Below are 72,089 nucleotides of genomic sequence, written 5' to 3' on the forward strand. Positions count from 1 at the left end.
ATGTATGTTTGGTGTATAATAAATGACTTTTGCTAAGTGATATTCGATGAAAATGCCTAAAAATGACCTATTTGTAAAAAGTTGTGAAATGAGTGTTAAAATGCGAATAAAAGAAAATTTTGGGGTGCTATAAGCATGTATAAGGTTCGGCTAGGCATGGGTGTTGAAGAAATTGAGTACATTTCATTTTACAAGCCTAGGGACTAAATTGTAAAAATGTCAAACTTTAAAGGAAAAAATGTAATTTTTGTTATAATGTGATTTTGGGCTGATTTGAATAGTATAATGATTAAATAAGTTAAATGTGATATTATAGATTAAGAAAAATGAGGTTCGAAATTAGAACGAGAGAAAAATGAGTATTTGAAGGTTAGGTCATTTTCGCCATTTTTATGTCGAGGTAAGTTCGTATGTTTAATAAGCATTAAATTATTATGTATAAATGCTTAATTGATATAATTGTGGTAAATGTTATATTATTGGAATGAAATGTGAATGCTATTGAGTACGATACTATGGAGATAACCGACAGAGATTCGATACAGCGAAAGTCTCAATTGAACCTTAGGAATAGATAGGATACAAATGTCATGATATTAGGGTGACTGAGATTACGTGTAAGACCAAATCTGGGATATGGCATCGATATGAGACTTCGTGTAAGACTATAGTTGGGCTATTGGCATCGATACGAGATTACATGTAAGACCATATCTGGGATATAGCATTGGTACGATACTGTGTGTAGGAGATTCCCGAGTATCCTTTAGTATTCTAAGTGGTTCAACAAGTAATTTAATGGGTATGTTAAATAAAAGAAAGAGCATGTAAGTATTACGAATTTTTACAGGTATGTACATAAAGTTTATAAGCATTGATTTCATAATATTGTGAGTTCATGGTTTCCCTGAGAATGTTTTTGCGAAAGCCTTGTGATTATTGATCTATACTTGTGGTGTACGAAATATATGGTAAATTCGGTTGGCGATCGTGTAATTGGCTTTCGGGCCAAATTGAGTTATTATCTAGCATGTTTGATTCACACAAATTGTTATTTATCGAATATGAGAAAAAGAAAAGATCGGCATAATTGCCTATTAAAATGATTATGAGAAGATATGGGCTTTAAACAATTGAAAGATGTTAGAATATATACTTGAAAAGTGAACACTCATAATTAATGTGCATGTTTATTATGAGGTTTAAAATGATTGGTTGATTGTGGTAAACGATTATAATGGAAAGATTTCGGTTATTAGGCTAATGTCAAGACATGTTAAATTATTCTTGCGAATTGATAAAATAAACAATGTGATTGAATAAGTTATAATTGTAAGTTTTAATGCAATTTATATTATCTTGTGTTTATATCATTGGATTTGGTAAATGATTGGCAAGAGTTGCTTATTATGTTCATACGGACTTACTATGCTATATAGCTTACCCCCTTCCTTTCTCATGTTTTATAGTGTCGTCAAGCTAGCTCGAGTTGGAGATCGCCGGAGATCTTATCACACTATCAAGCTATCATTTTAGGTATTGATGAATTCAAGTATTTTGAGTTACTGCATGTATAGAGACTTGGTCAGTTTGCTATATGCATCATATGATTTTACTCAATGCAATGGCTTGTAATCGTCAAAGGCTTGTTTTGCTATTTGGCCATGTAAGTTGGCTTATATTGGCTAACATGGTTGTAAGCCTAAGTATATTCATATATGTGTTAATGTCTATGGTGATATGATCGTGGTATGCTTGGTGAATGTGAAATGTTCGGAAATGTGATTTACGACATGATTGTGTAATTTTTAGAAATGTGACCTATTGATGAGATGAGAAATTTGAGTATAATTTGGTAACTAGAAAGTAATTGAATGAAGTCTAATGAATGTGAAATTTGTATGTTTGATTTAGGGCTTAATAAATGTAGTGAATGTGTTAGATAAATACATTGAGTTGATATGTTTTAACCATGAATGTAGATGTGTTGGTTGCCCAAGTATGTATTGTTTTGTGCCTTTGAATTGGGGTAAGTGTATATGTGAATAAGGGTGGCAAAATGGCTTGGTAAATAGCCTTATTTTTGTCCACTCGGGTAGACACATAGGCATGTGTCTAGGCCATGTGTGACACACGGTCAGCCCTATGGGCGTGTGATCTAGCCATGTGTCCCCTTCACCTAAATTGTTGCAAAACAAAATGCTCAATATCGAGCACACAGGTATGAGACACGACCGTGTGTCTCAGCCATGTGAAGGACACGTCCTATAGACACGGGCGTGTGCCATGGCTGTGTGACTTCAATTTGCTCTTGGGTGACAAATAGAGAGTTACAAGGGTTAGGGATACGGGCGTGTGTGACCACACAGCCTGCCCACACAGGCGTGTCCCAAACCACATGGGCGTGTAACCCCTGTTTTAGCAAAAAAATTAAGTGATGTGAAATTTTTTAAAGTTCTCGGTTTAGACCCGAACTGCCTCTAAAGCACGTTTTGGGCCTCGTAGGCTCGTATTAGGGACTTTATGATTAAATGAAAATGGCTTTAATTTGGACTCAAATTTATGACTCAAAATTGTATGTTTGCTTGTGTTTAAGTTGGGTAATGCCTCGTACCCTATTTCTGCGTCGAATACGGGTAAAAGGTGTTACACACGTGCTTGTGTCTCTGCCCGTGTGGACGAAAATAGGTCGTTTCCAAGCAACATTTCTCGCCCAATTTGGTACCAACCTAAACACAACAATTTGCATATCAACAAGCCATAACAGTGCATCCAAATCAAGTTAAAATCAAGTCTTAAACATGTATTATCACAACATACAACCAATATGCCATTAGGCACCACAATTCACAACTTAAAGATATGTCAACAAGTATCTCAATTTGCCTAAATGACCAAATCTGTGTATGTATATTCAAACTCCATTTTACTTTCTTTCATTTGTAACATATCAATCACACATCAAACATGACAAAGTCACTTATATATATGCATCAAAATATACCAAACACAAGCCATTCAAGTGGCTAGTCTCAACAAAACCCTTATATGCTAAAATTGGTGAAAATAACCTATACATGCCATTATAACCGGAATTAATTTACTAAAAGTACCAAAATAGCCGATGGATAGTGTGAAATAGCTCTGACCAGCGTCCAACTCGAATGAGCTTTTGAATTACTATAAAACATGGAAAATAACACATAGTAAGCATTTAAGCTTAGTAAGTTCGTATACTACAGAATCTAACTTACCATATTTCCACAAAATAGGAAAGTAAACATAGCATATCTCAGTCAATTTGGCCAAAAGCCTAAACACATGATCACCAACAGTAATCACATATAAAATCCAACACACATGGTGGAATTCATCAAATAACCATATTTCATGTATTTCATGTATATACCGGTAATAGTTCATATCAAACTCATATGATTCCATAATAGAGCTGTGCCCGTTGAACCATTTAAAATATCGTTGGATACATGGGTAGTACACACGAGGTGTACTGAACTGTAATCCGTTAATTCATATATGCTCATACGAGTTGTAAACAATAAGTTCTTCCGAGTTGAATAATGGGAAGCTCATGCGAGCAGAATAACGGGAAGCTCATGCGAACTGAATAACGAAAAGCTCATGTGAGCTGAGTATCGGGAAGCTCATAAGAGTTGTGGTGTGTCCGCAACACATGCAGGACCCCAACCAAATCGGTAACCTTAATGACATATCATTTGTATCCTACGAATTTCATAAGGCTCAAACGGGACTCGGTAATCATCGAATATACAACCGGTATTTATTCATGGCAATTGTACAATTCACAAAAAATAATTCAATTTAACATATATTAATGTACAATTTAATTACACGAACTTACCTCAACGAGTTTATGTAGATACGAAGGCGAATAATCTAATATTTTTCCTTTGCCTCGATCTAACTCTTTCCTTTGCCTCGATCTTAGATCTAACTAGATCTATACGAATGAATTTGACTCAATTCAATATAATTCATATTCAATTTAGTCCAACAACATATTTTTTGAAAAATTACTATTTTACCCCTATACTTTTAATTATTACAATTTAGTCCTTAGGCTCGGAAAATGAATTTTATGCAATTCAATCCTTACTCAAGCCTAGTAAATTTTTTATAAATATTAATAGTAGCCCACATAATTCACAATTTCACAATTTTACCATAAATCTATCATCTTTTTCAATTTAATCCCTAATTGATAATTTCATCAAAATTCTCTTTACAAAAGTTGTTTATCTAACAACCACCTTTCATTTTCTATCATAAAACTTCAAAATTCAAGCATACTCATCAATGGAAAAACCCTAATACTTTATCATTTTTGCAAATTAATCCCTGAGTTAGCTAGATTAAGCTATTACAATCTTGGAAATATAGAAATCATTAAAACGGGACAAAAATACATACATAATTAAGCAAAACAAGCTCGCTAATATCTCAAGCTTCCATGGCTAGGTTTTCTTTATTTATTTATTTGGTGGTAGATGGTGATAATATATTTTTATTTTATTTTATTTAATATCACTTTAATTGATAATTTCCAAAATTAACCTTCATGTTTCATGAAATTTCCAATGATAACTATTCATGCTTAACCACTAAACATGTTAATGGTCTATTTACTATATAAGGATGTCCAATTTAAAATTTATAGCTATTTAGTACCTTTAGCTATTAGAACTGAACTTTTGCACTTAATGCAATTTAGTCCTTTTCATGAAATTAGGTATGTAAACGGTAAAATTTCTTAACAAAATTTTTATACTGTATTTCTATCATACAATAGACCATATAATACTAATAAAAATAAACTTTTTAAACTTTGAATTTGTGGTCCCGAAACCACTATTCTTATTTCACTAAAAATGAGTAGTACATCCGTGCCCCCATTCGGAGGTTCATCCTCCTTCTACCTGACCTTCTTTGTTGCACAACCAACACCCACATTAGCAACTGTGCGACAACAATTAAGCATGCCCTAAAATTTTGAAATGAAATTAATATTATAAGTCACAATTTCTTTTTCGAATTTTTATCATGAATAAGGGTGTATTTGATAATTATATTAATTTTTACTTAATATAAATTTTTAACAAAGAAATGTTGAACATAATAAGTAAATAGATAACTATTTATTACTTAATGTGAAAAACATTAAGTTGATTTTATCTTTAAAACTCTTATTTTTAAATAAATTATTTCTCTTTTATTAAAAATTAAAAATTCAAATTTTATCTTTAACTTTTATAAAAAAACAATTCAAATTAAAATAAATAATACCGTACTAATAAGATTAAAATTATGAAATAATAAATTTAAAAAATCAATATTTACTATTATCGAACAAAATAGTATATTAAGTTCTTAATTTTCATTAATATATCAAATAATTTTTAATATAAATTCAATACCAATAAAATTCAATACTAAAAATTCAATATTTAAATCTTCATTGCTTAAGTGCTATTTGGTAAACTGAAAAATAGTTCGAATAATTAAGTATTGAAAACTTAAGTCTTGAATTTAAGTTATAAAATATATTTCATATATTCTTTAAAATTAATTACGGAATATAATTAGATTGTATGATAAATATAGATTTTCAATTATAAAAAAATTATATCTACATTTTATCTTTAATTTTAAATACTTCACTTCTAAATAAAAGTGAAATTTTAAACATAAATTTTTTATAATAAATAAAATAGAAATAATTAAAAATATTCCCCATTAAGTAATAAGTAGCTCTTATCTACTTATCATTTTTACACCTTATTTATAAAATTATTTTTATTTTAAATTACCAAACATGTGTAAAAATTAACTCATTAGAAATTGTATGGTTGTCGAAGCCGTAAAAAAACAAAACCTACTTGAAAACTAATAATTAGTAAAAGCAACAAATAGAGTTAAATCCACAAAGGTTGATAGTAATCTTATTCAAAAATGGGGTTTTAAGGAAAACTTTAAAACTAAAATTAAGATTTGAAAAAAGAAAGAAAGAAAGCAATAATTTATTATGAATGTTATTTAATGGATGTTCAACCTTTCATCTTTCATTTCCCTTGAGCTTCCAACTTTCATATTCTTTAACCTTTAACCTTCCATCCTTCTTAAGTTGTGCAATGCAAGCTATATTATCTTCAAAATAAAACTGTTGGAGTTTTTTTTCTGAGCATAAACCATAATCTTTTCGTATGTGATGAATTACATACCTTAGCCACACACATTCACGACTAGCCTCATGGATTGCCAAAATCTCAGCATGATTAGAAGAAGTAGCAACAATTGTTTGTTTCGTAGAATGCCAAAAAATTGCAGTACCACCATATGTGAAAACATAACCAGTTTGTTTGTGAGGATCAAATAAGTACCCTGCATCTGCAAAACCAATCAATTCTGTTTTGGGTAGGTTAGGGGCAAACAAACCCATATCTCTTGTACCTTGAAAATAACGAAAAACATGCTTAACCCCATTCCAATGTCTTCAGGTTGGACAAGAGCTAGATGTTGCTAATAAGTTGACAGAAAATGATATATCAAGTCGTGTATGACTAGCAAGATACATCAATGCACCAATAACCATTAGGGTGCTCAATGGATGTGCATTATGCGTGTAAAATCTTCTTAGCACTTTTTCTATATATGTTGTTTGATGCACAAGGATTCCATTATTTAGGTGCTCAATTTGTAACCCTAGACAATTTTTTTTTCTTTCTAAGGTCTTTCATTTCAAATTTTTTCTTTAATCACTCCATTGTCACTAAAATCTCTTTAGGAGTCTTAATGATATTTAAATCATCAACATACACAACAATTATAACAAATCATGATCCAAACTTCTTTATAAAAATGCATGGGGAAACAAGATCATTCTTATAGCCTTACTTCAATAAGTATTAACTAAGGCGATTATACCACATGCGTCCAGATGGTTTCAATCCATAAAGGGATCTGTTTAATTTGATTGAGTAATGTTCTCGAGAACATGAATTAGTTGCTTCTGGAAGTTTAAAACCTTTTGGGAGTTTCATGTAAATGTTATTATCAAGTGGGCCATATAAATAGGCTATAACTACATCCATTAGGCGTAAATCAAACCCTTCTCTTATTGTCAGACTAATCAAGAACATAAAAGTAGTTGCATCCACCACAAAAGAGTACATCTCTTCATAATCAATACCAGGTATTTGTGAAAATCCTTATGCAACCAAATGCGCTTTATATCTCACAATTTCTCCCTTTTTTATTTCTCTTTCTCACAAAAACCAATTTATATCCTACAAGTTTTACACCTTCAGGTGTACAAACTACATGTCCAAATACATCTCTCTTCTCAAGAGATTTTAACTCCACCTCAATTGCTTCTTTCTATTTTGGTCAATCATCTCTTTGTCTACATTTATCAATTAGCATTGGTTCATGATCCATATTGTCATTCAAAATATCTAGTGTTATATTGCATGCAAATATGTCATCGACCTCAATTTGATTTCGATTCCATTTAATTCTTGACATGACATAATTTGTTGAGAACTCTTCATTATTAGGTACTTCAGATTTTTCTTGAACTTCAGTCATGTCTAAAATCTCTTCTAGTGATCCTTTTAAAGTTATTGCTTCCTCATTCTGATCATTATCTATTTTTTCTCCTTTTCTTTTTCAATGATTCTTATCTTTGGAGCCAATTTGTCTACCACACTTCAAATGTGATTTAGACTTACTAGAAACCACAGTTTATCCTTTAGGGACATCAATTTTGATTGGAGTATTTACAACTGGGAAATGTGATTTTGTTATTCTTTTTGGATAGTAAATATGTTTGGCAATTGATTTGCGAAACTTTGTAAATAAATTATCCTCTAAACTTCCAATTCACATTGTTGCCTATGAAAATCAAAATGTAACAATGATAATTCATTCCAATCCCCTAACATTGAGAAAACTAACCCACTAAAATGACAGTCAACAAATCGAGCCATAAATAAATTCCCTGTTGATGGCTTAAGATATTTAATTATTGATAGAGATTTATATCTAACATATATTCCTAACCTCGTTTGAGAACCCATCTTAGAGCATTGTGGTGGAGCAATCAGAACATATACAGCACATCCAAAAGTTCTCAAATGGGAAATATTTGGTTCTTGACCAAAAACCATTTGTAACAGGAAGAACTTATGATAACTTGCTGGCCTGACTCGAATTTGTGATGTTGCATGTAGTATGGCATGCCTCCAAACAGAAATTAGAAGTTTTGACTTCATAAGTAATGGTCTTGCAATCAATTGAAGACGTTTGATTAATGATTCAGCAAGATCGTTTTGTGTATGAACATGTGCTAAAGGATGTTCAACACTTATTCCAATAGACATACAAAAATCATTGAAAGCTTGGGAAGGAAATTCACCAGCATTGTCAATACGAATTGTTTTGATAGAGAAATATGGAAAATGTGCTCGTAATTTGATTAACTGAGCAAGTAACCTGGAAAATTTTATGTTTCGAGTTGATAACAAGGATACATGTGATCATCTAGTGGAAACATCAAGTAAAATCATAAAATATCTAAATGGTCCATACGGAGGGTGTATTGGTCTACATATATCTCATTGTACCCATTTTAGAAAAGTGATTGATTCATAATTTATCTTGGCTAGTGATGGTCGAATGATTAATTTGTCTTGAGAGCAACCATCACGTGAAAAATTATTCGCTTGAAGAATCTGTTGGCTCTTCAATGAATGTCCACATGAATTGTCAATAATTTTTTGCATCATAATTGAACCGGGATGGCCTAACTGGTCATGCCAAATAATAAAGTCATTAGTAAACTTTTGATTTATTATAGCATGTGCTTCAATTGTACTAATTCTCGTGTAGTACAAACCAAAGAAGAGTGCGAACAAATTCTCCAAAATAATTCTATTTCCTTGAATTATACTTTTAATTTGAAGATATTCATCATTCCCTTCACTTATTGTCTCAATATGATATCCATTATGGTGAATATCCTTAAAACTCAACAAAATTCTTAGAGACTTAGGAGAGTATAACGCATCATTAATTTGAAGCTTAGTTCCTCTAGGTAACAATATAGTTGCTCTTTCGGAGCCTTGAATGATTTTGACACTATCAGATACAGTACTTACACTAGCTTTTTGCATTGTTAAATGAGAAAAATATTTCTTATTCTTAAGTATAGTATGAGTAGTTGTACTGTTTACTAAGCATAAGTCTTCATCATTTGTTTCTAATTGAATTTGAAAGGTATTCATATTTTTCAAAGAAAACAAATAAGTGTCACGTAAATTTTCAAAATATATAAAATTTTCATAAATAGTTTAAAACATAATATAATAACCATGTTGTTAAAACCATAACAAACTTGCATAAAATTTATTCTTTAAAACTATAATAATAAAATTAAAAGATCAATTATTCCCTTCAAGGGTGGTGAAGAAATCAACAGCTTCCAAGTGAGTTGTACCAACGGTGCCATAATCATCTTTTCCATTCTCGCAAACAAAATTTGTCTCTATTTTCTTCCCTTTATCCTTCAATGATTGCTGATATAGTTCTACAAGATGCTTTGGTGTACAACAAGTACGGGACCAATGGTTTTTACCTCTACAACGATAACACAAACTTTTCACTTTCCCAGTTGTATTTTTATCATTCTTTCCATCCTTATAATCCCACTTATGGTGGGTATTCCTGAAATGACCACCTCATTCACGGCCATGTCCTCGATCGCGCACGACCACGGCCATGTCCTCAACCACGACTGCTAGTGTGGTCTTAATCCTTTCTGTTATATGATGTCATATTCACTCTATGGAATAGAGTAAAGCCAATTGGACGTGACTCATGATTTTTCATTAATAGTTCATTATTTTGCTCAGTCACAAGAAGACAAGATATTAATTCAAAATATTTTTAAAACCTTTTTAATGATATTGTGTCTGCAGGACAACATTATTTGCATGAAATATGAAGTATTTTTTTCTAACATATCCTCATCAGTTATGTTCTCTCCACATAATTTCAATTGGGAAGTGATCCTAAACATAGTCGAGTTATATTCACTTATAAATTTAAAACATTATAATATCAAATGCAGCTAATCATAGTGAGCTTTAGAAAGTATTATGGTTTTTTTATGAACATATCTTTCTTTTAGACTATTCCAAAGGACAAGTGGATCTTTAACAGTCAAATATTTATTCTTTAATCCCTCACGGAGGTGATTACGAAGAAATTTCATGGCTTTGGCCTTATCTTGACTAGATGCTTCATTTCCTTTATTAATAGCTTCACCAAGGCCTTTTGCATCTAAATATATTTCGGCATCTAACATCCAGGATAAATAGTTCTTCCCAGTAATATCAAAAGCCACAAATTCAACTTTTGCAAGGTTCAACATTGATGCTATTGTTACAATATAAATATAAATATAGATATAAATATAAGTAATTCATTAACAAATATTCAAGCAAAAATTAGTAATCCCTTAACAAAACTTTCAACCATAACATAACAGGAAAAAAATTACCCAAATAATTACAACAATTTAATCATAAAATAAATTACAAGTAATTTGACTATGTTAGAAGTTTTTAACAAATTACAAGATTAGTAGACCTCTTAAAAAAATGAAACAAATTATAAACATAAGTAATTTTATCATAATGGACATCTTGATAAAATGTATTACAAACCTTGATCCAAACTAACGAAAAATGCAACTATTGCATTGATGTAAGTGTAACATCCTAAATTAAGGCCTAGTCAGAATAGTGGTTTCGGGACCACAAATTCGACACAGTAAAATTTTTTTATTATATTTTTATGGTCTAAAATTTCACAGGATGATTTCGTGAAAATTTCGTTTGAAAATTTTGACGTTTGGGCACTCAATTTGGTCAAAAGGACTAAATTGTAAACAGTACAAAAGTTGAGTTCTACATGTTAGAGGTGTCTAATTGTTATGAAATTTTAAATTGGAGGCCATTAAATGGTAATTAGACCATTGGATAATTTTTTGGACAAAAATGGACATGAAATGGGTGAAATAAAATATTTTTAAGTTAGGGGCATTTTGGTAATCTAGTAATTAAAATGAATTAAAAACAAAATTAAAAGCCAATTTTTGTCCATCTTATACCCCATGGTCGAAACTTGCATGGAGAAGACATATCTAGGGTTTTTCAAGCTTCCAAACTCGATTGTAAATCCGTTCTAGCCCCGTTTTTAATGATTTTTACGTTTTTAAAATCCTAGTAACAAGATCTACTCATTTCTACCCATATTTTGAGTTAGGGTTTGTGTTTAAAAATTTACCCATGGATGACATGCATGTTTTTTGATGTCTAATGGTAGAAAATGAATGCTCGGTGTGTAATAAATGACTTTTAAGTGATTTTCGGTGAAATTGTCAAAAATGACAGTTTTACAAAAGTTACAAAATTTGTCATAAAGTGTGATTGAGTGGAAATTAGGGGCTACTATAGTTATGAAAATGATTCGGATAGGCTTAAAATGCAAGGAAATTGGATAAAAATCATTTTACGAGCCTTGGGGCAAAAGTGCAAATATATAAAAGTTTAAGGGTCAAAATATAAATTTGTAAAAATATGATTTTTGGACCTATATAAATAATGTGACTAACTATTAAGCTAAATGTGATATTATAGATCAAAGGAAATGAGATTCGGGCATAGATTGGGAATGAATAAGATTATGAACTAAATCGGAATAAATAGCCATGCTTGCATTTGAGGTAAGTTTGTATGTAAATAATATATCGATTCTTTTTATGTTATTATATTTCATTATTATATAAGATGTGGCTACCTATAGAATGATCATTTGATGTAAATTACGAATCAAAATAGACTATGAATGAGTTTGTTAAATGTTAAAAAGTGATGAATTTCTCGGTTGAACCTTCGGAATAGAAATGATACGAATGATCCATTGTGAGAACACATGTGTAGTACTATGTGCAAGCTACTATGTGTTTAAGATGGTTTTAGGTCACGTGTGTAGTACTAAATACAGGCTACTACGTGTACCAGATAGTTAAGTCGCATGTATAGTACTAAGTGCAGTCTTCTATGCGTACCTGACAACTTCAATCACATGTGTAGTACTAAGTGTAGGCTACTATGTGTATCAAATGGTTAGGTCACGTGTGTAGTACTAAGTTCAAGCTACTACGTGTACCAGATAGTTAGGTCACATGTGTAGTACTAAGTGCAGGCTACTACGTGTATCAGATGGTTAGGTCAAGTGTGTAGTACTAAGTGCAGGCTACTACGTGTACCGAATTGTTGGTCGTATGTGTAGTACTAAGTGTAGGCTACTATGTGTACCAGATAGCTTCGATTACAAGGGTGGTAATATGTGTAGGCAACCATGTATCTGTTATTATTCCGATGAGTTCAACGGGAAATCGACTAAGTGAAAATACATGTGAACATGACCATGTGATGAATAAGTGCAGATATATGTTTGTGGAAATTTATGAGCAATGTGCTCAATTGTTGAGCGAACTTTCGGTAAGATGGAATGGAATAAGTGAAATTATGTAAAAGTGAAATTTGTAATAAAACAGTTTTGGACAACAGCAATTGTGTAAATTTGAAAAATCACCAAAAGTCATGGAAATCAAATTAGAGGTTTAATAAGATATTAAATTAAATATTTTTGAGTTTATTTTCATATAACGGAAACGGTATAAGCAAAATAATTTCATATTATGAGATATTTTAATTTTTTTGAGACAGGGTCAGAATGATTTTGGAATCCCCTATTTTGACTTGGAAATATCATTAAAAATTGTAAAAAATAATTATGGGTTATAATTTATATTCATAAAATCCTTAATGAGTCTATTTTCAATAGAAATAGACGGGAACATTAATTGAAACCCTTACTATGAGATAATCAATTTTTAGTAAAGAAAGGTTGAAGCTGTCAAGTAGTAGAATAGGGGTAACTTTAAAGAATAAAATATACTTATTGGCTAGACAAAAAATTATGAAAATTTTATGGTAAAAATATAAATGAGTCTAGTTTTAGGGAAAATTTACAAATCTTAATTTTGAGTTCCGTATCTCCAGATACAAATAATTTAGTAACTATGACTCGAGAAAATAGCATGACTAGAAAATAAGTAAAAGTGTAATTATGATTATATTTCCATGGAATCATGTTGATAATTTGCTTATTATTTTCATATGGGCTTACAAAGCTTTAAGCTTACTTCCTCCTTTCCATTTCTTTTAGTGTTGTCAGGTTAGCTCAGGGTTAGAGATCGTCGGAGGCAGCATCACACTATCAAGCCAATACCTTTGGAATATTGTTACATATGTTAGAATTATCAAGTGAGTAGCATGTATAGGGACCTAATTCTATGACATGTGTTATTATGATTTGGCCAAATGTATTGGCCTATTTTGAGCTATTGTATATGGCCATGAGATGTGGCTCATATTGATTATGGCTTGTAAGTATAGCTAGTCAAGTTATGATTTATTGTTTATGATGTGAAGATATGATTATGTTCGTTTGTCATGCATAGTTGGTAATATGTCATGTGTGTTGAATGCATGTTTTATGACCATGAATTAAATGTGTAATATGGAGATAAATAATAATGCTTTGAACATGGAAGTTTGATGGTAAGTTGAAATAAATTGGCACAAAGATAACTATGGTATGGCTAGTCTTGGCTTAATTTGGGAATGTGTAACACATGCATGTTGATAGGTAAATGATATGTTTGTATCATAATTGAGGATGTTGAATGCCATTGGATCCATGTATATGTGTGTGCATGTAAGGGTAACAAAAAGGATTGAAAAATAGCCTAAGAGTTAACTACACGGGATGAGACACGGCCGTGTGTCTCAACCGTGTGAGGGACACAGCCTGATGGCACACGAGCATGTGACCCTGTTTCATGAGAAAAATTTCTAAGTTTTTCCCAGAGCTTTCCAAGTTCTCGGTTTAGTCCCGAACCCTTTCTAAAGTATGTTTTGGGCTTCGTAAACCTAAATAAGGGACTATGTGCATGTGATTGAATGTTTAAAATATGAATGAAATTTTATGGCCTGGTTAGTATAATTGTTTGCATTTAAGTCCAATAATGCCTCATATCCTGTCCTTGTGGGACATGGGTAGGGGTGTTACATGAAGTACACTGCTGATAACATATTATAAACAAAAATAATAGATAAAAGATGGATATGAGAATATGAGAATCTCTATTACATTCTATACTTTTTCATCATACTTATAAGTAGTATACTCCACTATATATATAGGGAGATTAGACTTTTCATATTCTAATACATAAATAAGAAAAATGGGTTACAAAGAGATAAAAGGTTTAAGGAAAATGGAAAGTTAAAGTTTAAAGAAGATGAAAGGTGGAAGCTCAAGGGAGATGAAAGATGAAAGGTAGAACATCCATTAAATAACATTCATAACACTCTCGTTGGATGTTCATTGTATAAAGGATATGCCTCATTAAAAATCTTACTAGGAACAACCTTGTTGGACAAAAACCTAGTGAAGGAAAAAAGAGTACATAATCTTTTGATACACAGTATGTCAAAACCTTACAAGAACGAATTTACTCCCTCTCATGTAAGCATCACTTAAGATCTTTAAAATGATGCAATCCAATGTTGAAAATTAACTTCTCAATGTAGCAAATTCTCACTTGAATGAAGCTGTTGAACATTTATATCTCCATTCTTTTGTATATCATGAGTGAAGAAAATTTTTGCAAGGTTTGGAATTGATGATATCTCTTGATCCAAACTAATAAAAATGCAAGGCTCTTGGATTGATGTAAGCGCTCGTGCTGATAACGTGTTATAAAATAACAATGCAAAGAACACAAGAATAATAGATGAGAATAAATGGATATTTCTATTGCAGTTTTCTTCTATTTCCATCATCCTTACAAGTAGTATACTCCTATATATATAGGGAGATTAGACTCCTCATTTTCTAATACATAAATAGGAAAGAGGTTACAATAAGATGAAATGTGAAGAGTTAAGGAAGATGAAAGGTGAAAGGGTGAGGAAGATGAAAGGTGAAAGGTTGAGGAAGATGAAAGGTTGAACATCCACTTAATAACATTCATAACACTCCCACTTAAATGTTCATTGTATAAAGGATATGCCTCATTAAAAACCTTACTAGGAAAAACCTTGTGGGACAAAAACCTAGTGAAGGAAAAAAGAGTACATAATCCTTTGATACACATTATGTCATAACTTTAAAAGAAAAATGAAGTGTTAATTTACTCCCCCTCATGTATGGATCATTTAAGATCTTTGAAACGACGCAATACAATGCTAAAAATTAACTTCTCAAATGTAGCGATAGGGAGTGCCTAATTGAATTTTCGATTATTATTCGCATTGGGTGATAGGTGTTACAACAATCCATATTTTGCTCCCCCGTATTTGAACATCATTTTATAACCCAATATTGAGACATTCAATATTATTAATCAATAACAAATCGACAAATTTTATTGACACGTATCAATATAGCAATAAAATTCAATTGCATTCTCATGCTTTGAATGTCACCAACAACTTTATAAAGTATGATGTATTATATCATTCACTATTACCAATACAACAAGTGCATTGGGCACAAAAAGAAATTGTACTTCAGGACAATCGTTTTATAACATTATTATATGACCATTTGTTCTTATTGAACCCTCAATCTTTAGGTCAAGATAAAATTTAATTTTTTAGATATACTTTCATTATAAAGTTTATCTACCGAATAATTATTGCTCTTGAAAATTCTTCAGGAACTCCAATGATATTTGATACATTAATATCAACAAAGATGATAACAACCTATATGTATAAATACATTAACTAATAAAAACTTCGAACAAAATCATATTTAAATTTAATGATTTTCTTATGAAACTCGAGTTTTATACTTCAGGTATCAATATTATGAAATAATATATACCAACCGAATACAAATTCACTAGACGTAAATAAATAAATTTATTTGGTATTTGAATACACCATAAATTAATCATTTTTCATAACCAAAACCAAATGTCTTGTTACAAGTCAATTCATATATTATGACTCGCTATTTTGCTAACATGTACTCTCATTGGCTGCACACCTTCTGGGTGTTTGGACTTCAAGTCCGAGATACATTTCATAACTTATAATAGAAGTGTTTCTTTATTTTGATGAGTTCCTCCCATATCAATGCTTTCAAATATATTTTCATTCAAGATCCTCACTTTTCTATAATATTGAAGTGTTCTATGTATATTATCGTTGTCGACAACAATTTCCTTTTGTCAGCTCCATTTAGTTATATATGAAAAAGGGGTTCCAAGGACATGAAAGGTTTAAAGTGTAGGAAAAATGAGTTTGGAAAACGCAGCGAAATATAAATTTAGGGAAAAATCAGAGTTTTAATTTTTTTTTCTAAAATAAAATCTTGGTTGTGATATCTAAAGTAATAAACACTTAATCAAAATTGTACATTTTCAATTCCTCTAGGATGAGCGCTTCGACTGAGTAGTTTTCTCTGCTATCCTCACGCTCACGTCTGTCGAGTGTGGGCTCACTTTGAATCAAAAAATTTTCCACAAAAATTACCAGTGAGGTAATTTTGCAATTTCTCTAAACTTTTGGGTCAAATTGTAAATTAGAAAAATATCTCTAGAAATTTTCTAGAATAATCTCCTCAGAGAATTTTCTCTCTACAACTTTCTCTTGAATTAAAGTGTGTGTAAATAATGACCCAAGGCTCTCTTTATATAGGGAGAGTTTAGAGAGTTCAACTATGATTAAACTTAATCACTTTAATATTAAATCTTAAAATAATAGAATATTTAATATTAAAATAATCACTTTAATACTAAATTAAAAAATACTATTAAGATAAGTATTAAATTTAATTAATATTAAACTACTAAAATAATATTATTTTTGAAATAATTAATCTGAAATCAAATTCTCTAGTCGAGTCTCAATAGGAGTGTAACTCTTCCATTGTTCAACCACCGACAACCAACTGTTGCTGGCCATCGGGATGTCAACCTCGCAACCACAGCACCGTCGTGTTTGGTGATGCATGTGTGACACCCTTATGACACCCTGAGTCAATTTGGCTGCTGTAGATTCGATCCAGGTCAATGATGACCCGACCGGTCCAGTCTAGCCATCGGTTGGCTCGTCGGTTTGGTTTCACATACTCGACCTGGTTCGACTAATTTTTGGGTCTTGGTCTTGGTCTTGGTTTTGGGCTCTTGGGTTCAATTTACGATCTTAGGTCCAATTTTAGAATTTAATTACCAATTAGACAAATTGTCCGACTTGAAAATTAATTTCCAAAAATAACATATTAATTTTAATTAATTTGATTAATTTAATTTTACTTGATCAAAATTAATTTTTCAAAAAATTACTTAGATTTTTCAAATTAATTTTTTCAAGAAAATTCTTTAATCAAATCCTCTAGTTGAACAATTGTCATAACCACCTAATTTAATTCCATATTGAATAAATCAACTCAATTAAATTATTCTCAAATTCGTAGAATTTTCTTCTAATTCAAATGCAGTCCGATCGAGCTTTTGTTAAGCTAGCGGAGGGACCAATCGGACATATACAATTAGGCTTTAGTGATTGCAATTATCTTCAGAAGCATCGTTCCGATAATTCACAATTACTTAATCATAGAGTGTAATGCCTCTTACCCGTGTCCAACACCGGGACGGATAAGGGCATTACCAAACTAAAATGAAGACATACACACAAAATCGAGCCATAAATTTCTTTTGAATACAAACTGTACATACACATGCGACTCGTCCCTAATACGGGCCTACACGGCCCAAAGCGTACATTGGGGATGGTTCGGGACTAAACTGTGAACTTTAAAATTTTTCTCTTAAAACAAGGTCACACGCCCGTGTGGACACAAGGACACACCCGTGTGCCTTTGACACGCCCGTGTCTCCAGGCCGTGTAACTCTCTGTTTATGATGTCAGCATCAATTTAAGATCACATGGCCAAGTCACACGCCCGTGTGTTAGGCCGTGTGGCGGATTTAATTTTCACATTTAAGGTGCAGACTTCACACAGCCTGGGCACACGCCCATGTCCTGAGACCGTGTCCTCCACACGGCTGAGACACAGGGTCGTGTCTCTGCCCGTGTGTTTACTACCATTCATACTGACTTGTAAAACCAGGTTGCAGGACGACCGGATGAAATGCCCATGGGGCTGACCGTGTGTCATACACGGCCTAGACACATGCCCGTGTGGACAACTTTGAGGCTATTTTCCAAGCCTCTTGTCACCTTTAACAACCCTTACACATACTCTTATGTCAATGATGATAACCATAGCAAAAAAGGGGTTACTTAAACATCCATAGCTTTAACTCATGCATGATAAATTCATATCAAGTATACCTAATTGGGACTCCATGACTTGTTAAGTTCATTCAATACATTTCTTTACCTTTATCAATATGGTGACCATGCCAATGGACATCATTTATCCATCAAGCATAAATTCAACATTTTATCAACCATTATTTACAACCAATTTGCCACACACCACAATGGTAATAACACATCTCATGCATGTATCAATATTTAGGGATTTAAACCCAATAATCAATATGAGTCATATTTCATGGTCATAGACAAAATGGAATAATATACCAAATTGGGCCATCACTTTGGCTAACAAATATAACACATATAAAAAAATACTAAGTCCCCTATACATGCCATACTTAAATGTAATAAACCAATTATACCTCAAAAGATTTGTTGATAGTGTGACTCGAGCTTTGACATTCACGATCCTCGAGCTAACTTGGTGATGCTAAAAGAAAAAGGAACAGAGAGGGAGGTAAGCATATAACTTAGTAAGTCGTGTGCAAATAATAAACAACATAGGTCATGAAACTCACGGAATAAACATGCTATCAATTACCACCACATTATCATATTACACATAATGAACATATTGAGAATTGATAATAAATGCCCTTGAACATCATGCTTATCTTAATATTTCATACCCATACCAAATTTCCCAACATGAATCGAGTCCAATACTCATAAGGTTTACGTACATACCTGTACCATACATTTTTACTCATTTTACCCTACTTCTTAATCATAATCTTGAATGGCCCGTTGAATTACCCAGAATACTAAAGGACATTCGGAATCATTATACACCACATAGAATGCCAAAGCCATGTCCCCGACATGGTCTTACATGGGTCTACATATCGATGCCATATCCCAGATTTGGTCTTATACGAAGTCTAATGTCAGTGACGATGCCATGTCCCAGACATGGTCTTACACGGGACCTCATATCGATGCCATGTCCCAAACATGGTCTTACACGAAATCTTATATTAGCGCCATATCCCAGATATGGTCTTACATGAAATCACATATCGATGCCATGTCATATCCCAGATGTGGTCTTACACTGGCCCACATATCAACGCCGATGCCATGTCCCAAACATGGTCTTTCACTGGCTCTCATCTCAGATGCCGATGCCAAGTCCCCAAAATGGTCTTACATGGGATCTCATTAATCACGATTTCATGATATCCGAATCCTATGCATTCCTCAAGGTCACCCGAGACTTTCGAGATATAAAGCTATCACCAAACTTTTATTAAGTCGTCACAAGCCAATTTCATTAGGGCATACATTCATATATCATAGAATACCAATTATTAAACGCATGATAATGGAATTGTTGAATTACTTACACACAACTTACCTCGGTGCAAAATGTGACAAATTTGCGATTTAATCCACAACCTTGCCTTTTCCTCGGTCAAGTCTATTCCTCGTCCCTCTTGATCTAGAATAACACATTTAACTCATTTAATACACACATTATTTAATTCAGTCCAAAAATCAAACTATGGAAAAATTACAATTTTGCCCCTAAAATTTTACAAAATTACAAAACTACCCCTAGGCTCGTAAAACAAAAGTACCCCATTTTTCTCTTTATTCAAGCCTAGTCGAATCATTTTCTCTCTTATATCAACCCACATTTTTCATTTATTCACACATTTACATATAGTTTTTACAACTTTTACAATTAAGTCCTTTTTATCAATTTCACCAAAAACCACCTAGTAAAAGTTGTTTATCACACATCAAACTTCCATATTCTTCTACTAGGCATCAAAGCACAAGCATGTCATTCATGGGTATATTTTTGAACATGAACCCTAGCTCAACTTAAGGGTAGAATTAGCTAAATCGAGCTACGAGGATTTTAAAAATATAAAGAACATTAAAAACGAGGCTAGGATGCACTTACTTTTGAGCTTGAAAGATGAAAGAAACCCTAGCTATGGCTTCTTGAAAATTTCAGCCAATGAGGATGAAGATGGACATAATTTTTGACTATTTTCCCTTTTAATTCTTTTAATAACCAATGGACCAAAATGCCCTTTTATTGAAACCTTGAGATTTTATCCCCCCTATGTTCATTTTTGTCCATAATGACATATAATGGTATAATTACTAAATAAGGACTTCAAATTTCAAATCCCATCACATTTAAGCCCAATAAATCAACTAGAACACATGTTTTTCACTTATTGCAAATTAGTCCTAATAACTCAATTGGACACCTTATCGATAAAAATTCTCATTAATATTTTCAAAAAGTTATTAAATCACATTGTAGACCTTAAAAATTCATCAATAGGAGTATTTTTATCTCGAATTTATGGTTTCAAAACCACTTTTCCGTTTAGGCCCTAATTTGGGATGTTACATAGAGTCAGTCCACAAGAAGTGCCATGATTGAAAACTCCTTATTATATACTCTTTACGGAAGCAATTCATTTACCTGCTTTATCTAATGACCTCATTCTGTGTGTGCTAACCTCATATGATATCCTTGATTCCTTTGAGTTAAATCCGTTCATTCAATACAATCCTATTTTATCTCTTTGTTAGCATTATGTCTTCTTAATGATTAATATGATCATTATCAATAAATGACTGTGATAAATTACTCGTTTGAGAACTAGAAACCCGTGGCCACATTCCATATTTAACAATCCACACAATGCCAATGAGAGGATATCATTAACTCTTTAATTGAGCTATGAATTCCACTGTTGCTAGTAAAGTCATGCCATACACAAGTTATGTACCCAACATACCAGCTATGGGCTCGATCATCTTTAGAGCATAAGCCTTCACTTATATTAAAGCACATAAGTTGCATATGCATGGTCAGTGACTAACTCAATATTTAGGTAAATCACACCATGAACGTCACAAGTGAATTAATTCACAAATGAATTCTGAATTAATTCATCTTGAGTCCAGTCCAATGTATCATTCCACCAATGAATACATCTATGTCTCTACTTATGGAGTCAACTGCTCTGATAGCCAAAACTAGTCATCTCTCCAATTGGAATTGTAGACAACATAATAATCCTTCTCAGTATTTGAATCAAGTGATCACTTTGACTCTTTTACGGGATTACGGACTCATTTAGATTATCGATTGAAGTAAGTTGTCTTTCTCGCAATGTAAGCATTCTTTATAATGCCACTTATCTTCAGTTTGAATTTTAGACAACCAATGAGCTAATATTTGCTTGTCACAATTTCACTATGCATGCAAAATAAAAAAGATAGAAAATACGAAAGAAATAATAGTGAAATGTGAAATTAAATTTATGTAATTATTAATCGTTCAAATAAATAGAAAACAATTACATATTTACTACAAATGAGCACATTTCCCAACATAAGGAAGATGGAAGGTTAAAGGTTAAAGAAGATGAAAGGTGGAAGGTGGAAGGTTAAGGGAGATGAAAGATGGAAGATGCAAGGTTGAACATCCAAGGGGGAGTGTTATGAATGTTATTTAATGGATGTTCAACATTTCATCTTTCATCTCCTTTGACCTTCCACCTTTCATATTCTTTAATCTTTAACCTTTATCTTCCTTTAAACTATTCATCTCATTGTAACCACTTTTTCTTATTTATGTATTAGAACATGGAAAGTCTAATCTCCCTATATATATAGTGGAGTATACTACTTGTAAGTATAATGAAAAAGTATAGAATGCAATAGAAATCCTCGTATTCTCATATCCTTCTTTTGTCTATTATTTTTGTTTATAATATAATTAAAATTTTGAGAAAAATCAATTAGAAGTTCTAGTCAAAGTAAATTCTTCGTTTGATTTGAGAGTTTGACCATTGATGCAAGATCAATTTCAATGTTCTTTAATAATATAGGCACCGACAATCGCCAAGTAACCTAATCTTTTCTAACTTTCTTAATAATCAAGACAATCGTCATTAATTGCTTTCTTTATTTATAAATAATTCTATAAATTTAATTTATCAATAACTTTAAGAATGAAAGAAACTCAATTCTAACCAACAAGTGCACAATCATAGTTTATTTAAGTTAGATCGCATGCTTACACTACACAAATAATCATGTAGTCGTCACAAATATTAGAAATCAATCAATCGACTAATTATTTAATTGAGAAAGGAATCGATCTAAGCTATCAAATATTGGTATGATATTTAACAAACTTGAACAATTGTAATTAAACCAAAGGGCATTCAAATACTAAAGAGTAGGGAAAGATTAAAAACAATTCAATCTCATAAATTCGTACAATCAAACTTTGAATATTACTTCAATTAGAAAAGAGAGTTTAGAAACCTATAAAATAAAAATAGACAATATAAAATTAAGAACGGCTAGGTATCTCACAAATCTTAACTTAATAATATTTATTTATAAGACAAAAATAATATAATAGAGAAAATATAAATGTGCCATTAATTAAATAACAATTTTTTCTAGGCTTTTAGGCAATTTTTGCGTTAGGCTTTTAGGCTTTTTTCGAACATCTTTATGGCATTCTTAAGCTTAGTCGTGAAATAACTTTATTTATATTTTTCAATTTCTTTTAAATTGGTATATTATAGGCCCAAAACTGAAGTTTGTAACTCAAGTTATGACCAAAATATTAAAGTTACACCGTCTTAAAAATTCAAGTCATAAAACTTATTAAAATAAACATTAACCTCTTTTTATTTAATTATTTCATAAATCAATAAAAATATTAACTTTCAATAAATTTAAATTTTATATCTGTTGGTCTTAATTTTAAATTTATCATAGACACACTAAGTCATTTCAAATCACTCCAGATCCGGGCATTCGCCCGTATAAGATTGAACCGGACCGACTGGTCCACGGCCGACACCCTCGTTATCCCCCTCGCCAAGAAATCTGCTCTTAAAAACAAAATTCGAATAAGAATTCTCTAAACCCCCAACATATAAAATAAGTAACGAGATTCAATAATCGGAAATTTTTTTAAGAATTTGATTGCAGAGTTGAAAGAATGGGGTCTTCTTCTTGTTCAGATGGAAGCTTGAAGCAACAATTAGAGGAATTACAGAAACAGCTTGGAAAGAAACAGAGATTCGAGGAGGCAGTTTCCTCCATCAATTCCCTTCTTAAACTCCATTATCCTTCAGCTTCTCCCTCCCTTCGCAAATCGGTGAGATCCCCTTTTCTTTATTCATCTTTTCTCTCTTCCAATTTAAAGCGGTAATTGAATTTTTACCTGCTATCTTTTTTCGTCGTTCAGTTTTATTCCATTGTTTGCCGTGTTGCTACCATTTTGAAGACCAGATACACCGCACCCGGTTTCTGGCTTGCCGGTTTACGCCTTTTCGAACTCTTGGAACCCCTTGTCTCTGATACTTCTGAAAAGAGTCATCTAAGGAATTGCATTTCTCAGGCTAAGCAACACTTGAATGAAATCGAAAACCCCGTCCAATCATCTGAATCTTCCGCCAACAGAGGTTTGTTTCCAAAACAATCCTTTGCTTTTTTCTTGCATGGACTTCTTTATTTTTGTTTAAGAACGGATGTGATATACAAGGATCCTACAAATATACACAGAAAAATCTAACCTTATTCATGTCAGTATCCGACCTTCATATTCAAGTTCGAGTAACATAGTTTTGAAGTATGTTCAGGAACATTGAAATGTTTAAAGTGATTTCTGTTTTGTTTTGCCCAAAAGGTTATCTATTTGAGGGACATCTTACCGTGGATCCTGAACCACCACAACCTCAATGGTTGGTCCAATCAAATCTCATGAATGCTTTTGCTTCTGCTGCGGCTGCCGAATCTTCTCAGGGTTCGGCCACAAATGTTAACACAGTGGAAAATGCTGCCAATGTGCTTGAACAGCTCATTGATCATCTTGATAGTGTTATACCAGAGGTTCTTTTTCTGCGATCTGCTAGTTGAGTATACATTGGTTTATAGAAGTTGATTAGAATTTGAAACTCATGTGAATGGATTAATCTTTGTTTTCAAGATACTTGAGAATGAGGGTGGTGTTCGAAGAGTCCCACCAGCTAGTAAAGAAGTTGTCGCAAAGCTTCCAGTAATTACTCTCACAGAAGAAATCCTGGCTAAGCTTGGATCTGATGCTGAATGTGCAATATGCAAGGAGAACCTTCTTGTTGGTGATAACATGCAAGAATTGCCGTGCAAGCACACATTCCATCCTCCTTGTTTAAAGCCATGGCTGGTAATTAATAGTGCTTGATTTTATTTTATTAGTGATGGAGGATTAAATGCGATTGTGGATTATCTGTGTCTTATATTCAATGGTTTTTTGTGGCAGGATGAACACAATTCTTGCCCAATTTGTAGATACGAGCTGCAAACAGATGACCATGATTATGAGAGCTGGAAGGAGCGGGAAAAGGAGGCCGAAGAAGAGAGAAAAGGTGCTGCAAATGCTGTTCGTGGTGGTGAATACATGTATGTGTAGATGACTGGTCTTATTGGATTTATACTCAATTTTAATGATATTTCATTATTGTATTTATACATGTGACTAAGTGGTGTAATAAAGATACTGATTTTTTTAACATATTATATGGTTACCTTTTTAGCTCACCTCTATCATAGATTGCGGGTTTCTCTTGTTTTTTTCTTTTTCCTTTGGTTTCAGTATTAAGCTGCTTGCCGAGGACATGCTATAGGTCTACGGGTTTGACATGGTATGGAGTCGAGATGTGGTAATATCGTTGCTATGATCCATGATAAATAGTTATACATTGCCTCTAGCTCTTTGATGCTCTTATAATTTCCAAACAAGCTAGTAGTTTATACCATGGTAGTCGGTACCGTAACGGCCAGTACCGGCCAGTACGTACTGTTCCAGTCCTAAATTGGTACCAAGTAGTTTATGTTCGGTTTCGGTCAAAATTTCAGTGCATTTTGATGATTTTGGTGTATTTTAGCCTGATTCGATCAATTCCAGCTTGTACCAGTGCGTACCGACCTGTACTAGTTGGTACAAAAATTTTACTTGGTTTATACAAGACTGCATTTCTAGCTGGTAGTTTGGATGAAGCAGAGCCTTTTGTATCCTATACGAATGCTGCTTGTTGCTTTCTAAAGCAAATGGAGGAACTGTTGTAGGTTTTATTCTGATAGATTAGGATAATCTCATCAATGTAAGAGGAATAACAGTTGACTCTAAACATTTCTGTCTTTAATAAATTAAGAACCCATATATATGATTAATGAGTTTATTGGCTTCTCTTGGCTCAATACCGGGTGGACTTGAGAACTATGTTATTCGCATTGAGTCTCAGATGTGATGTGAGTGTTGATATGATATGGTTAGATATTTCTAAAGTTAGCTATGTATTTAGAGGAGGTCATATTCTTATACCTAATCTATGTGTTGGAGACGGGTATTTCAAGTAAAATAATGAGTGTTGGCATTTTTTTCTTCATTATACTTTTTCGGTTATCTTTCAAGAAGTTTGGATGTACAACATCTATAGTTTTGAAACATCTACACAAAAAAAGAAACATTGTGGGTATTTTTGGCCGCCCTTTATTTTTTTTTTCAATTTTTTCTCGAGTTATAACACATTCCAAATCCCTTTACTCCTTTTTCTTTTTAAAATTTAATCTTTTGTTATTTTAGATTTCAAAATTTTATTTAATTGTTAATATGGTTAAAGTTCTTTTGTTAAATTTATTAGTATGATATTTTGAATATTAAAAAATATTTATTTATTTATAATGTACTTGAATTTAATAAAAAATAAAAATTTTAGTAGTCTTGATTTACATATTTTAAATTGAAAAAAAATAAAGAGATTAAATTCAAAACTTTCCTCGGGATAATGTCTTTAGTTTGTTCACTTGAGCTCTGGTTATTTACTTGGGTTACAAGCTCTGCAGGTTTTGAATGTTTTTTTTTAATAATAATTTTATTATAGATTATTATTATATCTGTTTTTTTTTAGAATACTTAGAATTATTTATAGTCTTTTTCCAACCCTTAAATGGAAGAATAATATGTTTTAATATACTCGAATTTATAACTTTTTGTACTGACAACAATATTAATACTAATTGACTAAAAACTCAATCGACCTACAGATATTCAATGTTTCACTTTTATTTAAATGGCCTTTAGGGATGTCAACAAGGTAGTGACCTTTTTTTTTTTTTTTTGCTTGCTTCGACTTTTATCTCATTTTTGTCTCTGGTTTTGTCAACCAGTCTTGAACTTAATTTTATTTAAAATTTCAATTCTTGCATCTGACTTCCAAAACAATCACAATTGATTCCATTTGTCTTGAAATTTTAAATGAAAATTTACAAGACTAAATAAATCACATACTATAAATTTTATAAAATTAAACTTCAAAGTTTACCTTTGAACTTTCATGTAATATGTATCATGTAATATATAATGTGGTAGATTGGTTTTGGGTTTTGAATATGACTGTAGATTAAATTATTTGATATTTTTCTATTATTTTATTTTTACCTAATAAAATATTAAAACATCCAAAAAAGAAAAAAGAACAAGAAATACAACTTACCTGTTGAAAATTGGACGGGAAAAAAAAATTTGAAATCCAAAACCAATGGTATAATAATATGTGGCATTCATTTATCTATTGCTGCCAAGTTAATGTGTAAATTAAATGATAATAAAAATCTGGGTACATTTATATATGGCAGAACGATACAAGTGTGAAATGAGATATTTTTGTATAAGTACTACATTGTATATTTGAAAGTAATTGTGACATTAATTCAAATAAAAAGATATAATTAAAATATGTAAAAATAATTAAGATGTTATAAAATCTTAAAAAGTCGTAAAAATTTCTAGTTGAAACATATAAAATCTGTTATAAAATTAAAAAAAATATATTTTGGGTGAATTTAACTGAAGGATGTTGCAGAACTCGATTTAAGGAAAAAAACCCTTATAAAATGGGATTGAAAGCTAGAAATTTGAATTATTTTGCCTAGATATTCTTTTAACACTAGTGTTATGAAATTAAGAAAAATTACACTCTTTAAATCAAGTATAAGAAAACCTAAAAATGTTATAGTTGTAAGAGTGGGTGAAGTTTGGATATAATAAGATATGGATTCACCAAACTCTGGCCATTTCCAGCCCAAGTCTCTAAACCTGAATGGTGTGATTCGTGGCTTAACTATCAGCATATATTCAAGTTTCCTCCTTCTCAACCAAAAGTTTTAGTGATTTGCCCGCAAAGTGCTTCTTTTCAGATTTTGTCTCCACAAATCACACCCATGGAGTTAGCCACGTCTTTCATCTCTGGCGCACAGCTGAACTTGCTTTGTCCCAAGAATCTCACAACCTCCACTTCCCGCTCTTACAAGCTTCCTAAAAGAACCAAGTTTCTGAGCCTTCACTCTCTGCTTCCACCCCCGTTTTCCAATGCCTTTATTTGCCAAGGAAGCAGCTTTGGTTTCATTAACAACTCTACCTCTACCTCAGGTGCCAATAGTAACATCTCTAACAGGTTTTACAAGAGGTTGGATTCTTGTTTGATCATACCCCCATCCGGAAACAAGAAACCACGTGCTATCATCAAGTTCTTAGGAGGTGCTTTCCTTGGAGCTGTCCCCGAAGTTACTTACAGGTACCTCGTTTTTCTCGTTTCCATGGTGGAATCAAAATAAGGTCCTTTTTGCTGATTTGGTTTTTTTTTTTTTTTAAGTTACTTGATTGAGCTTTTGGCCAAGGAAGGATTTTTAATTATATCAGTGCCATACAATGTGACATTTGATCATGAACAAGCTACTAAACAAGTGTATGAGAGGTTTAATGCTTGCTTGGACAACATTCTTGCTTTTGGATATCCAGATGCTAATCTTACTCCTGCTGATCTTGTTATTCTTCCACTTTTCTCTGTGGGTCACAGGTAAGTGTTTCTAAGTGGTTGTAATTTTTTTTATGCTTAAGAAATAATATTATTTTAATTATATGATAATTGCAGCAATGGTGCTCTTCTTCAAGTACTCACGGGCAGTTATTTCTCTGAGAAGATACCAAAGGTTTGGTTTTTCTTTTTCCGGTTTTTGAAGCTTCTTTGTTGGTTGCAGTTTTGAAGAAGTTGATTTTACAATTTAGTTTTTGTAGGCAAAATGTAAAATTATGAAGTTTTAGATAGTGCAATTTATTATTAGGTTCAATAGTTCCTGGAGTGTGACAAAGAATGTTATCTCTTGTGGAAGGCTAATGCCATAATCTCATACAACAACAAGTCAGCAACAGAGGCGGTGCCATACTTTGAGCAGGTAATAGTCTTTATTTTATGAAAGGCAGCAAATATTGATTACGGTTACCTTAGGGCATATGTTTAATCTCCATGCCTAACCTGTTAGTAGAATTGCACTGGTATGTTGTTCTTGTCGCTTCTGATACCATTTCTTTTGCATGTTAACCATTATGTGAATAAAGAAGGTTCTAAGCTTAAATTGAAGGTAACATTTGGTAGACTTGCCCAAATTTATTAGTTTTTTGTTGTTGTTGTTAAGTGGTGTTATCTCACATCTATCAAAATTGGGCTTCTCCTATTAACAAAGGGTTTTAGATTGGATGCTTAACATGGTATCAGAGTCCAAGTTTGTTATGCTTTTCTACCTACCAAAGCCTGATGTGAGGTTGTCCACATGTAGGCCCTGTGAGCTATACATTTTTTTTTTGGGGAGGGGGGGTTGTTATGTTGTCACACCTATTAAGTACTTGGGCTCCTCTTATAACCAAATGATTTTTGGTCAGATGCTTATTCCTTTATTAGGGTTAATACTATATGTGTTGAGTTGGTTAATAAATTGCATGCATAAAAGATGATGGCTGTTATTAACTTTTGTCAGGTAAAAGCTACTAGAAACGAAATTTTTTTGGTAAAGTATTAGCAAAAAAGTGTTGTTAATGAGGCTTATTTTCTTGGGATCAACTAAAATTATTGGTAATGTTCTATTAAGCCTCTCATGTTTTTGCTTATTATTGATACTTCATCTTCCAGAGCTGTTTGATGTTGTTTATAAGTTTGCACTCTGAGAGCCTGTATGAAACTTGTTAGTTCTTGCTCTGGCATGTTTGTCTAATGAACTGTGTAATGGTAAAACTGGTGATAATACTTTGCAGTTGGGTCCTCTAGTTAGGCAGATGATGCCAATGGTAGAAACATCTCCAATGTATTCAATGGCTAGGAGTGCTTCAGGTAAATTACATTCTAACTCTTGCTTAGCGACTTTTGGCTTGCTAATAAATTTGGTGCTATACTGTGATAATTTTTTTCTTTTGGAATCATAGACTTGATGTCTTCCCCTGTTGTATAACAATGACTATTCAAAATACAGCATGATTTTATAATGCGTGTGCATTGTTAGCAAACACATTATCCTTTTGTATGCATAAATAATATGAGATTTTTTGGATGTAATTTTTCATTGCAAACGCTGCAGATGATGCGTGGAAGATGTTTATTGACACTGCTGGAGCAATGATACCTGAAAGAGACCAAGAAGCCTTAGTCTCGTTCACCAATTTTGTGGATCAGTTACCCTCCGTTTTTGGTCAGGTATGTATCTGTCTTTTACAAAGTTGTCTGAGGTACTACATGAAGTGACCAAGTCTATTGTGCACTGTAATTGGTTCTTTCTTCTCTCTGCCATGCGGTTTCAACTTATTGTGTTTAGACATTTCTAGTGGATGATTGAGCAAATGTAACACAAAAGTGAGGATAGTGGTGATTTGCTAGTTTGATTAGACCAATTTCCCTCTATTGCTCCTTTGATGCTAGTGAGATTCCCCTGGACAGGTGGACATTAATTTTTTACTTTCACTTTGTAATCTTGTTTCCTTTAGGTCACACAAGGGATATCAGAGTTCAAGCCAACACCTTCTGAGAACCGTGAATGTTGCAAGAACAAATACAATGTCCAACATACACTTCTGGTATACATTTTGTGCATTCTATTTGGTTAATTAGATTTTGTAGGTTGCTATTGTGTTTATTCTTGCTAACCTACATCTCTTTTTAGGTGAAGTTCAACTTTGACACAATTGATGAAACTGATCTCCTTGAAGAGACATTGAAGCCTCGCGTGGAGTCTATTGCTGGGACGCTAGAAAAGGTCCAATTAAGTGGCAACCATATAACACCGTGTGTGCCGGTATGACATGTTTATTTCTTTCTGCCTCCCTTGTTCACCCCTGTCCCTCACTTTCTCTATACATCTGGCTGTGGCGAGCATGGCTACATTGAGTTTCCATGTTCATAACGGTACGCATCTTGAATATGTTAAATTTACTCTGCCTGATCAGGAACCAAAATGGCAAGCAGGATATGTATACACTCCGGCAGATGCTATTGCTCAGGGATTTAAGACTCTTTCACTGAGTGAAACTAAAGTGCTCTCAAGAACAATTTCTGATTGGTTCAGACGTTTTGAAGAGTAACTGCCAAAATTCGATGGTAAGTTGATTCTGTGCGGGCACACAGTTTATTGAAAATATAATTTATGAGATTATTGAGGTCCAAGGAATTAAAAATTAGATAGTTGCATGTGTATAGCCAAGCTGAATGAGCTTTCATATGTACCAACAAAAGAAAAGTAGGAATTGAACTTTAGACTACAAATGGATCAAAAAAGAATATAAAATGGGCCCCTGAGAGCTTCTTTTATCTGATATACATTTCTTGCTTGAATGTACATAATATGAATTTCATTAGCCGAATTGGTTGTAGGTCTCTTCCGAATCCATCAAATCAATGGGCAAATACTTTTCTCTATTTGAATATACATGGTTATGTAGCTTGTAAATGTTATTTCTGAGTGCATATATACTGGTGTATGATAAATACTTTCCTTTTTGCTTGGATTATCACCCTCTTTAACAGCTATTTTTCTAAACTTTTGGGTTCCAAAGAGGCTATGATCCTTTAAATGAATGAGGCTTATTTGTTAGTTGGCAAAATACGTTTTAAGTTTGAATCTTTCTTGTTTATTGGTATTTTCTTCATGCTTTTTTCTGGTGTATTTCTTCAATATACATGCTGTTAAGTGACTGATGCTCTCTTATCAAATAAGCCTAACCATGTTTTTGTGCTACCGTTGACCATTGTATGTATATTTTAGATAAGGGCCTTTCAGATGATGGTATTCCTCTTGAGAGTGTCATTGCATTAGCCATCAATTACAGCCCTAGCTTGGTTGCAAAACCTGCCAAACATTTTAGGATAGGCTCAATAAACTTTCTTATTACATGTTTTCTTGTTTTGAAAAGAGACGGAACAATACACCCTGCAAATGGGGGTTACCAAAGTCTTATCTTTGTTGCTTAGATAATGATCTCCTTATATTAGTTGTAAGTTTCATTTTTCAGCCATATTTTAACCGGATTCTCACCGGAAGAAGCTGTAAGTTGCATATCTGAAAACAAAGCTCAAGTTGATTCATGCATTTATTCATTGACTTTATTGTTTTCGTTCTTGCTTTTGCATGAAACAGAATAAGAACAAAGAGACAAGTGACAGGCTACAATTTAAGACCCACCCTGTTACAAAAATTGCCCTCTTGGTTAAGCAAAAGGAAAGAAAAATAGTGCCACACCTTGTAGGAAAGAAAAGGAAAATCGATTACTGTAATTTATGATTTTATCTTTGGTGGCATTTATAGAACTAAAATAAAAGAAGTTCTGGTATTCTTGTAAGTGGCCTATGCAGCAGCAGCTTTCACTTTCTCAATCAAGTCTGCGGCATCTTGGACAGTTGCGATGTTCTCAGCTCCGCCTTCTCCGACTGAAACTCCAAATTGTTCCTCCAACGCCATCATTATCTCCACCTGAAATGAATTTGACATCAAACAAAACATAAGGAATGAACCAGGATATTATGCTCATGATGTAAGAAACTGAAAGGGTTAACAAAAAAAAAAAAAAAAAAAAAAAAACCCCAAATGTGATATGTCTTGTAAAAGGTGTAACGCACCGTGTCAAGTGAATCAGCTCCTAGATCAGCAAATTTAGTATCAGGAGTCACTGTGCTCGCATCAATTGACAATTGCTTGGCAATGGTATTTTGGACGGTTTTCAATGTCTCAGGTTGAGCCTAGTGGAATCCAATATGTAAGAATACAATGAGCTTAATGACGATTTCATGTACTAAAGACAATTGTAATAAGAAAAAAAACCGAAACGAAGACATGGTCTACAAGTTTCTTACAAGAGAGCATGAAACTGGTGTCTTAAAGCAGCTAGATCGAGTCGAAAATTTGTTTCTCTCCTTGGAGAATTGAGTCTTTGGAATAAGTTTCAATCCATTACATACTACTGGACATCCCTGCAATAAAAACTTGGTTGGATGAGATCTACACATGATGAGCCAGTATTATTTACATAGGTAGAAAAGTCCCAAAGTTTTTATTTTGTCATTAAACCGAGACCTCATTGGTCGGTTCAATCTGCCTTTCTATTCACATTGTAGTTTTTTTTTTTTTTTTTATTACAAAAAGGGGTAAATCGCTTACAATGGTGGTGAAGCTTTTGTGCTGAGAAATAGATCCTTTGGCAAAAGGAATTGTAGCAGGGGCGGGCAATGAAGATGCGGAGATTGAAGCAAAAGCAGCCATTGGAATTGGATTGACTAAAATGCAGGCTGAAAATAACGAGATATATAGGGTATTACAAATAGTGAAAAGGAAGTAAATTGATGAAGAAACTCAAAGTTGTAGATATATAAATAGAGAAAATGTTGTAGACAAAGCCAGAAAGTGTCCGGGGAGTTACATGAACACCCGATGATGATTCCAATGTTTGATTTGGTTTTTTTTAATGACTTTTAGAATGGGGCGGTCACTTCCATGGATGTTCCGTGTTTGCTTATGCTATGCAAATTGGACCGTTATTTTCTATTTGCAGAAATTCACCACTGCATGCATGGTATGGTAACAGTAGAACAGTTACCTCCTATCCTATCAAGTGCTTGCATTCAAATGTTAAATATTATTACATTTACACTTCAAAATATTAATAAGATAAGAAAATTGATGTGTTTGCGGTTTATAATCAGAGAGACCGTGGGCTGGCAGTTTCTATTGGGTGAAACTTGTCATAATTCAAAACCATAATCAAAGCCATATTATATGTATAGAAAATTTGATATGCTGCATTGCACTGCTCTGCTCTCTTATGTTGGGGATTTTGTGTAAGGTGTTGTTTGTTAGTGGCGGGTTAAAACTGTCTATCGAATGGTTCTAATAATTGTTTATTTATTTTATCTTATTTTATTATAAAAATTATTATTTTACTTATATATAATTGTTAGAATGATAAAATATATAAAATGTCATAAAAACCATATGTATTTAAATAATAAAAAATTGAAGTGAGATGAGGCGTGAATAAAATAAATGTATTTAATATTTATAAAAATAATGATAATTTTAAAATTATACATCCACCGTAAAATAAAATCGATAATAAAGCAAAACATGATAGTTGTGGAAGGAAGATGATGTATTTGACAAATTTTTACCTTTTCTTGTTCTATTGTCATTTTTAATTATGCTCATATTTTTATATCTAAAAATTAATAATCTAATTTTAAATATTTAATAATGTTCTTAAACTTTGACTGAATTTGAAATTAAAAAACATTATTTCCTTTTTAAAATACAACACTCAAAATTTAAATTTTACTTAAAAATATTAATTTTTATCATTTAATCATACAAATTAATTTCATCGTCCATGGAAATTCAAAATAGAACCCAAATAAGTGATATTATTATGGTGAAGGGAAGGGTGAGGTAAATGGTGGCCAGCTATCATGGTCCCTTTCCGTGGGTTCCCACGTGGCAACGTGCCTCTATTTGCAGCCTCATTGATCTGGCACGTGGCATCCAGTTGTCAGCAAAAGTTCCAACCTCCTCCCCTCACTGAAAAATTATAGCCGTGCGATTATGAGCGGTCCCATCATGTCCGTCAGTCATTGCAGGCGGTCCCACCCCCATTCTTGGGCATTTTGATAATCAATTCCACCACCACCTTCTGTTCCAGGGTAAGAGGGAAAAAAAGAAACCAACAGTTCTGCACCTCAACAGTCGTTTATATTCATTTCGCTAATAAATTTATAAATTAATTTATGTTTCTTTATTAAATGGAATAAATGGAAAGCATTTTAAAATTAATTTATTAAGCGAAATCAATATAAACAATTTTTTTTTATGAATATTATCATGATAGTTGGTATTGTTCCGGTGTCACTCATATCCGCCGGAATAATAAATCGGAACATCAAATTTTTAATAAATCGGAACATCAAATTTTGAGTTCCATTTTGATACAAATTTCGATTGTTACAATTGGTACCAGTGCATACCCATTGGAATATGGTGTGGTTTTAAAAATTAAAATTATTTATTTTAGGCTTGTTGAATATGCATAGAATAAAATAATTTTATTGTTTAATTTATAAAATAGATTTTTACTTGTTTATTTTGAGATTATGTGTTGTCTAATGATTGTATTTGTGAGGCTAATTAAATAATATTTTAATTAATGAGTATTTTATTTTTAATTTTTGATATCTTAAAATTTACATAAGGTGATATTTAAATTTATGCTACCAATATTTTTAATATATATATATATATATTTTTATCATTTTAATCAAAATTTTATTTTTATGAATATTTTATATTTGAAATTTATTCAATTTTATTATTTAATATTTATAAATGCTTTTTATATTTGTAAAAATAATAGTACCAATAGAAAAACAGTATGTAATGAGTTGTTTAATAAAATGTCTAGAGTTGGGTTTAAAACTCTTGTGTTCCAGGATTGTTATATAATTAATATTATCTATACTGTTATATAACAGTACATAAAAGTAAGGTCCCAACAGCCCTACCACTTAACGCTACTTTTGGTTTGCCTTCCTTTATTTTATTAAATTTTAGTTTTACTCTTGTACTATATTAAAAATTGAATTTTAATGTGTATTTAGATAATATTATTGATTATTTTAATTAAAATGTTAATATCACATTACAACTAAAAAGTATTTTATATTGATGAGATTTCGGTCAGTATTTTAAGAAAAATTTTAATTAATAATTTAAATACTATTTTTATCGTTACAAAATATCACACTAAGTTATTAATATTTTAATTTCAAGATATTACACCAATAAATTTAATAAAAGAATTTAAAGGTGATAACAATTAAACTTAAATTTTAAATTTAGAAATTAAATGGACTAAATTTCATGAATAAAATGTGTAGAGGCTTAAAAAGTATATTTAAATATTTAACTTTTTTATATATAAATTTACACAAAAAAAATCAATCCAACACAAAAGTGTATAGCAATTATAAATAATTGAATCGTAGCAATTTATTAATTTATATTTAAAATGAGAAACATATTTATTTGTGATTTGTTAACCTTTCAGGAACATATTTTTGCTCTTTACAAATTTGTTGAATTATATTGTTGATAAATATTTCCATGATTATATTCTTGGTAAATATAATTCAAACAAATAAAGATGAACAAATTTTAAAATTTTAATAAACACAAAGGAACAAGTTAAGAAAAGATGAAGGCAAACAAATAAAGATTAATGACAAAAATATTCTTATTTAACAAAAAATAAATGGATGATGAATAAGGAATATAAATACAAAAGTTGATGTACTTCTCACCGGATTTTCCATGGGTGAGTTTGGAGGTGAACATAAATGAATGAAAAAGAGTATTCTACATTTAATAATCATATTGAGCCGTAATTACTGTTGCTTCAGCTTTTCATGCTAAGCCTAAGGCATTCATTCCCGTTTACAAAGACACAACTGTTACACATGGAGACCAACTTGATTAAAGGGGACCAAAACTCACCTTCGCCAAAACAACCACCCCGGAAAATGTATATTTCTGGTTTTGTTTAGAATAGAGGTTTGTTTCTTTTCTAAAATGAAATATTAGTGTTGTACATTATTCAAATTTTATTACAAAATTGTAATTTAAACTTGGTGATTACACCCTAATACCTACAACCTCTATGTATTGCTGTAAAAGGATCAAAGGGTTAGAGTTGATTTACAATGTAGTGAGTGTGAATGGGAGACCCGCTGCATGCAGAGAGAGAAAAACAGCAATCCTTTTCATCCGAGTTTCGCAACTTTGAAGTTGGTTTGTTTTCCACTTTTTCTCCTCAAAAAGTAGTGTACAATTTGCATGTGAATGATGCATTTATTTTCCCTCTCGTGTTTTCTAATATTTTATTTTTTATCCAAGCTAGCTAGTTATTTCTATCTCTGTTTTTGCTTAAATATTCTCTCTCTCTCTCTCTACCGGCCTTGTTTTCTATTCTAAAAGAAACAGATTAAACATATATATATATATATATATATATATATATAGCAGATTAAAAGCACTTGAGTCTAGCATGATTTTATTTTCTGATAGTCTGATCAGTTATCGTGCATGCAATTCAAATTATAATTCCCTAATCATTTAATAATTAACATCGTACGGTCAAAAAATGAATTTGTGTCAGAATTAGTATTCGAGACATTTCAAAAGGTTTCCAGATTTATTTTCTAATTCATTATTAGTGATTAATTTAGTTATGATTAAGAAAATTAGTTGTGGTAAGGAAATAAAAATTAGTGGGGCAAATGTCTTCAGAGTGAGAAACAAAATTGGAAAGGAGTAATGTCTTAAAATGGTTATCAGCCCAAGGGCATGAGAGCAAATAGAGTAATAGGTGAGATTTGTTATAGCCAGCAATTATTTTCTATTCATTTTCATGAATTGTTTGAAAACATTTTCTCTCAAACAATTTCATTCTTGATTTTTAATCACTCAATATTAGTAAGGTAAACATGTTTTCTGTTTTTCTTGAATACAAACATTTGATTTCGGCAAAGTAAGTAAAACTCCACATTTAATTCATTACAATTAATTTCAGTTTTTGAAATCATGGTTTCACCATCTTTCATCTTTTCCTTTGTTCACATCAATTTCACTCATAGATAGCGCTTTAATTTTGTGTTTTTCTTGAAGATTTTTTGGTTAAATACTTGGTGCTAATGAGTTTAGAATAACATTAGAATAATAAATTTCATATTTGAAATGGAATTGAGTAAATTTTTGCAATTTAGGATGAGTTTTAGAGAGAGAAGAGTGATGGGATTTAAGAATAAGTTTGCTGGAATTAAAAGATGTTTAGACTCATTAGGAGCCCTAAATCACCAGCAAGTTATTAGATTTTAGTTTGGGGATGCTTAGGTTAAAGTTCTCTTAAGTGGTTTAGGAAGTGAAATGAGAGTCTCACTTTATCGAATTGCATCATTTCATTAGGTTTAGGAATTTTTATTGTTGTTTATGGTTAATTTGGCTTGATTTATTATTTTGGCAATGAACTTGAAGCTAAAGAAGTTGGTGAGAGCTTTAAGGCGAAAGGGAAGAAAAAAGTGTCGGAAGCATAGTTGGTTTCAAGTTGTACATTCTAATTTTGATATGGTTCATGATGATGCCTAAATTGCTAGCTTGAGGATTAATTTTACAATTTTTGTGTCATATGTTTGACTTGATAAATGATATGTTATGTATGCGAGGCTGAAGTCGATATGTGATGAAATAAGTGAATGTTGATATTTGACATGTTTTATTGAAATGTCAAATGAAAATCATGATGCTAATTTGTTGCTATGTTTTGGAGTTTTTCATGTTGGAAATACATGTTTCTAACTATTAATGGTCCAATTAAATGATATTGGCTAGTTCTCAGGTATAGTTGACGTGCCATAGAATAGAATTCTTAAAAGATTATGTGTTTACAAATTAGCTTAGTGTGCCCAAGAGATTTGTTTTGTCATACTTTGTACAATTCTTGAGGATTGGTTGGATAAATTGTCTTAAACAAACATCAAAGATTCGTTATATTGTATAGCTTACCATTGTTCTTACGCATTGCTTTTTGGGGATTTGGTTGGATATTCGTGTATCCATTTACGCAAATCCGATTAATAAGGGCAATGTTTTAGTATGTAATGATAACTAAATTTGATATATAAATCTCATTGGTGAATGCTCATGTTGATTTGATTTGAGTAAAGCAATTATACATACTATGGTGCTTATGCTAAAAATCTGAAATGTATGCTTTCAATGTGTATTCACGATGATCTAATGCATTTAAATGACCTTTTAATTAAGTTTAATATTATTGTGATAATGCATTTTAAATGTTTGTTTTAGTATGCTTTCAATTTAGTTTAATCATTAAGTATATTAGAAATTGGATGTGCACCATTGAGCTTTAGTGGAAAAGCTCATCAAGCAAATTTTTTTATTTTCGTGCATAGGTTTCAAGGATTTCAGAGTTGTTTACCGTGTCAAGCAACATCTTTTGAGGAGTTCTCAACAAGTCATTCGGATTGTAAGTTTTTAGCTTTTAGTAGTTTAGGAAATGTACTTAAAGGTCTTAGTTTGGATTTTCGATATTTTTTTGTTAAAGTTTAATGTTGCTTATGGATAATTGGCACAAATGGTACTATTGGATCTAGTTCCCTATGTGTAGTATATTCATTTTGTATGCATATATTTTTTTGAACAAATTGGTTTAATTAAAATATCCATTAATTACATTAATACCCTTTGTATATTGTCCTTAATGTTTTTGCACGCAAAGCAAATGGAAGCAAATATTGACTCATTGGCTATCTAACGTTTAATTAATACTAAGCGGTATTACGTGGTTAAATCATAATACGGAAAGACAACCTGTATTACTAGATGAACCTAAACATGTCTTTAGTCAATCAGAAATGAGTAAACCATTTGAAAGACTAAGGTGTCGTCTATCAAGTCCAATTAGGGAATTGCTTTAACTTGAGCATCAGAACAGATGACTCCCAGAAGATAGAGACATAGATATGATTGACTGGATTGATAGTACAACGTATAAGACCCAAGTTATATATATATCCTAGATTTGTTTATGGATTTATTCACTTTTGATGTTTATAGTGTGACATACCTTAATTCAGAGTGGATGTTTGACTATATATGTAACACCCTACACTCGACCCGATCGCTAACCTGCTACCAATTATAGTGGTAGTGTCACACCCCAAAAATTGGCTGATTCGAAAAGGTGAGTGAAGTAAGTATGTATGCTATTGGGCGCATTGTAGTAACATAATCCGCCACCTTATTAGCATGATGGAGAGTTAGAGTATTGGCACACACTAGCGTTAAAGCATCTGCTCATTGGTGGTATCTAAGGAATTGATCATAAGATGTTTCCAAGAGAAGAAAGAGTATGCCTATGAGAATGCGCGCCTATGAAAGGGAACGCCCCGAAGTTTTGCTTATTAAGAGCCTGTTAAGTGTATGAAGAAACTGTAGGAGACTTAATTGTCTTTAAGATCACGTCGAATGTGAGTGGTTGCCAAGATATGATGCACCCAAATTGCATAAATACTGTCCAATTAGATTTTGTATCGGGTTTGGTTAGGATTTGTTGGGATTCCGCAGCAACAGAAGTAGAGATCAGGGTAAAATACAGAGTAGCAAGATGTATGAAAGATTGCTTGTACACTAAAACAAGCCAACTAAACAAATTATCATAAGCAATATGGTTGACCATTTCTCCATAGGATTCAATTAGATTGATTTGAACCTCCCCATGACTGGTCAATAGTAAGTTAAACCTTTATCAGATGTTATTGTACCTACACTGATTTTGGTAGGGAAATCAGGGGATCAAAAGTATATTTATGGGAAGGGGACACTTTGAATGGTTATTTTTATTTGTTTAATGTTCAGGTTTTTCTTTCTAACCTCAACATTCTCTTCTTCTTCTTCTTTTTTTTTTCTTCTTCTTTTTCTTCTTATTCATTAAGATCGAACTAAGATCTTGTTTGTTCAGCATTTTGGTAAGTCTTACAACTTTGAACGTTACGACTATAGAAGGGAAGAGTGTTACAAGGAAGGCCCTGCATGGAGGTCACTTGTAGTTGAAATATTAGTAAAATATCCGTAATATGGATTCTAATGGAAATCTTATGATCGTTTAAGCAATTGCTGCTGTTGGGTCGAGAGTGACTATTGAAGTAGAAGCTCTAGGTCGAGGTATAGGTGAGTCTCTGGTGAGTCTCTAAACCCGACTTCTACATGTCATGTAATTATGTTCATATGTGTTTCTGAGAGGAATTTATAAATACGTAAATGAGGTGAACAATGTGCGACATGATATGACGTTGTGTAATATAAGATGTTGTTGTTAGCGTGTGTGTAGTCATTACCTAATACTTTCCTATTATATGATTCCAGTACCTGACAATTCTAGGTTATGCAAAAAGGTAAGAAAGAGATCTATTTTTGTTGCCTTCGATAGGGTAGGTATATTGCTAACTGGAAAGACAAATCACTGTGAAAATAAAGATTTATTGTGTAGCCTCTAATGGGAAAGCTATAATGCTAATCGAACTGACATATCACAAAATAAATATGTGGAAAGTCCATGGCCATGACATCATATGATAATATGCCAAGTGGGTGTGAAGGTATAAGACTATGTGGGAAAAGCCCTATGGCATCCATAGAGATGGTCCGTCGGGACAATAAACACAAAATTCTCTAGAAAGCCTTGTAGCGAATTCTTTGGGAAGTCTTCCTGGTGTGTTATATGGGAAATCCATAGAGTGAATTCTATAATGATCAAGTGATACTATGCTAATCTGCCTTGCGTGAGATCTGGATATGCTTGTGAGACATTTTCTGATAGAATTCTCAACAGAGTAACCAATTGATGAATTCGCCTTAATGATCTGCCAAACTTGGAATTTATTAGGTTATGTATTGAAGTCATCTGGGATTCTATTACTTGAATTAAAACGTTGTATTCTTCTAAGTAAGTATGCCTGTCTGTACTAATTTGAAAATACGATGTAACTGGTATTCTAATAATCACTGGGTTCTATAAAAGAATCTGTCAAGAGTAGTATCTGCTGAGTATCGTTTTGAGAATCGTATCTAACTAGAAACATAAAAGAGATTGTGTAATGAGATTTGAAGTATGGTGTACAGTTGAGATCTACCATTCAAGTGAGATGAGTATAAGATGGTTAAGTACAGAGATTGACATATGATTATCCACTAATCAAGAACCAGAAGGTATCCAAAAAGGTCTGAGAGGGGATCCAAACCCTTGAGATGAGAAATTCTACAACATCGTTGAAAGGTAATAATGAGTTAGACCCACAAGTTCCTTTGAATTTATATGCATCTTTTGGTATGTAGGTTTATGAATTGAACCACTGCGCCAGGAGGAACCAAGCCAATGAAGCGCCAAGGTGGTAGATCGAAGGAAATATTATGCATATAGAGGGACATTTATAGAAATATTTTTTTCAAATGACAAGTAGTAATATAAACTACGAATATGTCTATTCTATTAGACAATTTGATGTAGGGTCTTATTTTACCTTTAGAAGTTTGTGACAAATTATAAATGTATTATTCAAAACGATTGTCTTAGAATGGATTTTATAAAGATAAGAGGTACATTCAATATGGTTTTTATAGATTATAAAATTTCACTATATAAGTATTGCGACATATTATATTCGAATTTGGTAAATTGGGTCGGGTATAGGGTGTTACAAGTAGTTTAAATACATTTCGGCACTTAACGACCTTGTTTTCTTGGCATTTTGTAATTAATTATTATATTTTCAGTATTAGTAGGTTAGGAACTAAATATTAATAAAATAAGCATTTTTACCCATTTTCTGCTATTTTGGTGACTCGTAAGGCCGACTCGGGCCTCATGAGTGACTATTCTAGTCCAAGAATACAATGGATGATTATGACGCGAGATAAGGGAGCCCGATAGAGAAATGAAGTTGCCAAGACGAGAAAGCACTTGACGTCGTGATAAGGATCTTCCCCTTCTCACGACAATGCGATGATTTTGGGAAGAAATTCATAATGACGATGTTGTGACGAGGAGTCTTCCCATGTCATGATGACGCGACGATGGCAGACCAAAATATGACTGATTCTTTGGACGAAACTTTTGGGATATTTCCATATTTGGACCGTAGCCTTTATCAAAATGTTGTATTAATTGATATCTAAATGTATCTAGGGTTGAGTGGTCACCAAGTAGCCCATTGCCTATATAAACAACCTTAGGGTCACTGTAATTGGTGTGCAGAAGTAGAAAAATAAATTTTCCTATTCAATTTTTAGTTTTATTTTATTTTCATGTTCGTGTAGTCGGAACTTTTCTATTCTAATGTGAAGATGTAGCGAGATTTACGTGCAAGTGTACACAGTCGTTTAAGTAATAAGTAAGTAAAATGAGTTATCGTCTCCACAGAGACTGTGTGTGTTAATCGATTATTTGTAAAATTATAAATTCACAATTTGGTATAAAAACACAATAATTTGAGTGATGATGATTTAACTAGAGTAATTCAACAAAATGCAAAATTGATCCCTAATGCAATTTAACCTAAATGCAAAGGAAATGAATGTTTAAAATGGATAAGATGGATTTTAGCAACAGAAAAACAACTTCAACAATCAATAACATGTATAGGCTAGGATAATTACGTTAATCAACTTAATTCATTTTCATCATGCTTAATAGTGTTCGGAAAACATTCCATGGCAACTCGATCTTTCATGAGTTTGAAAACCAAATTAAGTCCTTTCGGATCTTTTACTTAGTGAAACATGCATTTTACTGATCATATTAAACTAAGGGTTTCTTAGTATTTATGTGAGGTAACAAGGACAATTAAGTTTGAAACAGTTTAATCACATAAACCTAAAAATTGTGTAAGATAATAAAGCTAACTAAATATATTATGTGTAATAGCCCGTTTATCAATGGTATCAAAAATAGTGGTTTCAGGGCCACAAATCTGATGAGTAAGTTCGTAAATATTATTATTAAGTATTTATGAGTCAATTATGGTATTAAATAAATTTTGAATTGGCAATTTATGCTATTTGAATGAATAATTAGGTTCAAGTGGTATGACCTTAAAGTCAAATGGTTTTAAAAAATGAGGTATCGAGACCTCGTTTTTACAAACCAAGTTGTAAATATTTATGGAGTGTTATTAAGGTTTTCTTAAAGTTTTGTTAAGAAATTTGAACTTTTAAATGGTTAATTAAGCAAAAAAGGACTAAATCGTAATAGTTGAAAAAGTCAATTGCTATTATTTTAAAGGTGTTAATTGATTAAAGAAACATAATTAGATGGCCTTAGTGGATAAATTAACCATTTTTAAGTTGGTGGACGGTTAAAACTTTAATTTCCTTTAATTAAATATGTTTTATATGTTATGTTATTAAAAATAAAGAATAAAAGGTTAAAAAAATAAGTCTCCAATTATTTTGTTCATCACTAAACCACTATGGGAGGTTTTGAAGTTTCAGCTAACAAAGTTTCCCCCTAAACTATCCGTTTCTTGTAATTTTTTTATGTTTTTAGGATCGTTGCAACTAGGTCCAACTAGTCTGTACCTTTGTTTTTGAAACTGTTAAAGATTTTGAATGTTGCTATTGATGAATTTTTGTGATTTTAGATGTTAAATGATGAATTTGAAGTATTAGTTGTTATTTATAAGTATTTTGCTAAGTAATTTTTAATGTTTTAAATGTTTAGGGATTAAATTGCTAAAGTAATAATAATTTAAGGACTTGGTGTGAAATTGTCACATATGTGGGTTGTAATGGATGCTAGTAACATTCGGTTGGTATGAATTTTCAATAAAATTGGTTTATTTGCATGATTAGGACATATGAACTAAATTGAATAAAAATGAAAAGTTGAGGGTAATTTTGTAAAAATGTAAAAAAGGCTAATTTGCATAAAATGAATTGGTTTTACTGTTTAAATTAATGAATTGAATGAAATTATTAATTTAGATCAAGAACGAGTAGAAAATCAAGGAGAAGAGAAAATTACCAAATAGCCTCTGTACTTAGTCATTGCTGCAAATTAGCTAGGTAAGCTCGTATGAAATGTAATGATTATAATGCTAATTAAATTAAATGTTTATTATGTTTTTTTTCAATGTAAATGAATCAATATATATGTGAATATATTTACATTATAACGAATTGACGGTTATCGAGCCTCGTTTGAACCTTAGGAATTTGTAGGATACAAATAACATGTCATTAGGGTTACCATGTTTCAGGTGCTGGTCCTGAATGTCCTACCGATGGCTGAGGTACAACATTTGTTGTTGATACTCAACAACTTGTGTGAGTAGCATCGTGTAGCTTACATTCTGATCGTCATCTTGTGTGAGCAGACACATTTATTAGTTCGAGTGAGCAACAATGTAAAGGAAGAAGGAAAGGTTACGACTATATGTGTAGCACACTTTGTGTGAGCTTTCTCATGTATCCGGTGTTATTCTAAATGGTTCAATGAGCATGAAAAGGAAAGGAACGGTAAGTATTAGAATGACTTATGTCATGAATCTATGAAAAGGTTTGAAAAGGAAATGTTTAATGGAAGTATGTTTATGTTCATTAAATTGATGATTTTAAATGATGTTGTCCATGTATAATGAATTACCTTATGTTAATTCAAGTGAATTATGAGTTGATGCACTAACATGTGTTGTTGATGATGCTTAGGCTTGTGCCAAGCTTATGGTTGGATTTTATCATGCTTAATCTTAATGATATACATTGAAATGGTAAGTGTCCAAATGGAAATATGCGTATTTCCATGAAAAGGTTGTATGAATCAAAAGATATATATATATATATATATATTCTTATAAAATGGCTTATCATGTGGTTGATCCAAAAAGAGTTATGTATAAATACTCTAACTTGTGTATTGATGATGATATTTAGGCTTGTGTCAAGCTTGTATAATTGGATGATGTTTATGCTTATGTATTGTATTATACAAATAATACGGGTAAGAAAAGGTAATGAAACGATAAGTTCATAATTGAGATGTAATATGATGATATAAAAGGATTGAAGAGTTAAAGAACTTACTTATATGTAAGAAATTTACTTATGCTATGGATGAATTTACCTATGTCATGAATAAACACACTAATTCGTGAATTGATAATGTTATTTAAGCTCATGATAAGTAAATGGAATGGAAAATAAGTAAATGGAATGGTAAGTAAGTAAATGGAATGGTTTATCGTCTTAAGAAAAGGTTGATGATTATGTAGTAGAACTTATAAGATCTTATTATGATATGAATGAAAAGTATACATGTTGTAGAGGGATTTACTCATTTGTGAGTTGATGGTTATGTAGTTTTTTAAATCTTGTGACATTGGTATATGTTTATATTTACCCTATAAAGTTCATTATTGAAATGATTGTCATGTTAAAATTTTATATGAGCTTACTAAGCATTCATTGCTTACATAGTTATTTTCCTTTACTTTATAGATTATTAGATGCTTGATCAGTTGGAAGCTTGTCAGAGATCTATTACATTATCTAGCGTTTATATGGGTAGTTTTTGATGTTTTGGCTAAGGTTATAATGGCATGTATAGGTGGACTTGTATTGGTATCTAATTGAATGTTAGTTGATGATATTGGCATGTATAAGTTGTTTTGGTACCATTTGATGTTGGTTGGTTAGTGTCATTTTGGTACTTATTGATGCCTTTCTAGTATGTGTTAATTTGCAATGTGTTGATGCATGCTTAAGTGGTCAAAGTGGCATGTGATGAATTGATCTCAATATGGTCAAGTTACGGTATGTTTTGGAAGTGTGGTTAAGTATATACATGTAACAGTTCGATTTAGGCCCTAGTCGAAATAGTGGTTTTGGGACCACAAATTCGAGTCTGAAAAATATTTTAATGTTATTTTTCATGCTTATGATATGTGGATTAATATGTGTGAAATTTTGGTGTGATAATTTTATCGTTTAAGTGGTTATTTGAAAAAATGATTAAATCGCGTAAGTGGAAAAAGTTGTCTTCTATAAGTTAAAGTACCTATTTATTTTGATTAACTAAAGGTGAGGTCCTTAAGATGATATAAATGCAATTACATGTTAGTGGATGATATGGTTTGGCAATATAGTAAATATAGTTATTTTTAAATGGTTGTTAGGTAAATAGCATATTAATGTATATTAAAATAAAACAAAACATAAAAAAATGGCCATTGTCATCTTGTATTGCCAAAAGTTAAAAAAAAAAGAAGCCATTGAAGCTTCAAAGTATTCGGCCATTGCATGAGTGAATAGGTAAGTCTATTTTGCTCGGTTTTTTATGATTTCTATGTTTTTGAGATCATTGCTTTGTGTTCTAGCAAACCCGTGCTTAAATTTCAGAATTTGTTTATGATTTTGGAAGATGCCATTGATGAATTCATGTGTTTTATGATGTTTAATGATGAATTTTGAAAGCTTGGTGCTTGATAGACTTGTTTTATAAAGTGATTTTTAGTAAAAATGCATATTAGGGATTAACTTGAGAAAAGTGTAAATTAAGAGGTTGAAATGTGAAATAAATGAAAGTTATGGGTTTTTAGGGACCATAGAAAGATTTAGCTAAGGAATTGTTCTGATGAATTTTGTGTATTTTGTGATTTTATGAAATATGGACTAAAGTGTTAAAATGTGAAAATGTGAGGGCTAATTTGTAAAATACCCTAAATATATGTATATGGATCAAATTGAATGACTTTTTGAATAAAAGGATTAATTTTGAATACATATAGATAAAGAAAAGAGGAATTTGGACTTAGACTGAGGAAAGTCGAAGGTTATAGAGTAGACAATCCGAGTCGACAATTTCGAGTACGAGGTAAGTTCGTACATAGAACATGATGTTGTAAGTTTATATTGCTTTTTAGATTATACATAGATGTATATATAATTGAGTTGGATGAATTCGGTTATAAACCATTGGTGTTTGGCACTAAGTGTGCGAGTTAATTTAGCTTTGGCTATATGAGGCACCAAGTGTGCGATACCAAAATAGCTTCGGTTAATTGAGATGGCACTAAGTGTGCGAAAATATTATAGCTTCGGCTAATCTTTAAAGCACTAAGTGTGCGGATGTTTAAAGCATTGGTGATATTTTAAAAATCTTAGAATATCCGAACAAGAGGTGAGAATGAAAACGAATGAATTCGGGAATGTTCAGGTAAGTATAAAACCTATGTGGTAGATGGTATAATGTCTAAAAAGTTTATTGAATTTGGTATAAACATATGGATGATGTTGGCATGGACTTGATGAATGAGTTGAGAATATATAAGTACTTATGTGTTGATGTTTCATATTTTATATACTGTTGATGTTTTTGGTACGAGCTTACTAAGCTTTTGAAAGCTTACTTTGTGTATGTTTGTATTGTTTTATAGATATCAGCTCTACTGCAAGCTCAGGGATCGTCAAGGATCGTCACCACACTATTGAACCTCATTTTGGTATTTTGAAATTGTATATTTTAAAGTATGGCATGTATAGGCTAGTAGTTGTGGGATTATGTTTTGTGATGTATATATTTAGCCATGTGATTTGGCTAGTTTATGTTTGAACTTATAGTTTGATAATGGTATATAATATGTAATGCCAATGTTCAATTTGGTATGTTTTGGTTGGTTAAAAGAGTTGGTAAAAATGACAAGTTTGGTAAGTTCATAGCATATGTTTGAATGATGTATTGTTCATTTGGTTAGGTATGATGTTTGTTTAAGTTTTGGTATGAATTAAGTTATGGATTGAGAATGGAAATGGTTGGTAATGTTTTAGCATGAATAATGTATGATTTGGTATAGATATTGGCTGAAATGGTTGAGCAAATATACTTGTTTCTTTGCTTGTAGGTTGACCCATTTTGGGGTGGCAAATTGGTTATTTAAATGACCTATTTTTGTCCACATGGGCAGAGACACGGGTGTGTGTCTCAGCTGTGTGCGACACATGGCTATGTTACACGGTCGTGTGTCCCTTGGGGTACCCTACAATTGTAAGTTAGGCACGAACACGGCCAACACACACGGGCGTATGGCTAGTCGTGTGGCCCAAGTCAGACTCGACCACGGCCAAGGCACACAGGCGTGTCTTGTAGCTGTGTGATCAAGTCAGTAGCTATGTCCTGCTTTACCACGACTTAGACACACGGGCGTGTCTAAGACCGTGTGAGGCACATGGCCTATTCACACGAGCGTTTGACCTTTTAAAAGTTGAAAATTTTTATAAGTTCTAAAACTTTCATATGTTATCGAATTGATGATGAAAGCATGTTTTAAACTTCGTATGATCGTTTTAAGTTCACGTTGAATACAAATGATCTATGTTTATTGAAATGGAAGGATATTTGATATTTGATGGTTCAGATCTGTGTTATGAGTCTGGTAATGCCTCTTAACCTATTCCGGTGACGGTTACGGGTTAGGCGTGTTACAATACATATGTTTAGGTAAGTTTGAATGTTGCAATTGAGGTGCCTTGTGTGGCATATTGGTTAAATGATAATGATCTATTGAATTGGTCATTTCATGTGTATTTTGGTAAGGTTATGATATTTTGAGTTTGGGCACAAATTGCTTTTAGGTACATGCTTGTATCGGTGATGGGAATGGCTTGAATTTGACCAATTTCATGCCTACACGGCCTGAGACACGGGCGTATGACTCAGCCGTGTGTGACACACAACCATGCGACACGGCTGTTTGTCCCCTATAGGTTTCAAGGTTTGCAAGTCAGGCAGTTACACGGCCTAGCACACGGCTTGGCACACGGGTGTATGAGGGCATTTTGAGAGTTATGTGGCCTGGCATATGGGCGTGTGGCTTAGCCATGTGACCAAACTTCAAAAGTTACACAGGTACGAACATGGGCTGGGACACGACCGTGTGTCCCTATTTTGATATTTACATGGCCTGAGACATGGATGTGTGTCTCAACTATGTAAGTCACACAACCGTGTGACTCCTGCAGTCTAAATTTTCTAACATTTTCATGAAATTTCTGATTGATTCCAATTTAGTCTTGAATTGTTTCTATTGAATTTCTAAGGTCTCGAGGGCTTGGTTAAGGAACAATATGCATGCAATGAATGATTATGCTAAGATTATGTCGATGTATGAGATGTATATTTTAAAGTTACATTTTCACGGTAATGCTCCGTAATCCTAATCCGACGATAGATACGTGTTAGGGGTGTTACATTATGAACCTCTAATTTAGTTGGGTTTAATGATCTAAATTGAGCATTGCACTTTTCAATTATGTACCTACTAGCCTTCGTCTGGTTAGGATCGCTCAGCTAATTTGAATACATCCAATCACGTATGAATGAAATACATCTTGATTTTAATTGAAAACATGATCGATTGAGGCACAAACACGTTAAACATGAATCAAACAAATATTATTGAATTAACATAATCATCCTAGCTAAAAAAAATTAAGATATCATTGTTGATTGGAAGTCAATAAACACTTAGCAAACATGTTTAAATTCAACAACCAAGAGGAAAGTGTAAACTCTAATTCAATTCAACAGCCTTTCAAATCTTTCTGACTGAGGTGTTTATCTGATCCTCCCATTGCTCCTTTGCTAAGGGTTTCTTAAGATGGCCGGCCAAGAGATGATCTTGACAAGGCTTTTGTTTGCTAAAAAATGGAAGGGAAAATGGAGAGGGTAGGCATGGGGAAAAAGAAAAGGGAAATGGAATGAGAGAAAAGAATGTAGAATGAGAGATGTGTTATGAATGAAGGGATTAAAAATGATGGATGAGTAATCTGGTATTTATAGGTGAAGGTGAGGATGAAGTTTTCTAAAAATAGAGTTTAAAATCCCTCTATCTTCTCAATTGCATGGCCGACAACAAATTGTGGAAAGGGAGGTGGTTTTGTTGATTATTTCAAACATAAAATCATGCTATAATTAGCATAGAGTTGACAGTTTCAAAGGCATAGTTTGTGTGTCAATTTCTAATTAAATTGCAACTGTAAGGACCTCTAATGAAATATCCAAAGCTGAGTTTTCGGCAGCCATATGCTTGTGCCGAAATTGGGCTTGACTCCCCCTTGTTGGACGGTTTCATAATCCAAAAATTAATTAGACATGTCCACTTTGTAACACACTTTAATTGGGTCAAATTAGCATCCTTATGACCCAATTTTGCATGGTATTATCGTCCAAGTAAGGTGGATGTGTCCATGTCCATGCATCATTATGGTAATCTCATCTTCCATGGAGCCACTGCATTATAAAAATCACATATTGATAATTAACATGAAAATAATATAATTTATGCACAAAAATAATGTAATAAAGCATAATTTCGCATACTACATAAATTCATATCCAGTATTATCATTTAAACAAAATCCCCTTAATCTATTAACAATTACTCAAGATTAATATAATTATTAAGTCAAAAGGTGGTAAAAATTGCTAGAAAAATCCTATATAATTTCGAGTTTACAAAAGAAAATCGCGAGTGGGGATTGCTCTAGATCCGCACTTTAATATATATTCATAAGCATTCTCTTTTCTCTTTTCTTCTTTTCGTTTATTTATCTTTTGTTAATTTGGTTAATTGACAAATATATTATTGGTGTTTATTTATATTTTACATGTTTTGATTATTAATCTGATTTATTTGTTAAGTGATTATTTATTTGAAATTGGTTGTTTATTCAAGAGTACCCAGTATATTAGGGAGTGATGCCCCTGATAGAATATCTAGACAGGTGAGACCGGAAGAGTATCCTGTTGTGTATAACTTGTGCCAAGCAGTGAGATTGGAAAGGTATCCATGTGTTTAAGAAGATACCAGAAGTGTGACCCAGGTGGTAATCCTTAGTGTAGATGAGATTGGGAGGGTATTCTTAACTAAGGGTGGTAAATAATTCAATTGAGGACAAATAATTATTTAATTAGATTATTATGGATTTAACCGATCATAGGCTAAAGGCTCGCATTGTCATTACTAGGAATATGAAATTCCATTAGGTTAATTTAGGTTTATTTAATTTAATTAGTTTAATTAATACTTTAATTTGGATTAACACTACTAATTCGTGACTCGGTTAGATTAGTAATTATTTTTTATAATTAATTTAATAATAGTTTCTCCATCCTGCAGTCCCTCGGGTATGATCCTAGAAATACTTGTGTTCTGTTGTACACATATACTATATTACAATTTGACCCGTATACTTGCAGACATCGCCATTCTAATTTTATATAATTTTGGTGTGCTAATTTTACTATAAACGATAACACATTTATAGGCGGTCAATTGCCAGACCCGGGTTTAAAGTGTCATAATTTGAAACAATTTAAACTGACAAATCAATTTGGAATTCGAACACTTCAAGTTCGATTGGTTACTCCACAAACTGTGGCATTAATCTAAAACGTCAAACGGCATATAAACTTTCAAAAGAACTTTAAGTGGTAATATGCCAAGTATAATTAAACCAAGTCTAAACAAACATTTGGTGGAAGCTTTATAATCATCAGCATGTTTAAATAAAATGAAAAATGAACTAACACTCTTACAGAAGTTCAAAATTTATTCTTGGCTGAGTGTTACCATAAAAAAAGTATTTTGCGGAGTGCCTAGTATTACCGCTTATAAAAGCCCAAAGATATGAAATCAATAAGTCAATTACAAACTTTTGAATTTAGAACTGGCAAAATCAAACATTCATCCTATCCCAGCATTTACATGTTACAAGCAAAAATAAAAGATGTCGCACGAAAGAAGCCGTAGTTCTGGCTAATTCCTTTCTACAATTATTCCAACCTAACATTTGAAAGTAAGAAAAAGAGACCAAGTAAGTTCATAAAAACTTAGTGAGTTCCAAAAAATTTCAACCTTGTAACAAAGTTCAACTAATACCGTTGACTAAGACTTAAAGAGTTTAAATGACACGCCATTGCAGGCAGATACAATATCCCTTTGCTGAAGTATCCGCTGGGGTATACAATCCGCAAGTGGTTACAGTCCATTGACGGATACTATCTTCTATCAAATATCATATACCGTATGACTAAAACTTAGACAGTTTAAAAGACATGATGACTCTATTGATATGTTACCCTTGTGAACTAACATTTATAATCATTTCATTTACTTTTTACGCTTCCAACCTAATCGAGCTTTTGATATAACTACTGGATAGTGTGATAGATCTCCGATGAGCTTCCAACCTGATCGAGCTTCCAACAATTTGAAAAGGTAAAGAAAAGACAACTACGTAAGCAATGAATGCTTAGTAAGTTCATATAAACTTTAGTCATATCAATCCATTTCAAATATGAAATTTATACATATCAAGAATAATCCTATATCGATATCGCAAGATTCATTAAATCATATTCAACAACTCACAAAGTGACTAAATCCACAACATCATATATATACATATCATCTCTAGCAAATTAGGATTTTAAATAACTTTAAACTCTTTCAAATTTTCTTATTTTCATTTGCATTTCATTACTTTTCATTGCCTTTACTTTTTTTTAACTTAAATAACAATATCAATTCAACTCATCATTTCCTTTTTCATCATTTTACACTTCAAGTATGAACTTACTATTTCATTACCTTTCCACACCTGTTTCAAATGCATAACACACAAGACATAAGCATATCATCAACCATAGCCACAAGCTAGTGCATTTAAACATAGCTCTTTTGGGAATTAACCACATGATAAATCATTTCATAAGAAATCTCATAATTAAAACCTTACCACTCTTATTTCCATTTGGGCTCTTACCATTTCAATGCAACTTATAAGTAAACATAATACCATTCAACCAATATCTTGGCACATGCCTAAGCATCAAACAACAACACATGTTAGCATACTTGAACATATTTCATATAAATTCAACATGGATAATCATTTATTCTCAGCATGTAATGAAACAACCCATTTATCAATTAAATCAGAACAGTGGTTTCGGGACCACAAATCCGATCTGAAAATAAAATTTATTTTTATTTTATTACATGGTCCATAATATGATAGAAATGTTATGTGAAAATTTTGATAGTAAAATTTTATCGATTATGTGCTTAATTTCGAGAAGGACTAAATCACATAAAATGAAAAAGTTGAATTCTAATAGCTACAAGGATTCAATTGCTATGGAATTCAAAAATAGAGGTCCTTATATGGTAATTAGACCATTAAGGAAAAGTATGTAGATATTTTGGTGGCTCATCCATGGAAATTTAGAAAAAGGGCAACGACTAAATTGAAATTTGAAATAATTTAATTAATTAAAAGATGAAGAAAATATTATCTTATTTTACTCATATTCTTCCCAAAAAATACATGGAAACCCTAGGAGAGAGAGAAGAAACTTTCATGGCTTAATTGGGTAAGTTCCCTTATCTTGTTTTTAGTAATTTTGATATTTTTGAAACTGGAATAGCTTAATCTATGTATTTGGAGGATCAATTTGAAAAGTTATCAAGGTATGGAAATTAGGCCATGGATGAATATGCTAAAAATTTAAAATTTATGGTAGAAAATGAAAGGTTATTGATAGATAAACAACATTTACAAAGTGATTTTTGATGAAAACATGATTTAAGGACTAAAATGTAAAGTTGTAAAAATTGCTGAAAAATTCTAAAATTTATAGAAAATATGTGCTGTAAATTCGATATTGAAATTTCGGTTAGTCTTGGAATAGGAAGTAAATTGCATAAATTTCATTTTCCGAGCTTAGGGAAGAAATTAGAATTTATGGAAAAGTTAGGGGCAAAATGGTAATTTTGCCTTGGACGTAAATTGAGTCCAAATGAATATGAAATATGTGAAATTGATGATTAAAGTTATTTACATAGATCCGGACAACACAAATTCGAGGTTAGGTCAAGGAAAAGAAAAGGTTTCGGATTAGTAGATTTTATACGCAAAGCAATGTCGAGGTAAGTTCATGTAACTTAATCGAGCATGTAAATATGTTATCTTGAATGTTATGATTGTATGCAATATGATTTATATTTATGTCAATATTATAAATGTGTGAAATGGTTACATGTTTAGAAAAGTTGGAAAAAGGGTAAAGCCTCGTTTGAATATTGAATTTCGATAGATAAATGTGATTGCTTTACAAAATGAGGTCCTGCATTTGTTGCTGATGGGATTTAGCTCGGACGAGTAATCCTATTCGTCTCATTATAGAAAGGATTTAGCCCAGATGGGTAATCCTGATATAATCCCTCTCGAACATATGTTACAATTAGGATTTAGCTTGGACTGGTAATCCTAATTGAGCTCTTGTTAGCATACGTTACATGAAGGATTTAGCCTGGGCTGGTAATCCTATAATACGATATGTGGCTCGAGAGTGTGTTCTTTGATTAAGTGCCCTAACGTGTACTCTTAGATAAGAATTGACGGGTTATTGAATTATACACCTTGAGTGTACTACTTGAGTGTCCATTAGAATTTCAATAATTCAATGGACAAAAAGCTTGGCATAATGAAAGAATTTTGAGATGAAATGATAATGTCTTGAAAGAATATTGCATGATGAGTTTATCTATGTTTACTTGATTGATATGAAGATTTTGTAACTAACATGTTTGATTGAATGCATATGTTTAGGCAATTTTGCCAAATGGATGGAAAACATGATATTGTATGCTTAGATTTAATAAACGGGTTTGGTAAGTTTAGTTTCTATTATACGAACTTACTAAGCATGTAATGCTTACTCCATTTTATTTTCCCTTGTTTTATAATGCTCGGAAGCTTGCGAAGGTTGGAGATCATTGGAGCATCATCACATTATCCACTAGCTTATTTGGGTATATATATTAAAATCATTTTGGTATAATGACATGTATAGGCTAACTTGGCCATAGATGGCCTAAATATGTGGTTTGTAATCTAGCCATTGGAATGGCTAGTAATGGTTTTTTTTTGATATATTTGTAATGTCATACTATGCTAGCTACATACATGTTAATGGTTGTTCAAATTATGCCTAACATATGGAATATGCCAAGGTAAGATTATAAACATGTATGCATGTAATGATATGCCATGTTGAATGATAGAGTTTACTTAATTTGAATGCTTGAAATGGCTGGTGTTTGGATGTGAGTTTTAGTGTAGGTCATTGGTGTGAATTTGGGTGAGAAATGAAGCTAGAAATGGCTTTATTTTGTCCACGCAGGCAGACACACAGGTGTGTGTCTAGACCGTGTGTGACACATGGCCTGGTACATAGGCGTGTGGTTAGGCCGTGTGTCCCTTGCACTTTAAATTCGAGAAAACAAAATACTCGAAATTGAGTACATGGGCAGAGACACAGGTGTGTGTCTTAGCCGTGTCTGCTACACGGCCTAGAACACTGGCGTGTGTCTTGGCTATGTGAAACCTGCACCTAATTTTGAAAGAATTTAATTAACCACACAGCCTAGCACACAGGCGTGTGGCATAGCCATGTGCACAAGTATGAGAGTTACACGGGGTCAAACACGACCTGCAGTACAGGTGTGTCCTAATGTCACACGGGTGTGTCCCTTGGACCACACAGGCGCGTGAGCCCTGTAACTTAGAAAATTTTTAAAATGTTGCAAAAAATTCTTAGAGTTTCTGATTAAGTCCCGACTTGATTTTAATGCTCGTATTGGGCCTTGAGGGTCTATTTAAGGGACGATATGAATAATCTCGGTTAATGAATAGTAATTTACATGAGTTATCTGAAAAATGTTTTGAAAGTTACGGTAATGCTTCATAACCCTATTCCAGCGACAGATACGGGTTAAGGGGTGTTACATGTAATGGTTGAGTTTATTACTCATCTCCACTTACATAGTTACCATGTATCATCATATCAAAGGTGTTCATATATGTACATGTCATAATACACATCATTCTCTTACCGTTTCTTATCTAAATAATGCTTGTTGGACCATTTAGAATACCGTTGGATACTTGGGATAGCTCAAACATAGTGTGCTAACTCATATAACTGTAATTCGTCAATTCCTATACATGTATGCTCACACAAGCTATGAATCAGAATACTCACATGAGATGTGAAAATGGACTTGCTCACACGAGTTGTGGGTCGGAACGTAGCTACATGATGCTGCTCACACAAACTGTGGAGTATCTGCAACACATGCCGGACCTTAGCCATCAGTAAGACGTTCAAGACTGGCACCTGAATCATGTAAACCTTAATGACATGTCATTTGAATCCTACGAATTCCTAAGGTTCAAACGGGGCTCGGTAGTCATTGTAATATCGTTGGATATGCAATTAATAATATAATCACATATTAACATTCAATTTAATCAAAATTATACAGAATACGGTTCATAAGAACTTACCTGGCTAAATTGCAAAAAGACCAAAGTTCAGGGGCATTTTGGTAATTTTTCATTTTCCTCGATTTTCCACCCGATCTTGATCTAAATTAATAATTTTATTCAATATATTAATTTAGACGATAAAAGAAATTCATTTTATTCAATTTGGTCTTTTTCATATTTTTACAAAATTGCCTCTAAAATTTTAGTTTTATTCAATTTAGTCATTGAGCCCAAAACATGCAAATTAACCATTTTTACCCAAAATTGAGCTTAGCCTAATATTCATGGCATCCAAAACAGCCCATTCGTGTAACAATTTCACATTTAATACTTACATTTTCACTATTTTAACAATTTAGTCCCTAATAAAAAATTCATCACAAATCACTTAATAAAATACTTTTAAATAGTAAATAATATTTCAAATTTATCATTTAACATCTAAAATCACAAGGTTCATCAATGGCAACATTTAAAATCTTTAATAGTTTCATAATCGAAGATACGGGCTAGCTGGACCTAGTTGCAATGATCTAAAAAACATAAAATTTATAGAAATAGATAGCTTAGGGACTTACATGCACAAAAATGAAGAATGGCCTAACCTAGCTTCCATAACCATGGCTTTCGATTGAAAAAAAAAAGAGAAAGGAAGATGATAACCATATCTTTTACTTATGTTTAATTTAATTTAATTAATTATCAAATTACCATTTTACCCTTGGTTAATAAATAAATAAAACACCAAAGTCATGTCCATATTTGTCCACTAACTTCTTGAATGGTATAATTACCATTTAATTCCCTTTTCCTTTATCCAATTAACCATTTTATCACTCCAATCAAATAGTGATCAAATTTTACTTTTTTTATGATTTAGTCCTTTTTAATTAATTAACCATCAGAACGTTAAAATTTTTCAACGAAACTTTAATACCACCTTAATGATACTCTGTAAATATTTATAAAAATCTTACGACTAAATTTATAGAAATGAGGTCTCGATACCTCATTTTCTAAAACCACTTGACCTTTGGGTTATACCACTTGAACTTAATAAATCGCTTATAAATCATAATTTATCAAATCAAAAACCTTTTTAAAAACCATATTTGACTCGTAAATATTAAATAATAATATTTACAAACTTTCTTGTCGAATTTGGTGGCTTGAAAACCATGGTCTTTTGACACCACTAAAAAATAGGCTTTTACAGAACCTCCACCATTCTTCCTTGTTAATTTGAACACATAAGTGCTCCCCCACAAGGCTTGAAGCTCACTAGTCACGGTTTGCATCAAAGTGCCATACCAGAGATGAAACATATAACACAATATCTCCTTTCTTCTTTTCACCGTCATACATTTTTTCGGGTACAGAGCTTATGCACCATGGAAGGATTTCTTATGTTAATGTACATGCAGGACTCATGACTATAATTTACCGACATCGACAATACATGCATCGTCTAATTTTGGCATTCCATTGATAGAGTGCCAAAAAGCAAGGTCAAGACAACTCACTTGAATAAATAATAAGAATGTTTGAACAAGTTAATACAGTTAACATACACAAGTACAAAGTAACTCACCAGAAGCCTTCACACAAGGTTTTCTACTCGACGGGATCTTTTCCCTTAGCAGTGGGACCTTCTCCCGTATCTTTCACTAAAATAATCACATAACTCTTTTATATACAAGAAAAACTAAAATTGAATGTAAAAATTAGAATTGATAAACATACAAACAATTTCCAGAAGGAAGTTTTCTTCCTGTCTAGTATTTAGATGGAAACCCATAAACAACTCCTACTACTACCTCCTCCTATCTTGTAAAAGTTAAAGAAGGATTTAAGAGTTTACTAGTAGACATATTTAGAGCTTGAAGAAGGAAACTTCTATAAGCTTAATGATTAGCTTTCGAGTTTTCTTCGATGATAACGAATGTTAGCAAAGAAGATGAAATAAAAATCTTTTCTCCATTATCGAGTTGTCCTATTTATAGGTAAGCTTTAATCCAAGTCCCACTCTAAGCAAGTTGTCTAATCTATATTCATGCACACACATTTTCGTTAATTAATCACATCATACGAGGTTCTCTAGGTGTTTTTGTTATTGACCCGATACCCATATTAAGATGTCACATAACTTAAACGTGTCCCACTAACCACTAATTCTAATACACTAATATGTTTACAGTAACCCAAAACACTAGTGGTAGACTTATTAGCAGGAGAATTCCTCAAATAAGAAACTCACGAGACAAGAAAATCACCAACTTCAAAATAAGAGTCCACAAACTTGGCGAAGCTCAGTGAAATACATTGTCGTGGAATGAGCCAACACTAACCAATCTAAATCTCATAACTTAGGTGGTTTTGCCAGTAAAACTTCCTAAACATTCTAGTTCTCCAAACTGGGGTGTGACAAATCTTTCACCTTTAAAGAAAATTCATCTCCAAAATTTCTTACCTACGAAGTGATGAAGGTACTGCTCTTTCATGGCGCTTTCTCTTTCCTGCATAGCCTTTTCAACTTTATGGTTCCTTCACAAAATTTTTACTAGGGGAATTTCTTTATTCCTTGTGTCTTTATCTCTCTACCTAAAATACAAACACACTCTTCTTCATATGATAGGTTCAGCTCCACATCTAATGCCTTTAGTTGCACCACATGATCTAGATCAGAACGATATATTCTTAGCATTGGCACGTGGAATACATTGTAAATATTGGAAAATTCTTGCGGGAGTGCTAAACGATACGCCACTAGTCCAATGCATTCTGAAACCTCGTAAGATCCAATGAACCTTGGGCTAAGTTTCCATTTTAACCCAAAACAGATGATTTTCTTCCAGGGTGAGACCTTGAGAAATACCTTGTCGGCAACTTCATAGGACACGTTTTTCCTTTTTTTGGTCCACATACGTTTTTTGGTGATCTTGTGCAATCTTCAAATGATTCTTAGTGATCAACACCTTTTCTTCTGCTTTACGAACCAAGTCTGGACTAACAAGCTTTTGTCATTAAGCTCTAACCAATAGATTGGAGATCTACATTTCCTTCCATATAACTGTTGGATCTGGTGCCCTAAGTGTAGTATTTTCGTCTAAGTACACTTGTAATTTTCCGAATAGATTGATTAATAAAACTATTCAGGAATTACATTAATACTTTGTATATTGTTCTCAAATGGTTTTTGCATGCAAAGAAAAATAGAAGCAAGTGTTGCTCATTGGTTGTCTATTGCTTAAACTGATATTAAGCGATATTACATGGTCGAATCATATTACAGGAAGAAAACTTGTTTTAGTAGATGAACCTAAAAATATCTTTAGTCTAAACAGAAATTACCAAACTAGTCGAAAGACTAATATGTCATCTATCAAGTCCAATAAGGGAGATGCTTTTGTTGGATCTAATGCCGTAAGTGTAGTATTTTGTCTAATTACACTTGTTAATTTTTTTTGAATAAATTGGTTATTAAAACAAATTCATTGATTACGATTAATATAATTTGTATTATTGTCCTGAAATAGTTTTTGCACACAAAGTAAAATGGAAGCTAATATTGCTCATTGGTTTTCTAATGTTTAACTAATACTAAGCGGTATTACGTGTCTAATGTTTAACTAATACTAAGCGATATTACGTGGTAGAATCGTAGTATGAAAAGACAACTCATATTAGCAAACGAACCTATATGTCTATAGTCTAATCAGAAATGAGCAGACCAATTAAAAGACTAATATGTTTTCTAACAAGTCCAATTAGGGAGATGCCTTGTCTTGGGATTCGGAGCGAATGAGTCTTAGAAGATAGAGACATAGATGTGACTGACTAGGCTGACAGTACATCGGACAGGACCCAAGTAGAATCGGTCCTAAATCTGTTTATCGATTTATTCACTTGTGACGTTCACAGTGTGGCATACCTAAACGTGAGTTGATAGTAGACTATGTATGTGTGACTCAGACACTTTGATGTGAGTAAAAGCTTGACTAAAAATGGTTCAAGTTACACTTTTTATTATCTATGACTAAAAATGAAAACTAGGTAAAAACATAGCTAAATTGCTTTTATAAGAGCTCCTTAAGTACAAAAAATGGTTTAATCTGCTACAACGAACTACGACATATCAATTTTGCTTCACCTTATGGATCCATTTCATGCTAATAACTTCTTTGTCATTTGAGTTTTCAACCAACACCTATGTTTTGTTCTTTTCAATTGTATCAATTGCTCCCTGCATACCTTTCTTCCAAGCATCCTCTTTGATTACTTCTTCGAAGCTTTCTAGTTTTTTTACACAATAATTGCATCGAGCATAAACATAACTTAAAATCTTCAATTTTCTTGAAGTGGATCTAGGTGATGAAAAGCTAAAACTTGGTGAAGACATAAAGTGTAACACCCTGAATTTGGGCCTAGAAGTTTTGGGCCTTGAGCATGGGAGCGGTTGAAGGCGACTTATAATATTCATTGTGCATGAAAATATCATAGTTGAAGGCTTGTTTTAGTGGTTAAGTGTCTTTGAGAAGCTGTTGGAGAAGTCCAGGTTCAAACACGGACTCTAGCAAAATTTTTGTTTAAGGTGAATCAAACCACAGGTGTAGTAGGTAGGCCTTAAGAATATTGTTGGAGAAATTGTGACACAAAAAGCCTTGTGGCTTAGTGGCAAGTAGCGTATGGAGCATTTAAGGGAGGCATGGGTTCGAATCCCATGGCAAGCAAAAACATTTATTTTGCTAACAGTAGGGAAGAGTTGGTGTTGAATTTAAACTCGATGATGGAGGATCCCACATCGAGAAGCTAACATAAGAGTGGATGCGAAGTTAGCTTTAAATAGAGAGAACCATGAGGAGAGTAAAGGTACCTTTTTTGGCTGATCCCTTTCGCTTTATGGCGTGCTCGTTTGGGTTGGGCGTCGGCTAAGAGTGCTCGGAGCGTGGTTTAACTCCAGTCTCCAATCAGGTGTGTATTTCTCACTACTCTAGCTGTAGGATGGCTACTTCGGGTCGCGATGGGCCGAAAGGGGCCATGTGGGCCCAATGGGCCTACGGGCTCAATTGGATAAGTTGTTTGATTGTGTAATAAATATTGGACTAGGCTAGGTGAATCTCATATCTGTGGCTAGGTTTGGGCTAAAAAGGGCCACACGAGCGTGTGGGCCCATTTGGGCCGAGAAGGGCTTTAAGCCCATTCGTATTATTATCCCTGTTTAGAATACTTTAGTTTACCAAATTACTGAAATACCCTTGACTTGTAAAATTACCAAAGTACCCCCGATTTATAAAATTACCTAAATATCCTCAATTTATAAAATTACCGAAATAAGATAGAATTACCATTTTACTCTCGATTTACAAAATTACCGTTTTACCCTCGATTTACAGAATTACCATTTTATCCTCGATTTACAGAATTACCATTTTACCCTCGATTTACAAAATTACTAAAATACCCTTGGTTTACAAAATTACCAAAATACCCTCAATCAATAAAATTACCAAAATACCCCTGGTTTGTAAAATTACCCCCTGTAGGGTAGAATTACCGGAATACCCCTATAGGGTAGAATTACCGAAATACCTTGTAGGGTAGAATTACCAAAATACCCTTGTAGGGTAGAATTACTAAAATACCCCTGTAGGGTGGAATTACCGAGATACCCTTGTAGGGTAAAATTACCATTTTGCCCCTAGGGTGTTAAATGACTATTTTGCCCTTGTGGGCAAGTGACTAACTTAGACTGTGTGGTTGACGAATTTGATTGTGAATATATGTTGGTGATATGAATAACTCGATTGTGACTGTTTGATTCAAATATGGGCATGATATTCGATTACGTATGTTGTATGCCATGACATCTATATCATTGCATGGGTTATGGGTTATATTGATGGAGGAAATCGAAAGTGGCTTGACCACGTACTAGAGGCTTTGCCTCAACTTATCGATATCTGAGCAGCAATGCTGCAATTGTGGAGTGTAAATTTGGGTGGGTTGAGCTATTCCCCACATGGAGTGTAGAGGTGATGTACGGTGGAGTGTAGCGGTTGGTTATAATTTGGGTTGGGATTGCGTTCCCATTCGATTTTGATTCATTACGATCATCGATTACGATTCGATTCGATTTTGATTTTGATTCGATTACGATTCTAGTTACGATAATGTTTCTTATTCGTAATGGGTTAAAGCCCATCTAGTACTGTCTGTTTTAGTGGGCTAAGACCTAATTGATACTGAAACTGTAAGTACGGCTGAGGCCAAACTTTTAATTCTTTTATATGACTGACTGTTCCTTTTTATAGTAGGGGATTTCACAGTAAGTTTCGTAAACTAACCCCGTTTATTAATGTTTCAGGTAATTTCTAGCCTTAGATGGATCGGAGCTGCGAGGGGCTCGAAGGAAGCCACACACACTGTTTATTTTATAGTTTTGATTATTACTTTTAAATGTTTTATGTGGGTTGTAGTAAAGTCATTGTAATTTTCTAGATTTCAAATTTGAAATTTTACTTATTGTTCTTATAATTGCTAGTATTAGAACACGATTTTCCAAAGCAACTACTGTTGTTCAAAACATCACGTATCCGCAATTATTTTTAAATCAAGCTTCCGCAACTGCCAAGATTTTTACAAAGTTGTTAAGAATGTTATTCAGCTGAGGTTTCTAACTAGGTTTAAAAAGGGTATAAGTTTTTAATTATTAAGAAGGGTTTTTAATGGAAACATGGTTTTCGAAAAACACTTCAATATGACATGCCAGATTCGAGCCAAACTTCCAGGTCGGGTTTGGGGTGTTACATAAAGCTTGCTAAGGATGAAGAATTTTGGTGTAGAATAGTCTAGTTGCTCATCATCATGTATTAATTGTATAATTGTAGCAAGAATGGTTTTCTTATCAACCTTTTCTTCTTTTGAATTCCAAGTAGCCTTTTCATCAAATACCATGTCTTAACCAATGATCACTTTTTTAATCTTCAAGTTGTGAATTCTATAGCCCTTGGACATAGAACTATAGCTAATTAAAACACACATCTTGTTTTTGTGTGCTTTTTCCTCTTTTATTTTGGAACTTGAGCATAACAATCGCACCCAAAAATTGTATGATGGTTTATTTATGGATTTATTCCACTGCACGCTTCGAATGGAATCATATTCCTTACGATTCTAGTTGGAAATTAGTTAAGCAAATACACAACAGTATTAATAGCCTCATGCCAAACTTCTTTAACCATCCATTTCTTGAACAAAATGGATTTAACCATCTCTATCATTGTTTGATTCTTCCTTCGAAACACTTTTTTTTTGCAGTGAATACTCAGAAGTCAACTTTCGTTCCATGAGTACATTGTGACAGCCCTAAAGTGACCCTAGTAGGAAAGCAGTTTCGGGACCGCTAAACCGAGTCACCAAATTATTTGAACATGATATTTATTGTCTAAAATATGTGATTATGAATGTGTGAAAGTTTTAGGCTTCGATTTAGTAAATTGCATGCGAATTTAGTCAAAAGGACTTATGTGTGACATTTTTGAAATGTGATAGGCTAATCTACAAGGATCTAATAGTGCATGTAATCAAAAGGGAGGACTTGCATGTCAATTTTCCCCCCCTAATATGTAGTGGCCGGCCATGAGCATGGGTGGACAAGATGTTTTGGCTAAAAAAAACATGTCATAGACATGTTGGCTTAATGCATTATGTAAGGAAAAATAAAATAATGAGCATGGTAATTAAATAATGAAAGGGAGGAGTGATGAAAAAAAAAAAGGAAATGGTCTCATCCATGCCCCCCATTGCCGTGAGTTGAAGGAAAGAAAAAAAAAGTGTTTATCCTTTGGTTCATCCTTGGCCGAAAATTTTAAGGAGGAAGGAAGGAGAAAGGTTGAAGAGGTTCGGCCATGCATGTAACTAGGCTAAGGTATGTTTGATGATGTTCCATGAGATGCATGCATGTTTTAGTTGTTAGCTTGAATTCTACCTAGCCCATGGTCTAAATCTTGCTATGTGATGGAAATGACACTCGGCCATGGATGCATCATTCTTGCTTGGTGTTGATGTTGTGTTGGTGAGATATCAAATTATTTTTGTGACCCAAGTTGAGATTGGAATTTTGGAATGAGTAGGGTTTTCGGCTATGGTAAATATAAGGGTGATGGATGTTGTGTCGTGCTAAATCTAGATGAACAATGTTAGTGCTTATATCTCGATATTCATGAGTTTCTTTCTTGGTTTTACCTCAAACCCATGAAGTATTTTGAAATGGTGTCTTGATGCATTCGGCCATGGTAGAAAGTAGATGTGAAATGGTAGTAAGATGAAATGCAAAATGTTAGTATTTGATTAATAGTGTATATATGTGTATTAGCCAAGTTTTGAACTTGAAACAAAATGGTGTTTAGTCAATACAAGTGACCATACTTGTAGAATGTATTAAGTGTTGCAATCGGCCCCAACATAGACATGTATGTTCGGCCACATGAATGAGTACATGAGTTGATGTGTATGTTCGGCCATAGGTAGCCTATTGATGGCTTTAGCTTGACTTAGAAAATTCGGCTAAGGGGAAATATTAGCTAGTATGTTAAATTCGATTCGTGATTTCGTACATATGTGACTCTAATGTCTAATGTATATATGGGCTAAGTACCTTGAGCTTCTCTTTTGATGTTCGAATGAATTGTATTAAATTGCTTGATGTGATTAAAATGCGTATGATCATTGTGTATTTGAGCTAAAAGGTGGCCATATGACCTATCAAACTCCTTGTCATATTCGCCATAAGCTAGCAAAATGAGACTTTAATAAGTTAAATTTGTTTGAATTAGCTCAAGAGCTTAGAGGACCACAGTTGGATAAGGAAAGGAAAAAGTGATCGAATAGCCGTTGAAGCCGTTCGACAACATCCGAGGTAAGTTTTGAGTAATGGAACTTAGATTATGATTTGATTAGATCATGTTTTAAGCAAATCAAAATCATGCTCTTTGTGTGTGTGGCTATTGAGCGAAATTGCAAGTGTGATAAGTGCCTTGTGTTAGAGTTTTGCTACTTGAAAATGAAATCTGAATGTGTCATGATTTATTGATAAATGTGCGTGGTTATTCGAATGATGTCCGGGCTAAGTCCCGAAGGCTTTGTGCTAAGTGACTAAATCCGGACTAAGATCCGAAGGCATTTGTGCGAGTTACTAATTCCGGGCTAAGCCCGAAGGCATTGTGCGAGTTACTAAATCCGGGTTAAGTCCCGAAGGCATTTGTGCGAGTTACTATAACCGGGCTATGTCCCGAAGGCATTTGAATGAGTAGCTATATAAGGTTAAATTCCGAAGGTATGTGATTCGGGAATGATTGATCTTGCTGTAAAAATTTCAGCTAATACGCTTGTAGAATCCCAACAATGAGGTATGTTTCGTATGTGCTTTGAATTAGTTGAGCCCTTACAAATAAGTATTCGCTCAGTTTATAAATGAGCTACCGGCCTTTGGCTAAGTTGATCTTTGTGTATGAATATAAGGGTTGGTAATGTGAAGTAAGTATGATATTGAGAATTTGTGCATATGAAATTATCTGTTTAGCTACATGAATGCTATACTTTGGTTGTGTCTAAATTCATAACTCAACTTACTAAGCATTAAATGCTTACTCCGTTTCTTTGATCCTCTGTTTTATAGATTTTGGTTCGTTAGCTATCGGACTCGGGATTTTGAAGTTGAAGTCGCCCACACTATCAAAGCTCCTTTTGGTATACTTTTGGTTGAACTTTGAAATGGCATGTATAGGACTACCCTTCTTGTTATTGGTCACATACCCCTTTGGTTTTGTATAAATTTGGATAGCCATGCGAAAATGGCTTATATACACTTTGGGCATAGTATTATAATCATTTGTATGTTGATCATTAAGAGGTATGGAAATGTTTGGAAACGATTAGCCATTGGGATGGTTAATCATGATCATATTTTGTGCTATATATGTAAAAGGGCTAGTTGAATCATGGAAACTATGAAATAGGTAAAGCCTACCTTAAAGACAGATGCTGACAGCTGCAGTGACGTGGATGTGAAAAATCACTAAAAATAGTAGTAATGTAATTAAATAGTGAATAAATTATTTAAACGAACCTTGACGAGTCTATTTTCATAGGAAAGTAACAAAACGATCATATGAACAGTATGTTAAGAGATATTTAAGTTTTCGTGAGACAGGGCCAGAACTGATTCTGGAGTCCCTGTTCCGACTTTGGAAATTCATTATAGATTGACCAGAGATAATTAGAAGTCATGCCATATATGTACAGATTCCTTTTCGAGTCTAGTTTCTGTAGAAACAAATGGTATCAGTATTAAAGCCCTGTACAGGGAGATATCCAAGTCGTAATGCGCAAAGGTCAGTGTAGTTGATCCCTGTAACATGGGGGACTTTAACTAATAAACTGTACTAATTGGCCCGACCAAAAATTCTAGAAAAAAATTTGTAGATGTATATATGAGTCTAGTTTCAGTGAAAAATCACGAAACTGATTTTCGAGTTGTGGAGCTCAAGATATGATTTTTAAGGTGACAGTGACACAGTTAGCCGGCTGTCTAGAAATTTTTAAAATGAACTGTGCAAGTAAGTGGATTAAGCCCGTTAACCCCTCGTGTCCGACTCCGGCAACGGTCTCGGGTACGGGGTGTTACATACATCTTCACAGAACTTATAGAATTCATTAGAGATGTATTTCTTTCCTTTATCACTTCTAAAAACTTTTATAAACTTGCCAAACTATTTCACAATAAGTTCATAAAAATTTTTAAATATTGAAAATACTTCAGGTTGTTTTTCTCATGAAATACACCCATGTCATATAGGTTAAATCATCAATGAATAAAATAAATGTTTTGAGCATAATACAAAGTTTTCATTGGACCACATAGATTGATGTGAACTAACTCTAGTATTTCTCTGGCCCTCTGTGCTCCTTCCTTTGGAAATGGTTGACGATGATGTTTGCCAAGCTTACTACCTTTACAAGCATTAGATTTTTCTTCTATTTTTGGTAACCCATAAGCCATATTATTTTAAGTAGGCAACTTAAGACCATTTTAGTTCAAGTACCCACGTCATTTGTGCTATAGACAAGAGTCATTTTCTTTTTTAGCCATTAAGCTAAAACTTTTCCGGTACTAAAAAGCTGGTGGAAAGCTTTTATTTTTGGTCATGTTGATTGTAAAAACAATTTTGCGCTTCTGAAAGAAGAATTTTTCACTCTCTATTCTCAAAGGTTAGAGAATAATCAAGCTCCAAAAGATGTCTAATGCTAAACAAATTTTAAACTATTGTTGGCATATAAAGAGTATCGTGGATGACCTTGTTTCCTTGCTTTGTTTTGACTCCAATATTATCTTTACCTCAAACTTCAACATATTCACCATTACCCAATTTCACCTTTGAGCAAAATGTGGATTCTATGTCAAGAAAAGCATTTTTATATCTTTTTATGTGTGGTTCTACAACCACTATCCAAAAAACTTGTTCTTTTGCTCCTCAAATGCCTTATGGAAAGAAAAGAACATGCTCCCATCATTCTTTTCTTCTTCAGTAAATGTTGCTTGTTGTTGACTGTTGAGATGGAAGTTTTTTTATACATGTCCGAGCTTTCTACAATTGTATCATATTTGCTTGCTTCTTTTTGAAAAATATTTCTCGTTATGATTGTTCTTTCATACAAAATCCATACCAATTATTAGTGTTGGAAAAAATCCGGTTCAAATATAGTTTTCTTTCATTGTGAAAAAAATAAAATTTTAAAAATCAATCTGGTTTGTGTATTTATAGCAATAAACTTTTTTTCGAATTAGTACATGTGTTTTGGAATAGATGGATCCTAAACATCCCCAACTTTCAACCAAACAACCTTCTCCTCTATTCTCGTGCCACAGACTGTTTCGAGTGTGGGCTTAAACAATTTCGAATCAAACACAAACCCAAATATAATTTTCTTTATTTTAGTAGAAAAGTAAATCTCTTTCTCTTATAGAAATTGGTAGAATTGTTATTTTCAAAAAATAGAATTTATACTTAGAAATAAGTTCTCACTATTTTCAGACAAAATAACAATATCTCATTATTGTTTATAACTTATTGTATCTTTAGCCCTATCGATGTCATCTATTAATAGGAGAAGAAGTGAAACCCTAGTTGAATTAGTAGAATGCATTTAATGCCTATTTAATAGAAAAAAAATCCCCCAATTGAACTAGGAGAGAAATGGGCTAATAGGGTGTGTTTCTCCTCAAATGTATTATGATGGAGATTCGCGCCTCTTCTGTATTTGGTGCATAAATATGCTTCCTAGACTTTTAACACAACACTTTATAATTTAAATCAACCCAATACATGTTTTACTATTTCCCAAAATAAATATTATTTATTAAATTAATTTAAATTAATTAATTTTCCAATTAAATAATTTACTCAACTCATTTCTAATCATGTTAAAATCATACAACTTTACTATAAAAGAATATATGGGAAATATATTTAATTTCTACATTCAATGGATTTCATAATGATCTATTAATTTAATTCCATTTTTAAATTAAATAAATAATATTTTGAAAAACATAAATTTCCATATTAAATGAGAAACCACATTCATTTTTGAATGTAACTCATTTCTCTAACTTTATCATTTCTATCAATTCTTGTTTATTTAATTAATCATTTAATTCATTTCGGTTTTAACAAGCTAAAAATGGACCAATTGGACATGTGTAATTATGGATTTTATGATTTATAATTAAGTTATAGCTTTTCACCTATTAATTATAAAATCATTTAGTCATGAAGTCATTCCATTATAGTATCGTTACTGAGTTATCCTTAATGACATAACGTTACAAAAGCTACTCGATTAGTAATCGTCCAATGACCTTGTCATAAGTGCGTTACCCTCATAGGATATCCTTAATCTCTTTGGGATATTTTTTATCCTAAGGTAACCATTACATCTTCCTTAATGAAAAATCAATTACTATCATATAGTAATTAAGTAATTAATCACAAAAACAATCGACCCGTTGACACATTTACTTTTCATCTATCATGTAATATGGAGGATATCATTTATTCATGTCTTGGGCTATGAATTCCACCATGCTATATATTGTAGAAGTCTTATACCTAATCCACCAACTTTCAATTCCTTAGCTATTCGAATTCAGCCTTTTACTTACATCAAAGTATACAAGTCACACATACATAGTCTATCATCCACTCCAGATTAAGGTATGCCACACTATGAATGTCACAAGTGAATAAATCCATCCATAAATGAATTTAGGATCTATTCTACTTAGGTTCTATCTAATATACTGTTCGTTCAGTTCATCATATCTATGTCTCTATCTTATGGGAGTCATCTGTTCCAATGCTCAGGACAAAACATCTCCTCAATTGGACTTGATAGACGACATATCATTCTTTCAATCAGTTTTCTCATTTTCGATTAGACTAAGGGTTTGTTTCAATTTTTCTACTAATATAAGTTGATTTTTCGTATTGCGATCTAACAACACAAAACCACTTAGTACTAGTTAAACATTAGACAACCAGTGAGCTAATATTTACTTCAATTTTACTTTGCATGCAAAATCCATTAAGGGTAATATAAAATAGATATTATTGTAATTCATGAATAATTTTATTAACCAATCTGTTCGTAAAAATTACAAGTTTACATAGACAAAAATACTACACTTAGGGCACCAGATCCAACAATTAGATCCAAAATTACCTTGTCCACTATTGTTGTTACTTCTACCTCATCTACGTGAATTTATTCCTTTACCTTTGCCCCTTTACAGATTCACCACCTATAGAATCTTGACATGTTTGGAAGTCTGAATTAGTATATCCGAGATGAGTAAGATCTCCTCTGGAATACACAAGTGATTTGCCATACTTTGGTGTAGAAGATTAAACTAATTTTCGCACTTTAAGAGCTTGAAAGCAAGCATTTTCATTAGGTTTTAATTATGCTTTTGTAAGTTTTCTTAAAGACAATAAAATGTGAAAATTGTGTCCTTTATTCACATTAAGAGCCAATTGAGGTACAAGGGTGAGCTAATGAAATTTGTAAATGTGTAGGAAAATATTAGAAGGCATGCTAAATCGATACTGGTCACTATGTCACAACACAGAGGGTTCAATCTCGGAACATAAGGAGCAAAATGGAGAATTCTTGAGATTGCCTTCGATGTCGTGACATAGCTTAATAGTGTTGTGCCTTACCTCTGAATACATCCTGAAGAGAAGCATACTGACTTCTATATCGGGACACAGGTCCTGATGTGTCACGTCATTGGTTCTGGATAAGAATTAATTTGAGCCAAAGGCATTTTGGTCCATACAATCAAACTTAAAGCTTGAGAACATAAGCTAAACTAGGGTTAAGGACGACGACCACCTAAAATCTATAAATAGGCTAACTTGTCACATGTTATGGACATCAATTACTTGTTTAGAATTCTTCTTTTAAATTCAATTTAGTTTTTTTTCTCTTTTCTTAGGTTTAGATTTATTTGTAGTTTGTTTTTTTTTTACTTGAAAATCTGGTTTGTGGAGACAATCAAACTTTTTGGATTCGCATTCATTCTTAATAAAAATTAGGCTTTTTTTAAACTCTATACTGTCGATTCATTTAGCATTTTTACTCTTTATATTGATTCTATATTGTTTATGAAAATTATGAGGAATTGATGCTTCTATGGGGGATTAGGGAGTAGAGGTATGGTCTATTAACTATTTTCTAGGGTTACTCAACGGATCAACTATTTGGGAGAGGAAGAATCGAAACCATAGACCTAAAAACCTTAGGAAGTTATCAAGGTGGGAATTAACCTAAAATTGGTATGACCTATTCGTGAACACCTTCACCCCAAGCCAGTTTGGACTGTGAGTAGTCTTTGCTGACTAATTATTTTAGAGGAAGATCAGAAGATCCTGCTGGGATAGTGACTAGTTGATTGGGGAGAAACCTGAAGCAACAGTTAATGAAGATCACCGAAGCGAGGTAATCACCATAACTAGATTTGATTAATCTTTTGATATTTATTTCTTTATTTTATATATTTTATTATTATAAAAATCTTAAAAACTCCTTTTATTTTTACTTTCATACTATAACTTATTTCGAGTACTAATTAGA

At 32.6% G+C, this 72,089-nt stretch overlaps 3 protein-coding genes across 4 annotated transcripts; 2 read left to right on the forward strand and 1 right to left on the reverse strand.

Annotated features, from left to right (window-relative positions):
* Positions 1-23,308: 23,308 nt before the first annotated feature.
* Positions 23,309-25,089, forward strand: LOC108484383 (E3 ubiquitin-protein ligase AIP2). The gene is made up of 5 exons (XM_017788154.2): positions 23,309-23,694; positions 23,785-24,001; positions 24,226-24,428; positions 24,526-24,741; positions 24,838-25,089. The coding sequence occupies exons 1-5, from the start codon at positions 23,536-23,538 to the stop codon at positions 24,985-24,987; spliced, it is 945 nt and encodes a 314-aa protein (XP_017643643.1). The 5' UTR covers positions 23,309-23,535; the 3' UTR covers positions 24,988-25,089.
* Positions 25,090-27,594: 2,505 nt separating this feature from the next.
* On the forward strand, positions 27,595-31,318 carry LOC108484164 (uncharacterized). Of its 2 annotated transcripts, XM_053029220.1 has the most exons (10): positions 27,595-28,150; positions 28,229-28,432; positions 28,508-28,565; positions 28,746-28,808; positions 29,662-29,737; positions 29,982-30,097; positions 30,385-30,474; positions 30,561-30,692; positions 30,844-30,994; positions 31,268-31,318. In XM_053029220.1, exons 1-9 carry the CDS (start codon positions 27,798-27,800, stop codon positions 30,976-30,978), a joined length of 1,227 nt encoding a protein of 408 aa, XP_052885180.1. In that variant the 5' UTR covers positions 27,595-27,797; the 3' UTR covers positions 30,979-30,994; positions 31,268-31,318. The 2 variants fall into 2 exon arrangements, with proteins under 2 accessions (XP_052885180.1, XP_017643344.1); XM_017787855.2 differs by having other exon boundaries at positions 30,844-31,318.
* A 635-nt stretch (positions 31,319-31,953) lies between these two features.
* LOC108484165 (acyl carrier protein 1, chloroplastic-like) lies at positions 31,954-33,395 on the reverse strand. Its single transcript, XM_053029221.1, has 4 exons — positions 33,048-33,395; positions 32,744-32,860; positions 32,510-32,629; positions 31,954-32,363 (listed from the first exon to the last, which is right to left on the reverse strand). The coding sequence occupies exons 1-4, from the start codon at positions 33,147-33,149 to the stop codon at positions 32,238-32,240; spliced, it is 465 nt and encodes a 154-aa protein (XP_052885181.1). The 5' UTR covers positions 33,150-33,395; the 3' UTR covers positions 31,954-32,237.
* Positions 33,396-72,089: the final 38,694 nt, after the last annotated feature.

This window comes from Gossypium arboreum, chromosome 6 (assembly GCF_025698485.1).
Source record: "Gossypium arboreum isolate Shixiya-1 chromosome 6, ASM2569848v2, whole genome shotgun sequence".
NCBI classification, from domain to species: Eukaryota; Viridiplantae; Streptophyta; class Magnoliopsida; order Malvales; family Malvaceae; genus Gossypium; species Gossypium arboreum.

What these genes read in the sequence shown, in the direction of transcription:
- LOC108484383 (XM_017788154.2), top strand. Translation starts at nt 23,536, where the DNA reads ATGGGGTCTTCTTCTTGTTCAGATGGAAGCTTGAAGCAACAATTAGAG. An exon ending in TGAATCTTCCGCCAACAGAG is followed by an intron (nt 24,002 to 24,225) that starts GTTTGTTTCCAA and finishes TTTGCCCAAAAG; the next exon opens with GTTATCTATTTGAGGGACAT. An exon ending in TTGATAGTGTTATACCAGAG is followed by an intron (nt 24,429 to 24,525) that starts GTTCTTTTTCTG and finishes TTTGTTTTCAAG; the next exon opens with ATACTTGAGAATGAGGGTGG.
- LOC108484164 (XM_017787855.2), top strand. Translation starts at nt 27,798, where the DNA reads ATGGAGTTAGCCACGTCTTTCATCTCTGGCGCACAGCTGAACTTGCTT. An exon ending in GTCCCCGAAGTTACTTACAG is followed by an intron (nt 28,151 to 28,228) that starts GTACCTCGTTTT and finishes TTTTTTTTTAAG; the next exon opens with TTACTTGATTGAGCTTTTGG. An exon ending in AATGGCTAGGAGTGCTTCAG is followed by an intron (nt 29,738 to 29,981) that starts GTAAATTACATT and finishes CAAACGCTGCAG; the next exon opens with ATGATGCGTGGAAGATGTTT.
- LOC108484165 (XM_053029221.1), bottom strand. Translation starts at nt 33,149, where the DNA reads ATGGCTGCTTTTGCTTCAATCTCCGCATCTTCATTGCCCGCCCCTGCT. An exon ending in ACAAAAGCTTCACCACCATT is followed by an intron (nt 32,861 to 33,047) that starts GTAAGCGATTTA and finishes TTTTTATTGCAG; the next exon opens with GGATGTCCAGTAGTATGTAA. An exon ending in GAGCTGATTCACTTGACACG is followed by an intron (nt 32,364 to 32,509) that starts GTGCGTTACACC and finishes AATTCATTTCAG; the next exon opens with GTGGAGATAATGATGGCGTT.